This window comes from Mchenga conophoros, linkage group LG22, assembly GCF_057382185.1.
Source record: "Mchenga conophoros isolate Kocher_MC1m ecotype Shallow Benthic linkage group LG22, M_conophoros_male_GT1.1, whole genome shotgun sequence".
Taxonomy (NCBI): Eukaryota; Metazoa; Chordata; class Actinopteri; order Cichliformes; family Cichlidae; genus Mchenga; species Mchenga conophoros.
In genome coordinates this window covers 37,855,465-37,926,547 of record NC_140546.1, presented here as the reverse complement: position 1 = coordinate 37,926,547, position 71,083 = coordinate 37,855,465, and the positions used below count along the sequence as shown (strand labels likewise).

General features: G+C 45.4%; 4 protein-coding genes across 7 annotated transcripts in view; 2 read left to right on the top strand and 2 right to left on the bottom strand.

Moving 5' to 3' along the window:
• The window catches only part of stx12 (syntaxin 12), an 8,347-nt gene extending 5,634 nt beyond the window's left edge, over positions 1–2,713 (bottom strand). Inside the window, exons 1-4 of the mRNA XM_085262633.1 lie at positions 2,555–2,713; positions 1,960–2,089; positions 765–834; positions 484–583 (exon numbers count right to left, since the gene is read on the bottom strand). Of these exons, the coding sequence (XP_085118759.1) occupies positions 484–583; positions 765–834; positions 1,960–2,056 (267 nt within the window). The 5' untranslated portion in view covers positions 2,057–2,089; positions 2,555–2,713. The remainder of the gene's footprint in view (positions 1–483; positions 584–764; positions 835–1,959; positions 2,090–2,554) is intronic.
• Positions 2,714–13,813: 11,100 nt separating this feature from the next.
• Positions 13,814–28,100, top strand: LOC146549895 (immunoglobulin superfamily DCC subclass member 3). Its single transcript, XM_085262423.1, has 14 exons — positions 13,814–13,862; positions 19,742–20,047; positions 21,266–21,410; positions 21,716–21,846; positions 22,454–22,591; positions 22,688–22,846; positions 24,699–24,864; positions 25,522–25,772; positions 25,854–26,018; positions 26,140–26,328; positions 26,574–26,687; positions 27,105–27,231; positions 27,366–27,474; positions 28,038–28,100. Exons 1-14 carry the CDS (start codon positions 13,814–13,816, stop codon positions 28,098–28,100), a joined length of 2,112 nt encoding a protein of 703 aa, XP_085118549.1.
• A 4,378-nt stretch (positions 28,101–32,478) lies between these two features.
• vps45 (vacuolar protein sorting 45 homolog) lies at positions 32,479–46,454 on the bottom strand. 2 transcript variants are annotated; one of them, XM_085261856.1, is made up of 15 exons: positions 46,209–46,454; positions 45,969–46,103; positions 45,812–45,872; positions 45,310–45,389; positions 42,776–42,844; positions 42,553–42,690; positions 42,203–42,313; positions 41,872–42,006; positions 41,526–41,639; positions 37,458–37,625; positions 37,157–37,315; positions 34,494–34,601; positions 34,173–34,294; positions 33,968–34,099; positions 32,479–33,251 (listed from the first exon to the last, which is right to left on the bottom strand). In XM_085261856.1, the coding sequence occupies exons 1-15, from the start codon at positions 46,299–46,301 to the stop codon at positions 33,164–33,166; spliced, it is 1,713 nt and encodes a 570-aa protein (XP_085117982.1). In that variant the 5' UTR covers positions 46,302–46,454; the 3' UTR covers positions 32,479–33,163. The 2 variants fall into 2 exon arrangements, with proteins under 2 accessions (XP_085117982.1, XP_085117981.1); XM_085261855.1 differs by lacking the exons at positions 45,310–45,389; positions 45,812–45,872; positions 45,969–46,103; positions 46,209–46,454 and having other exon boundaries at positions 42,776–45,302.
• Positions 46,455–47,062: 608 nt separating this feature from the next.
• pogza (pogo transposable element derived with ZNF domain a) lies at positions 47,063–68,830 on the top strand. Of its 3 annotated transcripts, none has more exons than XM_085261854.1 (25): positions 47,063–47,353; positions 48,318–48,425; positions 48,995–49,101; positions 49,187–49,247; positions 53,105–53,278; positions 53,351–53,551; positions 55,963–56,048; positions 56,130–56,288; positions 56,417–56,679; positions 56,874–57,019; positions 57,169–57,269; positions 57,359–57,505; positions 59,593–59,727; positions 59,847–59,921; positions 61,514–61,611; positions 62,334–62,474; positions 62,555–62,614; positions 62,710–62,825; positions 63,348–63,426; positions 66,303–66,465; positions 66,923–67,324; positions 67,416–67,706; positions 67,795–67,995; positions 68,071–68,201; positions 68,363–68,830. In XM_085261854.1, exons 2-25 carry the CDS (start codon positions 48,326–48,328, stop codon positions 68,568–68,570), a joined length of 3,645 nt encoding a protein of 1,214 aa, XP_085117980.1. In that variant the 5' UTR covers positions 47,063–47,353; positions 48,318–48,325; the 3' UTR covers positions 68,571–68,830. The 3 variants fall into 3 exon arrangements, with proteins under 3 accessions (XP_085117980.1, XP_085117978.1, XP_085117979.1); XM_085261852.1 differs by having other exon boundaries at positions 47,064–47,353; positions 56,393–56,679; XM_085261853.1 differs by having other exon boundaries at positions 47,064–47,353; positions 48,315–48,425; positions 56,393–56,679.
• The last annotated feature ends 2,253 nt before the right edge of the window (positions 68,831–71,083 follow it).

The window sequence follows — 71,083 nt, the reverse complement described above, 5'->3', positions numbered from 1 at the left end:
AGTCCGTTATTACACTCTTAAATCCTGCTACTTATTCCTGCGTCTTTCAGGATCTTACAAAGCTTCAAACGACGCGTCGACTATTAAATCAGTCGTCGACGATTTTGATAGTCGACGTAATCGTGACTAGTCGACTAATCGTGGCAGCCGTAGTGTGCGTGTGTCCTGAGCAACAATACTGGAGTTTTTCCCTGTATGCTGACTGAAGTTCCAATTAAACCAAGTGTATCTGTCAGCATCACTCAGCCTTTGCTGTACGAACAGGCTCCAAAGTCACACTTTCAAACTTAGTGTGCATATTTATCTCACAGTTTGACATCCTCCACTGTTAGGTGGCTGTAGCTCAGGAGGAGGAGCAGTGGGAGCCTATGAATGAGTGTGAACTTTGGATGGTGAATGAGGCATATTGTAGTGCTGTGACTGTAAGCTATAGAAGTATCAGTACAGTGCTAGTTTCATTAGGACATGTAAACGAGTACTTACTTGCTCTGAAGGCGATGAGGGCAGAGGGATTGATCCCAGCTCTTTCAGGTGTTTGTTGGTTTCTTTTGCCAGTTGGTTGGTGTAGTGTTGCGTCTGCTGCCTGTGAACACCAATAGTTCAAACAGCAGGTCATCTTGACCATAAGACCTTCTAATAATTACACAAACATTTCATATGGGACAGTTTAACAGAGTCGCTACAGCGTGGCAGCGCTGGCTCTGAGAAAATGAAGGTGACTGAAAGTGTGTTTGTTTAGCAGAGGAGATGATATCGGTACATACAGCCGATCCTGCAGTTCACTGGTGTCCTGTCTGGTCCCCAGCTGGTTCACCATGGTCTTTATCTGAGCCGCTGTCATGGGAACACAATGATAGCGCTCAGTTTTGGAAGAAAAACATACAAATGACACAAGAAAGAAGCTGCGCTTTGTTCCTGGTAGTTATACAGAGATGATGTCATCTGTAGTCATCACAGTTTGATGCTGCTGCTTAATGTTCACATTTGTGTCAGACAGCATCATCATCAGTGTGACCTGAAACAGAAGCTGAGGGATTTCAGAACACAAACATAAGCAATAATATAAGGAAGAGAAAAGTACCCAGTGATGATCTGGCTGTTGTGTTCAATCGCTTGTACAGTTTTTCGGATGTATTTGGGTGACACTGCTTAAAGCCTCTCACAGCAAATAAAGGACACGCCTTAATTTGTGAAATTGTTCGTTTTTTGCTCGTGTGCAGACTTTGTGGGGAGGTCCGGTCAATTTAATCAATGCAATACTTTTGTAAATCTTTCCCAAAATATTACAATCAACATGCAGTAGGACATTGTGGGCATGAACATGTATTCCTGGGATTTTCAATGAAAGTCCTGCTGCAGCTTTCACATGACTCAGTCCACACCTTGTCAAAGGCAACAGGAAGTGTCGAGGAAGGTGCCACTGTTTCAATTAAGTTATAATATGTTTACACAGTGGTAATAAAGAAAAAAAGCCAAGCCTCGAACACTTGTGCCCAAGGAATGAAGCTGGATGAGAGAATAAAGTGTGTGAGGTCGCAGGAGGTAAACAAGCTCAACACAAATCCAGCTTTTGTGTCATTCTTTCTCACAACATAAATATTGTGTCATGTTATAGTTTGGATGTCCTAACAGTGTTACACGCACTAATAGAAACTTCTGCTGCACAGTATTGTGGAAAAAGCTGAAGTGAAAGCCACCATAGTAAACCAATAAAACAACTGTAACAAACATGTGAGCTGTAAGAACAAGAAGATTTTTAGTCTAAAAACAAGTTGGCATTTAAAAAGCCTGGAGCAGGGGTGACACACATGTGTACACGGACACACAGCTGGAAGTCTCTATGCTTTTTTACTACTAGTTAAACACCCCCCACCTCAGAAACACCCATGTTCTTATATGGGCCCCTTTCTCTGTCACAGCCACGTCACACTGCCTTTTCAAAGGAAGTGAAGCACTTACTGTTCTGTGTGATCTTCTGGATGTTGGAGCTGCATGTCTGTATCAAGGTGCCGAAGTCCCGTGGGACCGAGCGGCTCTCTGCTTTACCGTAGGACATGTTTGTGATGGAGCCTTGGACCTTACGCTTTGGCTGCAGAGAAACAGAGAGGGATCAAACCGAGTCGGTCTCACTGTATGACAGCTCCTCGGTGAGGTTCTGGGGTTTGTACAGTTGCATGTCTCAAAGTCCGGGTACAGTGACGGCAGACCGGAACTGAAAATAACGCCACTTAGTCGGAACCACAGCTGTTAGCTTGCTAATGAGTTAGCTAGTTTATCCGGGCGTGTGCCAGCCGGTACGCAGCCATATTTGGGAACTTAAGCTCTTATTAATTTGGTGTGTTCCTAAATCACCAAACCACCGAGTTCATCGGGCTTGTTCTGTTTATCTCCCGGGTGTTACAGGCTGCTGGGCGGGCTCGGCTCCTAGCTTCGGGACACTAATCTGTCAGCTGGCGGTTGTTTCCGGTAACACGGTGTGATTATCATAAACAAGACAAAAAACAACATGGCGTCACTGAGGCTTAGCGTGGAAAAGAAACCAGCCCATACTTACTTATGAAGCTGTCTCAACGAACACATAGGCTGGTAAAGCTTCTCGTCCTGTAGTAAATAGCCTGCTCTTCCTGGTCCGTGATATCGCTGCGTCACTTCTTCTTCTTCTTGGAGGTTGCAAACAGCGAAATGGTGCAATAGCGCCACCAACTGGTGTGGAGTGTGGACCTAACTCCCTCATCAAGCAAATTAGTCTGTCTTAAGTACAGAATGGTGGACTTTTGCCACCTCTGCTAAACCATCCATCATAGTAGGGCTCACTACAAATACACCCTCCACCCACTCCACCTGCCTGCACTCTGTTTGCTGTTCACTCTCTGTCTGTTGCTGTGAATGGTTGACCTGAGGTATTTAAACCACCTTCACTCCCTCTCACCCACACATTCCTCTTCTCTCCAGAATAAACAGTTATCTGTTCCACTTAAATGTTTCCCATCACCAAACATATCTTAATGTCAGACAAATATAATCAATCAATCAATCAATCAAAGCTTTATTCGTCACATGCAGGTTGCCCTGCAGTGAAATGGGACCCCCCCCCCCGACCTTACACATATAGCACAAACATTACATGGGGATACAGGTCGGAGATTGGTAGAATCAGAGAAAAACATTGAAATGTACACTACAGTGGGGAAAGTACAAGAGGAAAAAAGAGACCCCTACTCATGCTGTGCTTCCATGGTAGGACAGCATGAGAACAGGAAACAAAAAACTCCTTTGCACAAAAAAGCACATAAATGTCCACAGCACAACATTGTGAAGACATGACAAGCCACAGGGGTGGGTGGGGGGTGAGGAGTAATCCGAAGAAACACAGCAGCCAGTGGTGGTGGTCAGAGGGCCCGGTGGCGCCAGTGTCCGGCAGCCTCGCCTCTGTCAGTGCGCCCCAGGGTGGCTGTGGCTACAATGTAGCTGCCATCACCAGTGTGTGAATGTGTGCGTGAATGGGTGGATGACTGGATATGTAAAGCGCTTTGGGGTCCTTAGGGACTAGTAAAGCGCTATATAAATACAGGCCATTTATTTACCATTTAGCAGCCACCCTGCACAGCGCTACCATTCCAGCGCGGCACACAGACCCGCCGTGTTCCCTCGCCGGAAACAAGCATCGAAGGCGTTGGAAAGGGAGGGGGGATGAGTGAGTGCCTATCAGTGTAAGTGTATGTGTGTACGTGTCCATAGTTCAGCGGAGACAGTGTCCTTCGCTCTATCAGGCTATAAGTAGAGTAAATACAGCACACTGGTTTTAAATGCTGACCTACCATAATTTCTCATGAAAGGAACAAACACCAGGCCTCACTTGCCTCAGTTTAGGTGTTTGTTGACGATCGTGGCTCAAGTTTTGGGAGTTCATCTTGTAATCGGAAGGTTGCCGGTTCGAGCCCCGGCTCTGACAGTCTCGGTCGTTGTGTCCTTGGGCAAGACACTTCACCCGTTGCCTACTGGTGGTGGTCAAAGGGCCCGGTGGCGCCAGTGTCCGGCAGCCTCGCCTCTGTCAGTGGGCAGCTGTGGCTACAATGTAGCTGCCATCACCAGTGTGTGGATGTAGTGTAAAGCGCTTTGGGCCTTTTACCATTTGTTTCATGTTTTAACGAATTCAGCTGAATTCAGTTCAGTTTTATTTATATTTATATAATCTCAACAGCATGATGAAATGCAGAGTGGTGTATAAACATGTGAAAACGGTGAGCGAAGAAGAAACACTCATGGAAAGCCCTAATGACCTATTTTAACATAGCTAAGGAATATTTCAATGTAGCCCTCCTGAATCCAAACTGGAAGCTGGTTCCACAGAAGAGGGGCCTGAAAACTGAAGGCTCTGCCTCCCATTCTACTTTTAAATACTCTAGGAACAACAAGTAGGCCTGCAGAGCGAGAGCGAAGTGCTCTAATAGGGTGATATGGTCCTACAAGGTCATTAAGATAAGATGGGGCCTGATTATTTAAGACCTTGTATGTGAGGAGCAGGATTTTGAATTCTGGATTTAACAGGAAGCCAAAACAGGAGAAATCAGGAGTCCCACTGCAGCTGATCAGATGAAGGTATTTCAAAGACATCTTGACAATAATGAATTACAGTCCAAACAGGCCAAAGTAATGTTGTGCAGATCATATATCTGGTGAAATATCATATTTAATTGTGTTACGTGTGACAAGCATGTAAAACAAAAGAAATCAGGAGGCGGGCAGATGCTTTGTCACCATGAGTGGCCCTCAAACACTTCCTGTCTGCTGTCCAATCACGTCCAACTAAACAGCTCATTTGATCTTTCTTTCATTTGGCTACTAGTCTTTGCTTTTTAAGCGCACCTTGGAGTTTGACCCTGGAGTGATGAAATGTTTCTGTGGAACCGTCCTGCTGCTCCTTTTACATCTTTTCTTTCACCTTTGGGGGCCCGACGTCCAGCATCCAACAAACTGTTAGTTTTCTAACTGATTTTCTTGTGTTCCTTCTGAAAGCACACACTAAAACATCAACATTTACACACAATGTGAATTTCCATCCACCCACCTCATGTTATCCAATACACACCCTGGATATACCCAGTCTGGACCAATGCACAGAGACAGACGACCATTCACACTCATGGGCACTTTAGAAGCACCAATGAACCGAACACCTAGCACAGAGTACTGCAGCAATTCAGGAGGAAAAATGATGCGACGAGCTAAGTTTGGGGCAAGAATGCAGCACAGAGTGAAACTGCTGTGGACAAAGTGAAACACAAGAGCAAGAAAGACCAAGACAAAGGAATAGAGGACAGCTGTAGGAGCTGTGAGCCATGAAGACAGCAGTAGGAAGTTTTTATGTAAAAATCCTACAGTAGCCTGTCACAGCTTCAGCCTGAGACTGCGTGTCACTAGTATAGTCTTACAGTTTTTTACAGACGCTAGGACACATGTCTCAATACTTAGGTCACTTTTGCAAAACTCTTCACACAATCCTCCTAACTGACCGTCAGCTTGGCAAAACAGCTCATTTCACATTCAAAATGCACTACAACTACCAAAACACTTCATTCAGGTCTCAAATAAACTCATTCTTCCAGAACACTAGCAAAGGTTGACAGCCGACAAACACACTTTGTCACCCACAAAACAATGACCTAAAAAACACTAACAACATGTTACACAGTGTTTTCTTGTGTGAAACAAGGACACATCTCTGTTTATAATTTCAATATATGTTACTGGAATGAATCAGACATCATGCAGAATTCGTTAATATTTGTTTATGTATTTTTATTTTTTTGCACTAAGTAATCCCAAAATACAAGAATTTATATACACACCATCCACTGATACACATACAATAGTAATGCTAATCTACTCGGTCTCCTCCATTTGGCCACAGGTTCTCATCCACATCACATCTTATGTCATCTAGGGCAACACACCTAGGAAAGAATCTGCCTGATGCCTGATCCATCCCTGGCAATCTTCTGCTGATATCTCCAGGCATCCAGCATTCGTTGCATCCAGGAGGGACATTTGATCATGTGGATGATGGTCGTAAACCTTCCACCGCCATGAGGAAAAGAATTCCTCTATGGGGTTGAGGAATGGAGAGTAAGGTGGGAGGAAAAGAGACTCCATTCTGGGATGGGCTGCAAACCACTCGGTGACTGCACGGGAGTGATGAAATGCCACATTGTCCCATACAGTTATAAATGTTGGCCGATTCCTTCTCTCCGCATCCCTTTCCTCACCGAGCACAACCCTTCCATAGAGATCATGCAGGAACGCAAGGAGCCGTTCAGTGTTGTATGGCCCAATCAGTGGTCTGTGTAGCAGCAGTCCATCAGTGGATGTTGCTGCGCACATTGTGATGTTGGCACCCCTCTGGCCCGGGACATTCACTGTGGCTCTCTTCCCAATCACATTCCTCCCTCGTCGCCGTGCTTTGGCCAAGTTGAAACCTGCCTCATCCACAAAGAAGAAAATGTGGTGTGTTTGCCTGCCTTCAATCTCCATGACTCTCTAACATAAATCCACAGGGCAACATAAGCTGTTACAGTAGTAAATTTGTAAAAGTTGTCTTTGTGTGTTTGGTTTTGTTCAAAAACAGATCTGTATTCTGATCTTACCTGGACATACTGGTTCCTGAGTTGCTTGACATGTTCAGAGTTCCTCTCAAAAGGCACAGTGTACAACTGCTTCATCCTGACCTGATGTTTTTCAGGACTCTAGAAATTGTTGTTACGCTTACACTGTGAATATTTGCGAAGGTAACGTTGTCTGCCAAGACTCTGTGTCTAATTTCAGTGAGTTTTATCCCATTGTTTCTGATGACCATATCAACAATGGCAGTTTCCTGCACATCAGTGAACATCCGTCCTCTCCCTCCTGTGTGAGGTAACCGTTGAGTCCAAAGCAGAAATGCAACAACAATTACACAAAAGCTTATTTACTTCTGAAATGTGCAAATGCCCCTGCAGAATTCAAGTTACCTGTTGGTTTGCCGGAAAACAATAGATGCCACTGTAGAGCGTTGCAGATTTGGCTGCACTCTCTGACCAGCCTCTCTCATTGAGTGACCATGATTTACTACATGATCAGTTACAGTAGCTCTGATCTCATCTGAGACTACAGCTCTTGATCTTCCTCTTATTCTTCTTCCACCATGCATACGTATTCCTCGCCCCCTCCCAGCCACTCTTCTTCCTCTTTCAGCCACTTCTCCATTTCTGGCTGGGTCCATGTTCACATCACAAAGCAAACCTATTCAGCAGTCGTCTCCTTTTGTAATGAAATTGAAGGAGTAACACCTGTGTAGATGTTCATCTACGATGAGAATCAGCTGTGGCTGGTTAAACTGCATTTTTAGATTTACAGTTTTTCTCAAATGCTAAAACACATGTCACAAACGTTACCACCAGGTCCCCCAATGTCCAAACACAACACCCTTCTCTAAAGCTACATAAACACAACCACACCTTCCCACTGCAAAACTCAAACTCCCACACCAAGAGAGCAGCTCGAAGCTGTCAAAACTGTAAACACTATACACAGCATTACACACTACAGCAAAACAATTGAAAACACAATGCTCAATTTGTGAGAAGGTTCTTTGTTTCATAACTGCCAATGCATATTTTAGAAACTATACAGTAACGGATCGTCGTAGATCTCTGCAGAGGATTAGGCATTTAGATTTGTGAGTTTCATATGAGTAGTATAAATCTATAGAAAATCCTGCATGTACGTACACTACTGTAACACAACTCAATGCAAAAACAGAATCTATTGCACACAACAGTAATCTTGAAAACATGAACAGGGTGTGAAGTTTTTTTATTTACATTATTCACACACACACACACCACAATCACTGTGCGGCATCATGTCGCTGAGCTGTTGCTCGCATCTCGTCCGTAATGATGGTGCGAGGTTGTCTTGCTCTCCCTCCTGGACCTTCTCCTCTCCCATGTTGGCCTTCTCCTCTTCCTCGTTGGTCGCTCCTCTTCCTCCTCTCATTTGAACTCCTCTTCCTCATTGGCCTGCTCCTCTTCTTCCAGGGCCAGCTCTTCTCAAAACAAATTTCCCACGTGTGGGACTAATAAAGGTTATCTTATCTTATCTTATCTTATCTTATCTTATCTTATCTTATCTTATCTTATCTTATCTTATCTTATCTTATCTTATCTTATCTTATCTTATCTTATCTCCCTCCTCTGCATCAAATTCCTCTTCCCCTGACTCTGCCTTCATCCATTGTGTTTGTTTGGAACCTTCAGCATACTGTGCACTCTGAACTTGCTTTTACATGTGGGTACAGCATTAGCAACAAGTGTCTTCAATTTTGAGTCATTGTGTGTAGTGACTGACGCCAGGTGTGTTCCCTGTGTTCAAAGATTGGTGACTGTGGCAAGCATTTTGCATCACATGGGCTTTCATTTGAGGATATGAGCAGAGTTGTTTTGCAACATGTGTTTTAGCAAGGAAAAATGTGTTTAGATTTATGAGTACAGAGGGTTGTGTTTTGTGAATTGTGTCTTCATGTGACATGTGTTTATGGTACTGGAATATGGTGGCTACATTTAGTAAATGTGTTTAGACTACTGGTCATTTGGGTTACAGGATTGGCTTTTGTGTTTTAACATTTGAGAAAAACTGTAAAATATGTATCAATAAAATATTGTTGTTGGATTTTGCTGTCTTATTCAGTTTTGCATTGTGTTATTGTTTTGGCCATAAGTTTAACAGTTTTGAAAACAGTATGTAAGCACATGCAAAATGTCCTGTCCGTACAAAGATTTTTGGCAGTTGTTGTGTCTGAGTGAGAAAATAATTCATGAAATTTGAGAGATGTAGTCATTGAATGCATTTTGTGCCAAAACAATGATAACTGGTCCTCAGTTTAGCCCACATAGACTTCTGTTGTGCTCACTGTGTGAGGAGGTTTGCAAACGTGACCTAAGTATTGAGAAATGTGTCCTAGCGTCTGTAAAAAACTGTAAATGACCCTGTCATTGGTTGACCCAGTGACTGCAAGCTGCAGAAATCATGTTTCCATTGCCCTACTAACAGCTGCTGTGAATTATGGACAAACATCTTCACTTTGGTCTTGTCTGTCCAAAGGACAGCAAACATGCTGTCCTGTTGTTTTTAGAGACGAGAGGTTGTTGTCCTAGAAATCCACCCGAACAAATCTTATTCATTCTCTTTCTCTAAACGTATCTAATCTTGTGTCTAAGCATGAATGTTAACACACTAGAGTCTGACCATTTTATCAGTCTGATTTTGGGGTGAATTTGATGGGACAACTATCCCTGGGAAGACAATAGCAAATAAATCTCCAAACTAGAGAGACAGAGACAAAGATACTGTTGCATTGGTCCCTATGGCAGCTTCAATGCTTAAAGCCATGTAAATATCTTAAAGAGACATTCTCTTTTTAAATATTTCAGCAGAACAGTGTGAAAGTGTACACTGCATCTATGAAAGCAGCATGTGTGCGTGTGTGTGTGTGTGTGTGTGTGTGTGTGTGTGTGTGTGTGTGTGTGTGTGCGTGTGTGTGTGTGTATATATATATATATATATATACACACACACATACATACACGAAAAAGGGAGAAAAAACAACAAGTCATTTACATAAGCACAATATATTTTGTATTTTATTTTCATCACTTTTACACAATTAATCAAGCCGGTCATTAACATTGGGCCATAAATTTTCATCAACATCACAGTGGATGTCTTCATTGTTCAGGCACCGTGGGAAAAATCTCCTGGCATGACGAATTCAGGCTTGACATTGCTCAGCAGTTATATCACCACAAGCTTCACACATGGCTTGAAGAAGGGAGACATGCTCATGGGGATGGCGATCATACACCTTCCACCTCCATGTAGAGAAGAATTCCTCAATTGGGTTGAGGAAAGGGGAATATGGTGGAAGATAGAGTGTCATGAACTGTTAGTTTTTTTTACAACTAGTAGTTGTCAGTACTGTTACAGTAATTGCATGCCAGTTTAGTGTTGTACCTGAATATATTCTGAACGCAGTTGTTTCACCCGGACATTGTTCCTCTCAAAAGGAACCAAGTAAATTTGTTTCATGGAAACCTGGTGCTTCTTCAAAAGCCGGGCAATCGTTGGAAGGCTAATTGATGGCACATTGGCAAAGGTGTCATTGTTGTTCTCAACAGCCTGTTTGATTTCAGACAGCCGTATGTCATTCCTTGCCCTGACCATTTCCACCACTGCCAACACCTGCTGGTCAGTCAAAACACGTGGGCGACCACCACCACCAGGTTGTCTCCTGTTAATTCTGAGGACAATCATATACTGTCAATATTGAAGTATTACAAATTACATTACTGTAAACTGACAATTACATGTTGTTCATCTATACAATAGAGTACTATATTTTAGAAGTGAAGTTGCTATAGCAGACATACCGGTTTTCTTGGCGAAAGGTTCTGATGATAGAGCTGACAGTTGACCTTTGTAAATTAGACTGTACCAACCTGGCAGCCTCAGCCATGGTAAAGCCTCTGTTAACCACATGGTCAACAATGATGGCCCGGACTTCATTAGAGATGATGGTGCGTTGTCTTCTGCCTACATTTCTCTGAAGACCACCTCTCTGTCGAGGAGCACCACCACCTCTTTCTCCTTGTCTGTGTCCACCTCTCTGTCGAGGAGCACCACCACCTCTTTCTCCTTGTCTGTGTCCACCTCTCTGTCGAGGAGCACCACCACCTCTTTCTCCTTGTCTGTGTCCACCTCTCTGTCGAGGAGCAGCACCACCACCTCTTTCTCTTTGTCTGTGTCCACCTCTCTGTCGAGGAGCACCACCACCTCTTTCTCCTTGTCTGTGTCCACCTCTCTGTCGAGGAGCAGCACCACCACCTCTTTCTCTTTGTCTGTGTCCACCTCTCTGTCGAGGAGCAGCACCACCACCTCTTTCTCCTTGTCTGTGTCCACCTCTCTGTCGAGGAGCAGCACCACCACCTCTTTCTCTTTGTCTGTGTCCACCTCTCTGTCGAGGAGCAGCACCACCACCTCTTTCTCCTTGTCTGTGTCCACCTCTCTGTCGAGGAGCACCACCACCTCTTTCTCCTTGTCTGTGTCCACCTCTCTGTCGAGGAGCACCACCACCTCTTTCTCCTTGTCTGTGTCCACCTCTCTGTCGGAGAGCACCACCACCTCTTTCTCTTTGTCTGTGTCCACCTCTCTGTCGAGGAGCACCACCACCTCTTTGTCCTTGTCTGTGTCCACCTCTCTGTCGAGGAGCACCACCACCTCTTTCTCCTTGTCTGTGTCCACCTCTCTGTCGAGGAGCACCACCACCTCTTTCTCCTTGTCTGTGTCCACCTCTCTGTCGAGGAGCACCACCACCTCTTTCTCTTTGTCTGTGTCCACCTCTCTGTCGAGGAGCAGCACCACCACCTCTTTCTCTTTGTCTGTGTCCACCTCTCTGTCGAGGAGCACCACCACCTCTTTCTCCTTGTCTGTGTCCACCTCTCTGTCGAGGCGCACCACCACCTCTTTCTCTTTGTCTGTGTCCACCTCTCTGTCGAGGAGCAGCACCACCACCTCTTTCTCTTTGTCTGTGTCCACCTCTCTGTCGAGGAGCACCACCACCTCTTTCTCCTTGTCTGTGTCCACCTCTCTGTCGAGGAGCAGCACCACCACCTCTTTCTCCTTGTCTGTGTCCACCTCTCTGTCGAGGAGCACCACCACCTCTTTCTCCTTGTCTGTGTCCACCTCTCTGTCGAGGAGCACCACCACCTCTTTCTCCTTGTCTGTGTCCACCTCTCTGTCGAGGAGCACCACCACCTCTTTCTCCTTGTCTGTGTCCACCTCTCTGTCGAGGAGCACCACCACCTCTTTCTCCTTGTCTGTGTCCACCTCTCTGTCGAGGAGCACCACCACCTCTTTCTCTTTGTCTGTGTCCACCTCTCTGTCGAGGAGCACCACCACCTCTTTCTCCTTGTCTGTGTCCACCTCTCTGTCGAGGAGCACCACCACCTCTTTCTCTTTGTCTGTGTCCACCTCTCTGTCGAGGAGCACCACCACCTCTTTCTCCTTGTCTGTGTCCACCTCTCTGTCGAGGAGCACCACCACCTCTTTCTCCTTGTCTGTGTCCACCTCTCTGTCGAGGAGCACCACCACCTCTTTCTCCTTGTCTGTGTCCACCTCTCTGTCGAGGAGCACCACCACCACCTCTTTCTCTTTGTCTGTGTCCACCTCTCTGTCGAGGAGCAGCACCACCACCTCTTTCTCTTTGTCTGTGTCCACCTCTCTGTCGAGGAGCACCACCACCTCTTTCTCCTTGTCTGTGTCCACCTCTCTGTCGAGGAGCACCACCACCTCTTTCTCCTTGTCTGTGTCCACCTCTCTGTCGAGGAGCACCACCACCTCTTTCTCCTTGTCTGTGTCCACCTCTCTGTCGAGGAGCACCACCACCTCTTTCTCCTTGTCTGTGTCCACCTCTCTGTCGAGGAGCAGCACCACCTCTTTCTCCTTGTCTGTGTCCACCTCTCTGTCGGGGAGCAGCACCACCACCTCTTCGATGAAGGTTTCCTCTCCCTACGAGTCTATCCTGCTCCATATTTGGACAGTGCAAAGTCTCAAACACAGTTCTACTTATATGGTAACTAATTGTGATCATCAGGGGGAAACAATTAGCAATTAGTATTTCTAGATTGAAAGCTCTTGCAGCAATGTGTAACTTACAAATGACCAGAGAACAATCAGTCAAGTTGAAAATCCATGGACATAATGGATGATTAATTGATCGAACATTAAGATCAGTTGAATTAAATGATAGACAAATGTATTAAACTGAATAATAAGAGATGCAAATCAAAAATTTGATAGTGATAACATTATGAAAAGCAGTAACTGTGAACAAAACATTTATTTAGATGAAACACTTATTTTGTGTAGTGAAAAGGATATTTTGTCATAATGTGTATTGTACTGACACAATTGAAAATATGCTGAAATGTTTGACAAACGTGCACTTTTGATGATCTGTTGTGATATAAGTACTAAGAGTTTTGAAAATGTACCAATTGCTTGTGAAAACTGCGCCAAACCAATTAAAAAAAACTGTAAAGGTCGAAGTAACAACTGTCACATTTCACCTAATATGTTTGTAGCCTGACTCGAGCAAAGCTCAGCCAATTAAAAAAGTCGTGTGCTAAAAGTTTCCAGTCTGCACAAACATGTTTGTCATGGGAACAATATTTCCTGTGAATCCTGTGAGTATTTTCCACTCGATTCTTTATGTCCGGTGGAAGTATCCCAGGATCACAACTCCAGCCAGCCTGCGAGGGGTTTCCGGCTCAGGCCACAGCTGGTCCATCAGGCAGCGGCCAACCAGAAGAGCTCTCTGTAAACGATTATCAATCACGGCTCCCGGGCTGAGCTACCACCCTTCTGTTGTTCTGGGGCTGTGATTGGTTGGTAGGACGCAAACCTGCCACAAACCTCGGTGTCAGTGTCCATTCACTGACAACAATGAAGCAGAATAACTAATGAGCTCTGTCCACGCTGAGGTCTCTTCCTCGCCCGATGCTCAGAGTAGCTTTGAACATGAACCTTGTGGAGGCTGAATGCTGAGAAGGACAGAAGAAGAGCAATGATCTGACACAGAACGTGTCCGTTTATGCTACCAAAGAGCACACGGAGCAGGAGAGCACAGAAGGAACTGGCTGTCCGCTTGACTTTTTCCTCTTTTGGATTTTGGGGTTTCGCGGGGTGAGAAGCTTTAACAGCGAGGACGCTGGAGACCAGAATGAAACTAGTGACCTTCCTCAGCTGGCTCACAGCCTTCTACAGTTTCAGTGAGTAGACCTCTCTTCACCTGCACTGGCACATATTCACACATTATGGTGTGATTGCTGCTCTATGAGTTTGTACACTGATATTAGTTCAGTTTCATGGTGATTAATGGGCAGAACATTTTGTCATTTGATAAACAAGTATGCTCATCGGTAAGTGCTGCTGTTAGTTTGTCCTTAAGTTTCATAAAGACCTGCACAGGCTGCAGGTGGACACGAGAGTCACACGGTGTGGAAACAGACCGGTGGATTATCCCACTCAAAGCTGGTGAGTGTGGAAGTGACTCAATGCAAAAGATCGACAGCATTTTATAAAACATCACAATATTAATATCCTTTATAATAAATACAGTAAATATCTGTATTGTTGTGGAACACGAGCCTGTCAGACGATAATAAACCGATGATATAACTAAACTTGTTTCAGATTTGATGTAAATTATCCCACTTTTCCTCCAACCAACACATTTTCAATGCTGATGGTTCAGCGTTGAATGGATATCAGTTTGGGTGGTGTGGTGGGGGTGGGGTTAATGGGGTTCGTCTCCACTCTGCAGAGTAATTTGGGTGTGATTATTAATATTCCACTAACAAACATCAGCTCTTTCTATTCACAGCACACACATGTCACACATCTGTTTTTCTACACATTCAAATAAAACTGAAAATCTAAAAGAAAAAATGAAGTTTTCATTGATATTTAGTCGTGATGCAGAAACCTGCAGAGCTGGAGGCAGAAAAAGGTTGTTTTTGGGGAAAGCACAGCAGGTTCAAAGCAGTTTGATTTCTGTCCTTAACTCAGACACAGAACGAGCTGAGAGTCAGTGACCTCTGACCCTGTGGAGGGGGTCGGCTTTCTGGGTCACCAGAGCAGTCTGTGAGGGGGTGGGGGGTGCAGAAGGACAATAGCCTTCCAGAAGTGCTCAGTCTTCACTGACCTCACCCCTACACCTTCATCTCCATAACACTGCAGCAGTCTGCGCTCACATTGAGCCTTTATTAAAGATATGTGACTATAAGGTAATCCTCCTCCGCCCTCCACCCCCTCACGCTCCCACTGGTTTAATCCACAACAATGGGTGTGCGGTGGCTCTGTTTCCTGAAGTGAAACATACAAATGTTAACATCTCAATCTCTGGAGAGCTCAGGCTAAGTTTACAGCACCGCAGCGTGCCCTGCCACCGTGCACGGACGCCTTCGTGGGCCCAGTTAGTCTCATTTACTGGTTGGCTTGTTTTGCATATTTCTATGCAGTACAGTAGCACAGCTGTGCCACTTAGTCTCAGAGACAGCAGATGAAAGGCTGCAAAGTCGTCTTTCAGCTTCAGCATCGCCGTGTGAGAAGCTGCTTGTAACGAGCACACAAACTCTTTCTACCAGCAGGTCGTGTGTCTGTGCATCATGACATGAAACAGCGTCATTGCAGCTTCAGTTGAAAGCCTGACATTGGGCCATAATGAGGTTTTAAAAAGCTTTGTCCCTCGTCTCTGTCGCGCTGCTCCTGGATCAGATCTGCTGCTGATGTTTTCAGCTCAGACGATGGACTTGACACGTACCTCTTGTTATACAGTTAATCCTCCCTTTCACAGTAAAATATCTCTTCCTGTCTAAAACACAATCATTTTGGAAGATATCCACAGATGTGAATGAAGCTGCTGAAGCTGAAACACGTCACTGCATTTCTGTTTGTGTCGAGTTTATAACACGAAGCAGGACAACCAGGAGATTCAGCTTCCTGCGTATTTCAAGTCTCCTGATTTCAAATCAAAGAATGCATTTATTTTGTAGAGGTGCATCATCATCATCATCATCGTGTTCAGTCTGATGAGCACTGTTGTGTTGGAGTAAACAAAGCTTACTGCAGCCTTCATGTGTGAACACAAAGCTTATCAAATGTGACTACAAGCTGAAGCTTATTGATTGACTTCCTATTAAAAATCGAGCCCTTGGATGCAGAGGCCTCAGGATTAGGCTACACATAGGTAACCTCAGCAGGTTAATTTAATCTGGTGCTAACTTTGAAATCCACTGTACGGTTTAGACACTTTTCATGTCACATAAGCGTACACTGAGTGGAGTTTAAGGACTCCACTGAGGTTATATGAGAACATTTTGATTCACGACGTCGACGCCGATCCTCACTCGGTTAAATGTTGTGAGGCTGTTCTGCTGAACTGTGGATTGCTCTGTGATCGTACTCTAGCTGTCTCCTCTGCTCGTCTTCTGGTGTTGCTGAGTTTGGTAAATTATATGCCCTCAAAGCTCTTACTGCACCATGTGTCATTCACACAGACTCGCCCTCTGACTCAGTGATGGACTCCACCAACATCTCTTTTGGCCTCACATTTTAAACAACATTGGAAAACCACAGTTTAAATACAAACTCAAGGCTTTGAATGCAGTTGGGTTATATAGTGCCAAATCACAACAACAGCTGGAGTGCACTGTAGATTTTATGTCTGCTTCACTGTGATGAAGGAAAAAGGCCTCAGCATGTTCATGTTTAGCATCTGAGGGGAACAGTTCCTAAAAACCCTGCAGTCACATCTAGTAAAATCCATGGTGTCAGTGTTTGGAGGCAAAACTTTGATTGTGTGTTTGTACTATAAATTAGGGGCTTTGGGGGGCTGGTGAGAGACGTGTGAAGTTCAGGGGCAGCAGTCTTGTTAAACAATAGCAGCAGAAGGCCGGGTGGGTCGCTCAGGCTGGGGTACCAACCCCCCAACCCTCATCTACATATCCATCCTCCGCACCTCTGACTCTCGCGGCCCTTGAAGGGCTTGAGGTCACAAGTATGGGGTGCTAGTGTGGGGGTTGCTGGACAACCTCCTCCCTTAAAAAATCTCATTAAGTTCACAGATTGAACTCAGCAGTCTGTGATGCTGCGACCTCAGTTTGACTGCAGCCTTCATCTTATAATTATTAAAGTCTTTGTAGTTCATCGTCCTGCTTCTGTGTGTCGGCCGCTCAGGGCACAGAGCTCACCTCATATGAATCCTCTGGTTCAGTCAGCTCAGTGCTTCACGTCTCTTTGTGATGATGTAAGCGTGTTTACTTTTCTTTGTTTTGTTCAGTTTATGTTCATAATGTAAACGATATACAGAAGGTCGTGTAGGAAATGCTATTAAAAGGCCGTTTGGCTCCACGTGACTTGGTTTACGTATCGAGGAGTGAAAAAAAAGAGTTATTGAATCCTGTTTCACTTCCTTCTCGACAGATGATCAGGTGATATTTATCCAGCTTCTTGCTGATATGAAGCTCAATAACAACAATGGACATGTTTCTAATAACAGTTTATACAAAATATTACTGTATTTGATATTCTGTCACGTCCACACGGACAAAGACCTCATGTTAACTGTACAGTGTGAAACAATGTGACACAAAGGTGACATTAAGGGGGCTGGATGATGCCTGTGGGGGGGCATGCTCACCTCAGACTGAGGCTGTTCTGGTATAAAGGAGAGACCAGTCTGCTGGACAAACACAGGACACTATTTACCATCATATTCATAAAGAGCTGCTGGTGATGGTGCACACTGCTGGTGCACACCGGACCACACGAAGTTAGACAGCTGCTGATGAGTCGCTGATGACTCGGATGCTTCAAAGGTTACAAACAGCACATGGAGGTGTCACCACCTCAGGTAGATGATTACAGTGGGTTTGTCTCTGTGACGACAGCACAGAGACTGCATGTGGAAACGCTGTGGTCTATGACTCACTGACTGTGAACAAACGAACAGACAACGTTCGGAGACTTTTCTCCCACAGATGAGATCAAAACTCAGCTTTGACCAAAGTGTGAGACTCAGGCGTCTTCTGGTCGAGGCTCAGATAAAGTTTAGTCCTGTCACAGTGGGTCGCTGACCCCACACTGATCACTTTCATACACATGTTCTCAGGTGCTGTTGGCACTCCTCATTGGTCTTCTGTGACAGGCCTTCAGCAGTCTGATTAAGACATAGCTTATAATACTTACTATTAGATATCACAGCCTCAGACACTGTGTTCAATAATTAAACCCACAGAAGGTGCGAGCCCCCACTAGGCCTGAGAGATGTGGATCTCAGAGGGGCTGTTACCCCCCCGAGACAGCTGACCCGAAGAGCCACAGTCGTATCTGCTAAGAGCATCTGCTGAGGAAGAGATTTCTCATTAGCATGAGGGCGGACGCTCGTTTCTGGATTCAGCACATCAGTCAGAGCAGCGACAGAGATCATGAGGACGGGCAGCAGCTCCGTGGAAGGTTTAAAATCTGACTCTGATAAAACCTGAACGCCAGTAACATCACAGGGTTGTTCATGTGCAGAGGAACTGCAGCAAACATGTCCACTTTATATGTAATATTACCAAACTATGTTATGATACAGTCTATGACATGTTTGTGCTTCAGTGAACAGGACCCGAGGTCATGACTGAGTGACTGAGTGACCTGGGACAGAGTCAGTCATGTTAGCAACAGCACGTTAATGCTCCCACTGCAGGTTACATTCAAGCACGCTGACGTGACGCAAACACGATCCCACAGTGGACGCACAGTCTGAGCTTGGACACTGGGAACTTTTCGTCTTCTGTTTTAGTGATGTCGAGTTTCTGTTGTGACTCATCCTCACTACAAGGTGCAGATGCTGGACGTTACACGTTGAATAAACGAGTAAAGACTTGAGTTCTGCAGCTTCTTCTTTTTGACATATCTGCTGAATGATGATAGACAGGAAGAGCTTTCTGCACTTATATGTTACCTGTGTTAGATGAAAACTCAAAATCTGTGAGAATATAAACGTACACTGACAAATTAAACACACTGAACTGCAATTAAATACCAAAACAGACTAAAGTTCAAATTCAGGCTGCTGTGTGGGCTGTCACTGTGGCCGGTTGTATTGCATGTTTAGTCCAGCCGGTTACGAGAATCCTCGGTGACAATGATGAGATATGTTGCAAGTTCAAGTGCAGTTAATGCTAATGCTTCACAGCCGGACAGAGGGCAGCCAATGCAAGGGTTCAATGTTCTGAAGGCTGAAAGAAAACAACAAAGACTGAGGTTTCCCGAGGTCACCGCAGAGACGGGACACGGCGAGGAAGGAGATCTGGGAGCATGGGAAAGTCACCTCAGACACAGATATGAATGACAGTCGATGGGTGGAGGGGAGCATAAGAAGGGCAGATGGTGCCCTGGTTGTGTGTTGGCCAACAAGAAGAAATAACTGGGGGTTGGGTGCAAATAAGCATGGTCACAATGCCATTGTCTCTACTGGGCCCTGCTTCAATGGAGGGTCTCCCAACTTGACCCCAGCGACCCCACCAGTGTTCTCCTCCACAGCTCAGTGGCATTCAGCCTCCACTGTGACTGCAATAAAATCATCACAGGCCACAAATCCTCATCTGTCATCTATCGAGTTAGAGCTGTGTGTGTGATCATTTGGATATTATTCAGCTATAATTCGAGTCAGGAAGTGGTGACAGCCTCTGTTTCAGATAGTTTACAATAGGACACATCAGACCTCCAGTTCTCCTCCAGCCAGCCTGCATCCAGAGGCAGTTACATTGTTTTGATAGTAAGTAGAGATGACTGGGAAAGACGCTGCTTTACAGCCATACAGCAGGTGATCACCTGCTCACACAGCATCCAGATAGTTTCACTTTATGTTTACTTTATTTTCTTTTATGCTTCCTGTTACAATGTCATAAAAATGCACTACAGTGAGCCCACCTCAGAGGACCGTCTGTATAAATATAAATAAGATGTTTTGGCCCCTCTAAAACTTCCCAGCACATCCACAAAGGATATGTATTGGGTTGGAAATTATAGTTAAAATACATTTTATTTACAGAATAAATAAATGACAGTAAAAGCTTTGTCTTTCCTCTGTCTGCAGGCGGCTGCTGGGCCTCTGAGCTTTCTTTCTTGGTAGAACCCACGGACGTGATTGCGGTGAGGGATCGGCCACTCATGCTGGACTGTCAGGTCCAGGGTGAGGAACCCATCGCAATTACGTGGCGCAAGAACGGAGCGCCCGTACCCAGTACCCCACGGGTCCGAGTGCAAGAGAATGGCACGCTGCTAATAAAGAGCTTCCAGAAACGCAGAGAGGGCAGCGATGCAGACATGGGCGAGTACGACTGCGCTGCACAGAACCGTTACGGCCTGCTCGTCAGCCGCAAGGCCAAAGTCCACCTCGCATGTAAGTGACAAGAATGTTATAACCTCCACATACTTCAGCAACACACACAGCTTTAGCAGCTGAGATGTTAGGAAAACACATTTAGGTGCAGGAAGGTGGTGCTGGGTGGTCTGAGCATGCTCACTGAGGAGGAGCATTCTGATCTGGCGGGTTAAACAAAGCAACCCAGATTTAGGTTTTTAAGACCACTAATGTTGTGTTACACAGCAATGTTGATGTGTTTGATAAGATGCTGAGACACCCAACGTCACATTAGATTTCCCAGCTGTTGCAGTGCTGGTTTAATGTATCTTAGTTAAAGCGAAGCAGTCAGAGAAGGAAAGAAAACCCAAGAATTTCAGTGTGAACGTCGGAGGCTCTGCTGCAGTCAGTGCACTTTGACCTTTCTCTGTCAAAGGTACTTTGACTTTTTTTGTCCCATATGCACACACTCACATGCACACACACTCACACACACACACACTCACACACACACTCACATGCACACACTCACACACACACACACACACACACTCACACACACACACACACACACACACACACACACACACACACACACACTCACACACACACACACACACACACACACACACACACACACACGCGCACTCACACACACTCACACACACACTCACACACACTCACACACACACACACACACACACACACTCACACACACACACACACACACTCACACACACACTCACACACACTCACACACACACTCACACACACACACACACACACTCACACACACACACACATCGTGCATCAGTGTACACTCCTCCTCCTGGAGCTCACGCCTTTGTTCTAACCAGTAAACACAGAGTTTATGGTTAAACCAGCAGAATTATAGCTTATTATCTTGAGGTGGTCTTGCTTTAATGCAAGGAGTTGCCATGGTGATGCTATCTCATTTACAGGGCATATCTATTGAATTCCGCCTTATTGGTTATGGCCCCATTTCAAAGCAGCCCAGCATGGTTGTGTGTGGGCACCAAATTTATATTACTCACAGGAACATGGTTAGCATACAAGCTGCATGTGAAAAGGTCAGTCTTACAGTAAGAAAGGCTGAAAAACCATTAAATAGATCATAAAGCTATTTCTAATCACAGACACAGTCCACACATGTCCTGCTGCCTGACTCCCCACAGACTTTACAGATGTTCAACAGTTGTGTGCACTGTTTTTCTCTTTGTGTGATTGGCTCTCCAGCTCTTCCTAAGTTCCACACACACCCTGCATCAATGTCTGTGGACGAGGGAGGAGTCGCTCGATTCCAGTGTCAGATCAATGGAGTACCTGAAGCCAGAATCACATGGGAAAAAGACCGAGTGCTGCTCAACACCACTGACAGCAGGTAAACTCAGACTCAACACACACCAACACATGTATCGTGGACTGTGATATGTGGTGTAAAGGACCACATGTAACTGCTCTGGTAGCTTTTCTGTTAGCCTGAGTCACATTACATCTAATGTTCATGTGTAAGCAGAATTCATTGGAAAGATAAATGACGTTCCTTCTAAGAAGAAAGACGGGGAGCTTTTTTCTTCCTTTCACCTCTTTTGTAATTTGACAGAATAGGAAATTGTATAGGACAAGACAGTAATTAATAATGATGTTTAGTGCCTCAGCTTCACTCAGCTTCTCTTACCTGTCCAGGTACACTCTCCTACCAATGGGCATCCTCCAGGTGACAGGTGTGAGAAAGGCGGATGCAGGGGTTTTCCGCTGTGTTGCCACCAACATCGCCAACACTCGTTACAGCCACGAAGCCACGCTCAATGTTACTGGTAGGTGGACTCGTGATCCCCAAGCTGTTACAGTACGGCTGGGATATGAGCGGCGGGGGTTAGCGCCTGCATGAGCACAGTCCAAGAGTACATGATCACATCTTTGATCTGTAACCAGAGACTGTAGAACTCCAATCACACGAGTGTCCATGTAACTGTCACCACAACCTGAGTCGTTCCCAGCAACAGCCCTCAGCCCAAACACGACGTTGTTTCTAATGTTTCTAATGTTTCTAATGCTACATTTCATAACATCTGAGGTGTGCAGGGCGCTTCCACTGTTAACAGTGCTGCAGGGTTTATGCAGTGATGTCAAAGCTGCAAGTTTAGAGCCACAAGGACAATCCCACATCTATGTAAGTACTCACTGACCGCTCCACGTGGCTGTGATGGTAGGGACCTTACCGTATATCACATATACACTGCCTGTGATACTTCCACATGAATCTGCTGATTGGCTACGTCAACAGTCACTGGGAGTAAAACCAGTGCATTATATACTAAACACAGCTGTATACTACGTGCTGTGTATTACACTCACACTATACACTCCTCGTCCCGACGTCATTGGTTCCATACTCTCTTTTTGTGTCTCCTCACCTTCCAGGTGGGACTCCAAGAACCTACAAGGAGCCCGTGATCCTGTCAGGACCTCAGAATCTGACCATCACGGTCCATCAGACCGCCATCTTGGAGTGTATCGCCACAGGAAACCCAAGGCCCATTGTTTCCTGGAGCAGGCTAGGTAGCCCTGTAGCATCCCAGCAGAATGTGAAAAAAAGATTGACAAGCCACAAAGGTTTGATTTCATGAACTATTTCTGTGTCCGTGTGTCCATCAGACGGGCGCTCCATTGGGGTGGAGGGCATCCAGGTTCTCGGGACAGGGAACCTGATGATCTCAGACGTATCCCTGCAGCACTCTGGTGTGTATGTGTGCGCTGCCAACCGGCCCGGCACCAGGATGAGGCGCACTGCACTCGGACGCCTCGTGGTACAAGGTGAGGATGTACGGGGACCGCTGACGTGCTCTTTAGCACCCACCCCTCAGTACTGACCGCTGACTGTCCAACACTTCTTCACTGTGCCTGTCAGGTGTCTGTGTAGTAGGTAGTCTGTGTCCAGTACAGATAGATTTATGATCGGCATTTAGAAAGTAGTTTACATGTTACACTTACATGACAGGTAATGTGGATAAATGCTCAGACCTGTGGTCACACTTATTGTTAACCAGCTGTAAGATATGTGAGCTAAGATGTGTTCAGTTAGCACGGCTCCTGTCCCTGCGTGGGGGGGGGGGTCTGTGCCCCCGGCTCTTCGGTGGGGGAGGGACTGAGCGAGGCCGACTGACTTGCAGTTGGGGGTGGACGTGCTTTCATCCATCACCCTGCACGTGTCCATATTCTGAGTCTAATGATGCTCATTAGCTGTTCTCAGTCACAGGCTGCTGAAAATGAAACTTTGGGAAAATAAAAGTCAATCAGTAGAATTAAGTAAAAAACTGAATTCAGTTATTTTCGGATCAATTAAGTTGTTTAATTAAAAAAAACCCAAATTAACACACAATGAAAACTTGATGGTTTGTATTCTCAGAAAGGTTTAAACATGCCGTGAAGCCTCGTCTTTAACAAGTATCATTTTCAAACACCAGTGTTTGTATTCACGTCCTTTTTGTCTCTCAAATTTTAAAATATAGTGTGTTAAATATTCACTGTGCTACTACTGGAGCCAGTTTGAGCTGCTCTGTCTGCTCCACATCGCTCTAAATCATTTATCAATACATCATCTCTGATGTATTCATTCATTTATTTAGTTTGTAATTCAGTTTGTTCTGTTTCCACTAAAATCACTTTTGGAAAACGTCTGCAGTGTTTGTGGTAGTGGAGTCAGCTGAGGAGTTTAAATGTGTGAATCTTTCCATCGTCCGGCTGAAATCAGCTGTTGTTCTGTGGCCAGGATGCAGGGACAAAGACCACATATGGGGAAACAAAACGTGCAGGACAACAATACAGGGGGCAGGTGGGGGTTGCAAGGGGGAGGGAATGACCTGCGATCTTTGACCCATGACCTAGACCGGAGTAATAAGGACACATGTCTCTGAAAACAGTTGGATGGAGGAGTAGGCGTGGAGGGCAGAGAGGCAGAAGGAGACAGAATAAGTCATTTACAAGCAGAGCAGCAGTAAAAAATACGCCCATAATTCTTCCACTAACCTTAACATTTTTCAATAAAATGTGTCCCTGTGCGTTATGTTCCTCATTACTTGGAAGCATAATTAACAATGTAGAAGGCATAAAGTATCAGGACAGCAACAACAGCAAGGTGTGATGTTTTAGTGCACATACATCAGGTTTGCTGTTAACAGGAGGGAACGGGACACCACACAAGTGGCCAACGCGTGAAAAACAATAAGCAAACAGTAAATCTGTTAATACAGCTGTGCAGGTGGTTGATAAAGTTTATTCAGTATAACTGGGCATGTAAGGCATGCCCCCCCCCCACACACAGGGACAGGGTGATACCTGAACCGTCACAGCACCGTCCGCTTCTCTAAAGGGTGTCTCAGGCCGTCCTTCACATGTTTTGGTTTCCGTCACGCTAACATCTCCCCACGAACACTTCCCTTTGGTTTTGTGTGCTTTTGCAGCATTTTTCTGTGCGGTGCATTAAGGCTAATAAAATAAGAGCCAGATTGTAATGAAGCAGAATGATCTTTAAACGCTCTTCAGCCTGGCAGATGCTCCTCTGCTGTCCGATGTGCATTCATACAGTGGACGGGATGTGCTTCAGGTTTACGCTGTGATTCTGTTTTGCTGTCTGCTCTCGGTCTCACCTCCGTCTGTTCCACCTCAGCTCCTCCTGAGTTCCTGCAGTGGCCACAGTCTGTATCCAAACCAGCAGGGGGCAGTGCTGTGTTCACCTGTGTGGCGCAGGGTGTCCCTGAGCCTCATCTCATTTGGCTGAAGAATGGCAAGGTCCTGATGCCTGGACACAACATCAAGCTTACCAATAACAACAGGTATGTGAGTCAGGGAGTGCAAAAACGCCATCTGTGATATACTTCAACCTTTTTAGCTTTAACACTTGACCCACAGAGTGACAGCGCTGTGTCCAGAGCGTCTGACCCCGAAGTCTTCATGTGATCGGTGTGTGTCGGTCACAGTGAGATCGACCAAGCAGGTCACATAAAGATACAGAGCACGTGCCGTCTCCACGCAGAGACATTCAAACCAAAAACATCTCCTTCTCACCGAGCTCAGCCCCGTCACAGTGTGTCAGAAACATCACAGGAGACTACAACATTTTCCATAAACACCACTGATTCCAGGAGTAAAATCCCAACGTAATCCTCTGTGATTGTTGACTGGAACCTTTTGACGTGCAGTCCTTCAGGCCCATCTGCATCCTCATCTAAATGTATTTTAAAGCATTTTTCCAGGACACAGAATCATTACTCAAAGTTGTGTTTCTCACAGTGTTAGCAGTCATGTGGTCACTCTGCAATGGAGAAGATACAAGAGATATAGTAGTACAATAATACTGACAGGTGAGAGCAGCTAGATGCAGAGCAGATGGAGCTGCAGTACGTTTAACACTTGCTTTCACTGCTGAACCATCACATTTCCCACGCAGTGAAGTAACAGCAGCTTACTCGTTGGGTATGTTGTCCTTACAGCACTCTGGCTTTGACCCGTATCGGCTCGGAAGACGAGGCTATCTACCAGTGCATTGCCGAGAACAGTGCCGGTACCAACCAGGCCAGCGCCCGCCTGGCCGTGGCGCAGGGTAAGGATCTGCCCGATGCCCCAGGAGGCTTCACGGTCAAAGCCGTGTCCACGCACGCCCTGCAGATCAGCTGGGACCAGCCGCCCACCAACGTCACTGAGAGCATCATCGGCTACGTGCTGCACATCCGCAAGATAGGAGGTGAGTGTGAGCACACACACACATGCTGCCATTAACTTATGATCTTAAGTCTCATAATGTGTGTGTGTGTGTGTTATTTAGAGGCTGACAGTCTGGAGCTGCAGGAAGCCATCAGTAAAGGCAACTTTCAGCACGACGTTACCAACCTGGAGCCAGCCACCACCTACTCTCTTTACCTGAAGGCCTACTCGCCCATGGGAGCCAGTCAGCAGTCCCATACTGTGACTGTGACTACTTTAGGGGGCGGTAAGACCACCAAACAGTGAGACCAGCAGGGATCAGTCTTCCAAACTGGTTTTTATCATTTCTTTAGCACAGTGAGTAATGCCTTTTTCCAGTTGACCACTGTCCTTTTGCCTCCATGCAGTGCCTGCTCCACCTACCTACTTCACCAAGGTGTTAAATTCCAGCGCCGTACAGGTCCTCTGGGAACTTCCCACTAAGGCCGGTATGGTCGAGGGCTTCAGGCTGTCGTACCGCAGGGTCCCCCACGCTGAGTACCAGAGCCCGATTCAGCTGCCCTGTTACGTTAATGCCCACACCATGTCGAGCCTGGGTAAGTGTGCACATAGACACACTGTAACCACAGTACTGCAAACTAACCACTTCACCAGTAAGACTTTTCACTAACACACGACTCAGCAACAGCCAGATCCAACATTAAATGAAACTCTGAGCAGTCCTCACCTTTGAAAATGTCCCGCCCTGTCTGTCTTACATCTGTGTCCATCATCAGTCCCTTTATTCCCTCTGTTCAGTTTTATACAACGTTGTGTTTGAGCTCGTCTGAATCTGTTTTAGAACCGGGTGCAGTGTATGAAATCAAACTGGTTGCCTATAATGGGAACGGAGAGAGCGACTGCTCCAAGAGGCTGGTGTCACTCGCAGAGGAGGGCGCGAGAGACCAAAGCACCGGTGAGTGTCGGCACACGTCTGCGACTCCAGCAACAAACAGCTCCTGCAGACACTGCAAACGATTATCAGTAAATGAAAATCGATTTGTGGAAACACACTGAAAAAAGCAGGTTTGGTGAGAGATTTGAATGGTAGAAAGAGCTTTAATAACTAATGACACCACTAACCCTGCAGCACTAATTCATGGATGTGTACAAACTACAACAAAATAAACGTGTAATATGACAAATCTTCATGAGAATACAAGCACGATGCACCACGAGGAAAAAATGAGGATTTATGATTTATGACAGGTTAAGTTGAAAAACATGTGAGCTCACGGTGCTGTCAAAGAGCGCAGTGATAGTGAGGCAGAACCTGGCTCTGCTGTGTTTCAGCCACGAGGACGTTCATCAGTAATATTTGGTTTGTTTCCAGGAGGAGACCGTCTGTGTCAGTGCAGGGACGGAGAGGCCTCGCTGGGCAGCATTGTCATCGGCATCCATATCGGCACCGCCTGCATCATCTTCTGTGTTCTCTTCCTCATGTTTGGATACCGTCGCAAGTATGCATCCATGCACTGTGCACGTTCTCTTGTTCTTCTTTGGCTCATTTTATAAATAGAGTTCATCCCTGTTAACTGATGATCACATGTAGCTCAGTGCAGCATACGCACTCACAGCTGGGCCTGGTTTGCAGTCTGTTTTGCAGTAAAGGGACTCAGGACAGCTGGTCTCCATCGAGGATCCAACCAGTGCACACTGGCATCCCTAAAGATGGAGAGGCCCTCCCCAGAGGAGAATCTCAGGTACACGCTTTATCTTACCTCATGCATAATAATAATAATAAGACACATTTAAAGGTGCTCACATGTTAGTGCTTTTAACTCCATCATCCACCACAGACGGCTGAGTCAGGTTAACTACCAAACTCAGCTGACATGAAGAGGAGTTGTTTGTCCCTCTTCAAAGTCACGAGGTTTCCTAATAAAGTGTAAAGTTCGTGAGACAGCTGTGGAACCGTGACTGCAGACTAGATCAGCTGCCACTGTGAAGCTTTCACACTGACTGCAGCTGGTTTGGTTCATCCTTACACAGAATGGAAACACATGGATCCAGTTAAAAAATAGCATCTGCTCAATAGCTTTTCTCATTCTACTTAAAACGTTTGGAGAAAAGCTTCTTGTGCAAAAAGAGTTACAAACATTAAACAGAAGGTTTAGCCAGACTTTGTTGAATGATTCTAGTTCTCAAAGAGAAAACCTGACTTGTTTGTGCAGCCTCACAGCGATGCAGTGCACATGCATGCTTCTGATCTGTGACGTGTCCTCTTCTGTCCCCTTCCTGTTGTGCTCTTCTGTCCTGTGAGCAGGTGGTCTGCCAGGTTATCATTGATCAACATTCGTCAGGTTTGCACGCTTCAGGCACTGGCTAACACTGGTCAGTGATGTCATAACAGCCACACCCCTGCCCTGTCCTCCAGCAGTCAGCTATTCACTAGGAACCTCCCACCAAAGAGCACCACCTTTGGTTTGTTAGGCTCAGTCATACCATTAGTGTCCCCAGACCTGCTGCTAATAACCTGAGAGTAGCCACTCCCTCCCTCAAACCAAAGCTTATTGCCTTTATTGCCTGTGCACGTGCCTGTGCACGTGAAGAAAGCCTTTGAAAACCGTTGTCACCACAGATTGTGTCCTGTCTCGCACCACAAACATTTCTGTCACTTTTTCAGTGGAAGGCGTAAACCAAAATATTCTACCTCTCAGATCGCCACTGATAAACTGACACGTGATGATGTGGACTTTAAACCTCGCATGAAGCCAAAAACTCGACCCTGACGGAGACGGTCTCGTCACTCTGTGGTGACAAACTCTTGACTTTGCCTTTTATTCCTCTACAGTAAGGAAAAGAAGAAACATAGCGGCCTTTGTGAACACCTTCCAGAGGTGACGGTGTGATGAGAAACTATTTTCTATTACAAGCCATTAGGAAGAGTCGTGTGAACCAGTTAACTCAGCTCCTTCCACCCAAAGCTGCTCACTTCCAAAGAAAGCTACCTCACTCTGATGGGAACATCTTTTCTATAGTTAGCCCGAGCCTGCTAATGCTAGTCTACCTCATCCAAAAGTAAAGGCTTCTGGTCAGTGAGCACACCTGACCGGTGTGAGTCACAGACCGAACTGTGCAGGAGCATGTGGAGCTCTGCAGCATCAGTCTCAGCCTCCATCAAGCCTCAGCTTCTTATGCTTTTGGTGGAATTTCTCCATTTTTGTGACATCAGAAGATGTTCGTGCTTTTCCTCCAAAGACATATTTGGAAGTATGTCATGGACAACATGATGAAACAACCCAGGCGTCCTCTTTTTCTCTCCACCGAGCAAAACGGGAAGCTTGTCTTTGTTAATCTGCATAACTGAATCCAAAAAATGATGAGGCCACGCTGCCAAGCTGACTTTCTAGATGCCAAATTGGTCAACTGGGACTTCAGTGACTCCGACGTTCACTGTGCCACATGCCCGGATGCACAGACGAGCGCCACGTTTCACACTGGCCGCCTATCCAAAAAGTTTTTATGAAAACCAAGATGAATGAAACCCAAAGATATAAAGATTTCATGGTTTTCTTTGTGTTCATTTCAAACTTACTATAGAATATAGGTTTACTTTTTGAGTTTTGGATTGTTCCTCGTGGAAGTGGGACACCTGTGCTTTAAACATCGTTTGTTTTCTTGCTTTTGTTCGAGTCTCTCCAGGCGGAGTGACACAGATTTCACTGATTCTAACTTTTAAATGTCTCTATATGAAGATGTAAGATATGTTGAATAATTTTGTATGTCCATGAGGAATACTGATTGTTTTTTAGCTGAGTTTTTGCCAAATATGTTGAAGAAATATGTGACCAAATAGCACAAATATGTAAAAGCCAGCAGCGGTTGAACCTCGAGGGCAGACGCAGTGTGAAGAAATGCTTTCAGCTCATAAGTCTTCTTCTTTCTCGGTTCAGAAGAATATCAGCAGCCACAGAAGAAAACTGTGATTTTGTGTTGTTCTTACTTACAGTTTGGCTCTTTGCATGAAATTATTTAATTGTAGGCTGTGTCATGAAACCCACACGAGTTTCTTACTGTGTCAAAATGAACACGCATATCGTAGGACGATCAATGTCCTGCAAGCAAACATTATCACTTTTTTCCTTTTGCATTGCAATCCCAGTGATTCGAGAACGACTGGGAAAATCCAGCTTTGACTCTGACACGTTAACGATAATGGTTTCCCTCCCTCGAGGTTCACCAGTCGACCCCATGAGTGTCAAAGGTTTGCTCACACCACCAGAAGAAATAAGGCTTTTCTCTTCATTTCCATTGTTGCAGATGAAAGCTGTGAAACAAATGTGATACCAAAAAAGTGTTTTTGTAGTATGAAGTGTGTAGTGCCATTTGAAAGGAACATGTTAGCTTCTTTTGTTCTTCCTGCTGTGACAGGAAACGGTGCCAAAACGAATGTTTGATTATTATTAATATTATTGTTATTAGAGTCAACGACCTTTCAGATGTTTTCTCCCTCTGATACATGTGAGAGTGACGTGGAAACGTTTGTTAGACATTACTCTGAGATAGCCTTCGAGCAAGTGTTGTGAGCTTTCTGTTGTTTGAGGCATTAAACTCACACATGGCCCAAAGGCAGCGACTAGAAGGAAAAAGGTCAAAAAGGCAGAAAAATGTAGAGAAGTAGAGACTGGCTGCTAGAACCAGGGAGAAACAATGCTTTAATAATTCTAAGTGCTTCAGCGTCCCCAAACCTTTGTATTCTACTCTTATATTTTTACAAAGAGCTTTAACCTGGTGAGGGCCTGTCCTCCGGTCAACATGAAAGGTGTGGAAATGCAGAGCAGACAGGCAGCAGGTGGACACCATGCTGTGACTTTCACATGTGTTCTTCAGTGACTCTGAGCCTATTAAACACTCGCTCACTTTCACAGCTACACAGAATAAACTGTCCTAGTGACACAATAACAGAAGAACACAGAGACACAATACATTTGACTGTATTTAACCCTGTATTCTGCTCCGTGTCAGTACTACCTGTGGCTCACCCGGGCCAAAGCATACAGAGCTTTGTTATCCAGCGATTTGTCTGATCTGACCCTGTGATCAATAATTACATTATTTATTTAGCCCAGCCTGTCCGTGTGGCGAATCCATCACTGGTACAATATGGAACCAAACACTAACTGCTTTATTTCTCACCTGTGATGTGCTTGTACAGAAATATCTTCAGAAACATGCACAATACACACAAAGAGAAAACCTTTGGAGCACAAACTGTTGCAAACGGTACTGTTTGTGTTTTGGAGGGCAGAAGGATTTTATTTAGGTTCTTAGTTCAAACTCAGGAGTGTTTCAGAGAAAAGCCTCCGACTGAAAGAAGCATGTTGGTGACCTCCAGCTGTCTGAGCTCTGTGCTTTACACCACCCTTTCTCTTTGCTCCATCAAATTCAATGCCTAAAACCAAATAAATAAATTTAGCTCCAGTCATGTGTCCTGCTTATTGTTTAGTGGTGAAAAGGGAAAGCCCACCTCTGAATGGAGGAGGGGCCTAAGGGTGCATCTGTCACCATCGTACATGCTCTGTGTGTGTGTGTGCTCTCTGTGACCGGGACTCCTGGTTGTTGATGACAGTTTGCATATCAATGATCATAAACTGACCCCACCTCCCATTGTTCCTTCAGTGGGCTGTTACTGTGCAAATGTCCTGTTTATAAGGTTTGACACCTGCAGTCAGCTGAGACTGAAGACGTCACCTGATGATGACCACACTGAAAACGTCCAGATGAACAGAATCAACCTTTTGGGAAACACAAAAATAATATTTAATATTTATTTGATTTAGTGTGTGAGTGAGAGAAATATTTTTCATGAAACAAAAAGAGCACAGCCCACGGAGCCCAGCAGAGCCCAGCAGGGAGTTTTACACCTGTTTGCTTGAATGAAGGTAAACCCTTCTGCACTCGCCTCCACTGGCTGCCGGGCCACCATAACCCAGCCTGCACAGGTTTGTTACAGGTGTGCAGTCCACCTATCCACACAGCATAAAGGCTATAGTCAGACTCTCAGAGGTTCACTTGTTTCACCCACACACATCAACCCACACTGAACACAGTTATACTGCAGTGAAGGTGCATTTGGATCTCATTAAAGGCTTTTCTTGCAAAATGGGAGCCAAAAGCTCCCCGAGACTCAGATCTTTCCTAAATGCTCCAAACACTTCAGCCTGTTGTGTCTCTGTGCAGTGGGTTAAAAACAAATATCACAGTGACAACAAGTAAACAAAACACTCTAAATTCTCTGCACCTGCCAGTAAGACGGCATAAACAGTTTGGACAGATTCAGGATATTCAAGGATTATATCCACTTCCAGAAGAGTCCATGTTCTCATGTTCTCGTACCGATGGACTTGCATCAGTCTGCAAAGCTGGACACCAGAGCATGGCAAAGATCGGGTTAGCCTGAAACTGAACCACCTTTATTTTGTTTCCACAAAGTGCTTTTCCAATGTTTTCCTTATTCATGTGTCCTATTTGATAGTAGAGAGATTTGTGCTGTAGGTCACAGGCTCTGTTTTTACTGCTACAGCTCCTGGGTGCGTCCTGGCCTCCTTCCACCTAACCTAGGAGGCATCCTGGTGCCTGAACCACCTCATCAGGCTCCTTGTGTTTGGTGTGGCAGTGCTCAGAGTCTCTCCAGAACCACTGAGATCTGTCCTCTAAGGAGACACTGAAGATCCATGTCCAACGTCATCTTAACAGAGACACCGTTTGTGTGAACATTTTTATTTATTAGTGCTTTGAAACTTGAAACAACCACAGTCAGCCACACAGACACTTTAAAGGGACGTTCCACAAAATGTAAGTCCAGCAGCAGCGTTACTGACTGATGGTCCAATGAGGTTCGTCTGACATTTACAGCAAAGGTAAGCAGTGGGGCTACGATCAGGGCTTTTGAAGGTGAAACACTGTATGAGAGCAAAGCTGTAAGTGAATGTGTTTGCAGGCAGTCTCTGAGCACTCGTCTCACAGCCGGCTGCAGACCAGCGATGTTAGTCCAGGTCAGACGATAGCTTGTAGTCTGTTATATGAATTGTCTGCCTCTCATTTTTATGTCATTTTGCCTGCTGTCAGTGGCTCCGAGGGGCCACAGTGGTCGTTTCAGTAACAGTGTGAGGCTGAGGACAAGCCAGACGTCCTGGATTCTGTATTTTAACACACAGGAAGAGGAAAACATTTGAAATCTTTTCATTTTAAAAGACAATATCTACACTAAAGCGGAGTCCAGTCTGAGCCGTGCTGTGCAGCGGCTCTGCTGTCAGTTACAGTTATTGATCAGAGGTGTTTCTAATGTCACAGGGACGGTCTGATGATGTTTCAAACAAACAGACGGAGGGAACGATGCTGCTCATCACACAAGAGCTGGAGGAGAGGAAGAAGAGCGAGTCTCTGTGCTTAGCGCCTGCTGCTATGGAAACCACCTCCGTGTGCTCGGTTGCTGCTGCTGCTGGGACCTGTCGCCGACATCACTTCCTCCAGAAAACTGATGGACAAAGACAGAAAGATACAGATGGAGGTAAAGACAGCTGAAGTGGAGAAAATCATAAAAAGTGAAAACATTGGTTTTTTAGGATAATGCTGACGATGGCGTCACTTTTGGCGAGCTCTTGTTTCCCCACAGACGTTTGGATTGCTGTGAAAAAAACAACAAAACGTTCTCTGTGGGAAGTAGATTTACATGGTTCATTTACCGTGAATCCTTTGGCCTAAAAATAGTTTTCAAACTTCCAGGAGAACTAAAGCTGAGAACAGAACATGAAGAAACTTTGAATTTATCTCAAGCCAAAAACCAACAAGTCTGGATGTTTCTGATGTTCTCAGCTTGCACAACACGACACTGTGACGTCTACGAATCGACGATTCGTTAAGATTCTTCCTTATAATGGAAATACGCTGCACCCTGCTGAAATGAAAGTTGGAGTTCCTCAGGGATCGATTATGGGTCCAAAGAATCTCAGCATTTCAGCTACTGCCATCTTCATCTGGAAACGAACTGTTAGTGACGCAGAAAACCAGGTGACTGAGTGCTGAGAGATCACGGAGCCTTCATCGGTTTGTCTGGAGCGGTTTATCACCAGCAGTCGAACCAAACAGTACAGAGTGTGTGTTTGTGTGTGTGTGTGTGTGTGTGTGTGTGTGTGTGTGTGTTTGTGAGTGAGTGAGTGAGTGAGTGTGTGTGTGTTTGTGAGTGTGAGTGACCTCTTGGTGTTGTGGATGTTGCTTCCTCCCAGCACGATCCGGACTCCAGGTGTGCTGCGGTTCAGATTGTAAACAGTCAGAGCTTCTTCATACGTGGCCCCTCCGATCATAAACACCAGGATGTCCTGAGGCCTGAAACAGATCCACAGGTGTGAATCACGTCAGCACCTCCTCTCTGTGTCTGAGTCTCTCAGGTGAGTGCTACCTGTCTCTCAGGCTGCTCGCTCCCAGGTAAGGAAACTGGCTGTCCTTGAGTCGCCCTTTGATCATCTGGTCCAGCGTGTCGTGAAGCAGAGGCTGATGCTGAGTGTACACGTTCTCCACACCCTGACAACACACACACACACACACACACACACACGCGCACACGCACACGCGCACACGCACACGCGCACGCGCACACGCACACAGTGCAGGAGGCACAATAGAAAAAAATCCACAGTCTAAACCTGATTCATCAAATAACTGACGACATGTAACACAAACCGTTTGTGGTGAAGAGGTTCTGTCATGTGTTTGTTTGTACCTTTAGTCCTTTGAAAAACTGTTTGGTGATGGAGACCGCGTCTGTGGGTGTGATGAGGTCACTTCCTCTGATTCTCTTCCCACCGTACTCCACCGCAGCCTGAACCATCTGAACGAAGAGAAGGGAAAGCATGAGCTTTACTGCTCTCACAAAACACGGCCCTCATCTTTTCAGCCATCACGCTCAGCCAGGTTTTTAATCAGCACTGTGCATGAAAAAGCACGTTTTTAACCTCCACACGCCACAGACACACTCTGTGTTTGAATGCTTCAGAAAGCACGGACTCCTGGGCTGACTTATTATCAGAGCAAGTAATGCAAACCACACAGCAACGTATCGGTACGGATACGATGGAATATCTCGGGTTTTTGTCTCTGCCTGTCGGGGTCTTTGAACTTGAACTTTCCTTGAGAACAACCCTCAGCCTCATCCCTGTGCATATCTGTCTGCCCCAGGCTAACCATGTGTCATTTACACCCAAGGTTTTAGCACAGGTCTACATTTTAATCATCATCTTTACATAGAAACAGCGAGTCAAGTCATGCTAACACCTAACTCAACTAAACCTTGTTAATCTGTTTTTTTAATGGACATTAAACTTTATTGTAACTAGGGATGGGTACCGGTGTCCGGTGCCATAAACGGTAGTAACCAGACCGAAAAGCAGCGCACATTTCGGTGCTTTATTTCGGTGCTTTTTTCCCTGAGCTGTGATACACTTCTAGCCAATCATTTTACGTTTCCCAGGATAGTAGGCGGGGCCAGGTACGTACGTTCAGTTAGAGCAGAGCTACAGATTAAAAATGTCCAAGGCGAAGCGGTCAAAGTCTGGCTGTACTTCACAGCAAAAGATGCAAACTCAGCAGCAACAAGTGCTTTAAGCTGATACTGTGATGCTGTCAAAGGAGGTAACACCAAGAATCTGATGAAACACCTGGCGACGTATAGTGTTTTTTTTTTAAAAGCCGAGAAATGCGCCGTATTTGATAGCTTGCTGCGAGACCTCACACTGTGCACGTTGGGTGGGTTGCCAGTTATCGGACCCGGAGCAACATCCCCCAAAAACCCGAAGAATAGAGTCCTGGCCCCTAGCCCTGCCAGTGTAGCAGAAATGATGAGGATGATGATGACAGCAGAAGCCGTTCTTCTCTGCGTGAGTAGCTTAATGTTGTTCGAGTGTAATTTACGTTGAGTAGGTGAACTAGCAAACATCATCATAGCTACATGCGGCTGTCCTCTTGTTTGATGGCAGATGCTCCCTTCACCCTGGACAAAAAGGCTAAAATGACCAAAGAAAAAGTGGGAAACAGCTAAACATGAGAGGTTTTTGGACAAAGTTTGTGTTTTTTCCATTGTTTAAGCACTGCTTCCAGCCAAGAGTGATACCATATATGCCCCATAGCTGCAGAAAAGGCTAACATTGTTATCTTTTTACAAAAACAGCTGAACATGAGCGGTTTTTGGACAAAGTTTGTGTTCTCCATTCTTTAAGCACCGGTTCGAGCACCGTTTAAGCACCGGCACTGTTTCAAAAGTACCTATTTGGCACCGGTATCGGATAAAACCTAAACGATACCCATCCCTAATTGTAACAGCTGTGAAAATAGCAACACTGGACGTGTTAGTCGAGCTGTGGACCCCCCAGTAGTCCCAGTTCAATTAAAAAGGAGGGGAGGGCTACTGCGCAGTACAGCCACGAAAGCCGTGTGAATGGCCGAACATCCTGTGTGCGAGTTATGTGTTGTATGACGGTGTGTGTGTGTGTGCGAGCACCCAGACCCCCCCCACCTACACACCTACTCTCCGCCCCCGAGGGAAGCAGTCAGACGTGTCATTGTGAAGACGTTTCAGCATATTCGTGTCCAGATGTTTGGATCTGGATTGATGGAAAGATTTTGCTCCTACGTTACAGTTGGGAGGAAAACTGGCTCATCAATTTCAAAAAATAGCTTAGACATTGTTGTTAACCCTCGGGGGGCACAGACATTTCAACATTTTGTTCCCCAAGTAGGTATTTCTCCATTCAGCTGATTGTAGTTAAAGTTTTCCTGTATTATCGGTTGCAGCTGCTGATATTCTAGAAATTTACAACTTCTTTAAATGAAATAAACATCTTGTATTTTTTATCCCTTTTCATGCCACAATGATCTGATTGTTCCCAATGGCTGTTAGTTTACCTGGGATAAGTAAGCACCTACCAGGCGGTCAGCGGGTGTTTATGGCTTTTAAAGCAGTTATGATGCTTAATACTGGAGCTTATGAAGGGCAGAGGAGAGATTTTTGCTTTAACACATAATGCTTGTTCTATGATCAACCAGGTCTGAGAGCCTGGTGGAAACATTTATACCTGGATATCCGATGTTACCTGACTGCTGGTGGTATTTACAACTCAGAGACAGAACATCTGACATGGATGAGAACTTATCTATAAGTGTGATCGTCTTTATATTGAGGTTCGTGAGTTCCTAAGGAAACACATCGTCAGCATAATGAACTCCTTTAACATCCACGTTTGGTCAGATTGCTGCCACTAGTGGCTCGATAAAAATGACAGGAAGTGAGGGAGAAAGCAGACAGGCCTGTCTAACGCCCCTCTGCAGACCGAAGCTTTGTCAAGTACGAGCCTTTATCCTAGCACGAGCGTTTGGAGAGCTGTCTGTTACCCTGCGGTGACGCTCAGACACTCCTCTTCTGCTCAGCTCGTCCATCAGAGATGACAGGATGCTGCTGCTGTGGCGCTCGTACCTCAGAGCGTAGAGCATGACGAGGCGCACGGCGTCCAGCTCAGACACGCGTGGATTTTGCAGCAGTCGCCGCACATTCTGAAAGAAGATGTTGTGTTATGGCCCAAACAAGCAGGAAAGGAAGACAGGAAGTCAACACAACGCATCCAGAATGACCTTCATTTATGACACATTCAAAAAAACCCGTGAAGCTCAGGAGGACGGAACAGCTGACATTTACCTGCTGAGCGCTCGAGTGGTCATTCTGACAGGCCAACTCCTGCTCCACCTCCGACACCTCCATCAGCTGCCGCTCCGACACTAGTCGGGACAGCTCGCCCACCACCGTCACATGTTTGGACACGGTCCCCGACATCTTCTTAAACTGGGGGTAGTTATCTACAAATGCCTACAGTGGGTGACAAAGGACACAAATCATCAACATTTTTTACAAAGCATCACATAATTAAAACATTCAAACATTCCACAAATACAAGAAAAAATACATGTAAAAGTTTTCCTTCCATCCATTTTCTGCTCCAGGTCCAGCAGTTTGAGCACAGAAGCCCAGGCCTTCCTGGGTCTGGCCTGAGCCCTCTTCCCAGGGACACGCCCAACATTCAGTTTAATTATATTTTATTTATAAAGCGTCAAATTACAAAAACAACAGTCGCCTCAGGGCACTTTATACTGTAAAGTAGACCCTACAATATCACATAGAGAGAAAAACCCAACAATCATATGACCCCCTATGAGCAGCACTTCGGCAACGTTGGGAAGGAAAAACGGACACTCATATAAGCTCATCCAGCGTTCCCTGACCAGGATGAAAAGCACATTGCTCCCCCTGAATAACAGATGGGCTCTCCTCTCCATCACCCTGGCATAGAGGCTGAGGAGTGTGATCCCGCTAAAGCGGGACGGTTCTCCCATTCCAAGGGAACTCTCCCTGCTCTATTCCGGCCCATTTGTCAGCCAATCAACATCCAGCAGCTCACGTCATCTGATTCCAACAACCAGCAGTCAGGAGGGCTGCAGGGAGCGCATCTCGGGTGAGGGAAAACTGCACTGCTGTCTGACTTCCGTGCACAGACGGACACAGCTGTGGTCCATAAAACCAGATTTAGGGACCTCGGGTCACATCTCATCCACCCTGTTGGCCCTGACTGGATAACTTTTTAAATACATCAACCTCAGCGACTCACTGGGTGATGAGTACAAATAAAAGTCTTAAACACAGGAGACTCCAAATCACAAGTTAGGAAATGCACGTTTCTGGGCCACGCCCCAACAACGCAATCTTTAAGCCTTACGGTTGTTATCCATTCAATTTCATCCGTCCAACTAGGGCTGGGCCATATTATACCGTTCACGGTAATACCGGTATAATGTTAGGCAACGATAGGAAAATGAAATATCGCGATAGAATGGGAGTAAAGCGCGCATGCGCAGTGCCTTTGTTTTCATACGCACATGGCCGATTGTTGAGTGAAACAGATGAACCAGAATTGGTTTGTAAAAATGGTGCAACATGACAAAGCACATTTTTTTGCAGAACATGCAAGCGGCCGTCGTTATTGTCGTATTTGTCGGACTAAGATGCTCTTAAATCTGGGAGTAATCTGGGTCCTAAACTCCGTATGCTTCAGGTCAAACAACACTGCAGCATCACTGAGAGTTAAAAACTGTCTAAATTCTTTCATCTTTAATAAAACGTTCAGCATTGCTGCTTTACCAGGTGTAACTATGAAGTTTAACTTCCAGGCATCCATGAAAACAAAAGTTATTACATTTAACGGAGTTAGAAGTTAGCAGGAAGCTAGCGGAAGTTAGCTCGCTAGTTTCGCTAGTTACCTAAGCATGATATAGCATGTTCTGACTGAGAGATTTCTGAAAAAATTCAAACGTACAGCTCTGCTATCACTTCCAACATAAATGAAGACAGGAAACTAAACAGCAGTGACGTTTGTAGGGTTACTGAAGTTGGGCTAGCTGGTATATAATGATGTGCTACGTGATCGCTAGCAACACAGCTATGTTAGCATAACATAAACAGTGAAGCTGGAGGACGAACACTAACACTTTTCCACTTATAAAAGTTAACGTGAAGGTTCCTGATGGTTAGAGACAAATGCAATCGCATGGCAGGATGCTGTAAACGGACCAAACTTCAGTCAGGAGAACAACTGAGATAATCCATCCACAATACGAGGTTAGTCATTAATATACTGCAACAACATGGGAATAGAGCCGCTGCCAGAGAATTCAACATTAATGAATCAATGGTACAGAAGTGGAGGAAGCTTGAATAAAGTTTGATTTATCTGACTGCTTTGTTTCGCTTAATGTGCCTTATAATCCCGTGCACCTTATGGTCCGGAAAACACGTACTGCACACTGCAGTTTAATGTTGCAAAGCACCTCTTTTTAACTTCAGTGGATATTATACATGGTTATGCTCAGGATATGTCAGCCCATTTCTACTGGAAATGCCTTTTGGTTAAACTTTCAGCAAGGAATTTGCATTTGCACTGTTAAATTTTTATAAAGCTTTAATGTACATAAAAACCAGCTTCTTGTTTAAGTGAAAATAAATGGAAGGTTGTCTTTTTGCACTAGTAATGTTGTGGAGTTGTATTTTGTCTCGCATCAATTATATTGTCAGTTATATCGTTATCGCAAATTTTCAAATATATATCGTGATAAATATTTTTGGCCATATCGCCCTGCTCTACGTCCAACCATCCTCTTCTGAATGTCTTGATGCTCAATCATCCAGGTAAGTAAATCTCCAAAAGTTGATTCTGTTCTGGACGTAGCGTTTGTGGGAGAAACGTTTCGTCATCATCAGGTGACGTCTTCAGTCTCAGCTGACTGTTGGTCTCGTACGACGTTACATCTCTCTTCACTTGCATCCCAGTCATGGAAGCGTTGGAGGTAGTTCATAAGAGACTACAGGATGACCTCAGCAACAGGATCACCGTCAGCATCCACCAAGTGTGTTTGAACTGTGTCTTCATTCCACCTACTTCACATGCAAGGGTCAGTTCTACAGGTAGAAACATGGGTGTGCCATGGGCTCCCCAGTTTCACCCATCGTGGCCAATTTTTACATGGAAGAAGTGGAAAAGAGGGCTTTGCTATCCTACCCTGGAACACCACCAAGCCATTGGTTCAGGTATGTGGATGACACCTGGGTGAAAATCCAATCTCAGGACGTACCACATTTCACAGATCACATTAACTCATCAAATAAATCAGGGAGGATATGAAAAGTGGCAGGTTAGCCTTCTTAGACTGTGAGATTTCCATCAGGGCTTTGATCAGTGGCCATGAGAATTTGCATAATTACGATGAAGGACCTGACCTCCCAGCCCATTGTTCCTTCAGTGGGCTGGTTTCAGTCATTATGCAAATGTCCTGTTTATAAGATTGAAACCTGCAGTCAGCTGAGACTGAAGACGTCACCTGATGATGACGAAACGTTTCTCCCACAAAACGCTACGTCCAGATGAACAGAGTCAACTTTTGGAGATCCTCTTCTGAAGCAGAGTCATGGTGGGTAAGCAGGTTCTTACAGACATCCTCCCCCCGCCTTACACTTTCCCTCCTGGGAGCTACGAGGCCTTCTGAGGCTAGTCAAAGGGTTTTTGTGTCTACCCTGGGATCTCCTCCCTGTGCCCAGAACGCCTCCAACGGACGGTGCCATGGAGGCATCCTAATCAGATACCCAAACCACCTCAGCTGGCTCCTTTTAACACACAAGAGAAGCGGCTCCACTCCGTCTGGAGGTTTGAGTTACTCGATCTGTAAGGCTGAGCTCAGCAACCCTGCACAGGAACCTCATTTCAGCTGCCTTTCAGATTTCATGACCACAGCTGAGGGCTGGAATGTAGGCGGACTGGTAAATCAAGAACTTTGGCCACCTCTCTCTTCACCACGACAGTCCGATACAACGCCCACATTCCTGCTGACACCAACTCGCTGGCCCGATTCACGCTCCACCTCCCCATCATTTCAACTCTCTTGCTTGTGGCGACCTCCATCCTCCAATCCAGAGGGAGCATTCCAACATTTTTCAGCAGTTGCTATGACGGGGAAATTAACTACAGAGGCCAAACCAGTTGTGTATCAGGCTGTAAACATGATTATTTCTGCATTTTAACACAGGAGTCTAAGGGGACTGACTCCCTGCTGAAGCCTCTGGACTGCAGAGGAACTCACATTTCCAGCGCTGGGGTCGATGTTCGTGTAGTAAAACCTTTAAACTTGTATCAGTAAACAAGCTGAGCCCTGGCTGGAGCCTGACCTTCATGTCTGAGATGGACTCCAGCTTCTGTTGTCCTTTTGGCTTTTTCTTTTGGAAATCCTCCATCAGGTTCTTTATATTGGTGCCAATCTCTCCAAAGTTCAGGTACAGGTTCTAACGAGGAGACGAGAGAGCGAGGTTAGTGACTGTTAGGACTCGTTTCTGCTCTGAGAGTTACCATTGTAACCTGGACTGAAGGGGCAGCTGAAACATCACATTTTTAAAGTCTGCTAGAAACCTACCAACATGACGAGTGCAGCTTGTTTCTGTCACTCGTTTCAATCCTATTAACGCTGAGCACAGATGCTGACAGATGTGAGCAGATGTGCTGCTGTGTGAGACTCACGTTGGCGTAGAACTCGTCATTCTCAGCTGACAGGACCACCTCTCTCAGGTCTTTGCTGATCCCGGGCACTCTGGACAGGTCGATCCTGTTGTTGTTGAGGCCAAGCAGCTCGTGGACCATCGCCTGGTATGTCCACTGCAACACAGCGAAAGCTCGTAAACACGCACGCGCTTCACACAGACACACAACCAGTGAATTTATGATTTGCTCATTTTGTACACACAACAGCCATCAAATGAAAGTGACAAATGAGCTGCAGAGGATGCAGTGTGAAAGATGACAGAATTATTAAAAGTGCAAAATGATGTCACAGAGGACAGCGAGCGGTCACCTGATTGAGCAACGGCGTGATGGCATCGTCGCTGCGGTCCAGGATAAGCAGCAGAGGAGGAACTTCAGTCTTCCTGAAGTCAAACAGCTCGTACTCCTTCGTGATGATTTGCTGACAACAAACAAATAAAATACTGAGTAGTACTTTTATTCTTCAGAGCACTACTTGAGTAAAAGTGTTAACAGCTTGAGGCTCAAGTGTTTAAACCCAAGTGCTCAGGTTACAGCACAGAGCTGACATCATCTTTGACCAGCCAACAGGACACTCGGTGCTAAAATAACCTGTAGTGGCATTAAAAGCACTTTTCAGTGAGTGTGTGATGACGTGTGTGATGATGTTGCTGTGGAAACCTTGACGCTCTCCGCGAGCCGCTTGGACATGTCTGAGGACAACTGGTAGCGGATCATCGGACATTTCTTCAGAGCAAGCAGGACGGAGGTCAGTCCCTGAGTGCAGCGTGCCAACATAGAGGGTTCCCAGCTCCGCCCCTAAAACACACACAGGTGATGTGATTGCAGCATGTGGAGCTTTTTAGGGCGGAGCTCTGACAGCTGAGGGCCATGTGGTTCTTACCCGAGTGACTCCCTGCAGGTTCAGAGAGAACAGGTGAGGATTCACAGCGATGAAGTCTCCATAGAACTCCTGCAGACACACACGCGCACACACACACATGCAGACACACACACACACACACACACACACAGGCAGACACACACACACATGCAGACACAGGCAGACACACACACACACACACACACACACACACACACACATGCAGACACACACACACACACACACATGCAGACACACACACACATGCAGACACAGGCAGACACACACACACACACACGCAGACACACACACACATGCAGACACAGGCAGACACACACACACACACACACACACACATGCAGACACAGGCAGACACACACACACACACACACACACACACACATGCAGACACAGGCAGACACACACACACACACACACACACATGCAGACACAGGCAGACACACACACACACACACACACACACATGCAGACACACACACACACACACACACATGCAGACACACACACACATGCAGACACAGGCAGACACACACACACACACACACATGCAGACACAGGCAGACACACACACACACACACACACACACACATGCAGACACAGGCAGACACACACACACACACACACACACATGCAGACACAGGCAGACACACACACACACACACACACACACATGCAGACACACACACACACACACACACATGCAGACACACACACACATGCAGACACAGGCAGACACACACACACACACACACACATACATGCAGACACAGGCAGACACACACACACACACACACACATGCAGACACAGGCAGACACACACACACACACACACAGGCAGACACACACACACACACACACACACACATGCAGACACACACAGGCAGACACACACACACACACACACACACATGCAGACACAGGCAGACACACACACACACACACACACATGCAGACACAGGCAGACACACACACACACACACACACACACACACATGCAGACACAGGCAGACACACACACACATGCAGACACAGGCAGACACACACACACACACACACAGGCAGACACACACACACACACACACAGGCAGACACACACACACACACAGGCAGACACACACACACACACACACACACATGCAGACACACACAGGCAGACACACACACACACACACACACACACACATGCAGACACACACACACAGACACACACACAGGCAGACACACACACACACACACACACACATGCAGACACACACACACACACACATGCAGACACACACACACGCAGACACAGGCAGACACACACACACACACACACACACACACATGCAGACACACACACACACACACACACAGGCAGACACACACACACACACACACACACACATGCAGACACACACACACGCAGACACAGGCAGACACACACACACACACACACACACACACACACACAGGCAGACACACACACATGCAGACACAGGCAGACACACACACACACACACACACACACACACACACACACACACACACACAGTAAGCTATACTTCTGCTACTTTGGTTTTGATGATGTCACTCAGGTGTGTAAAGGGTTAGAACTGTGTTCACAGCAAACATGGCGCCGAGTTTGTCCTCGTGATGCTCACGCGGGCAGGACGACAGCTTGCCAGGACATCCTATGAATTCTCAGACCTCGGCACAGTTTTGTTCTGTGTCTGCTTTAAAATTAAATTTGATCAAACAGCTCGGCCCGACCAAACCGCCATAGTAAGCTCCTCCTCCATTTGTGACTGTCAGCATCTCACCTGACACTTGGAGAAATGATGATGTAGCACTGATGGTCATGCAGGCCAAGCTGGATGTTAATAGCAAGGAATTCTTTCATATTACATACATAACCGTAGCATGTTGGGCTACATGTTACTGATGTCATCAAATGAAGGCGTCACAGAGGAACACTTTCAGCTCTAGTCAACTTAAACTCTGATTATAAACAAGTATTTGTTGTATTATTAGAGGAAATGTTTAATCAGTGAAATAATGATCTGTCCAAAGCTTGAAGGTTTCCACATGTCAGACGTGAATCACGGTTAACTGGATCCAGCCTAAAAATCACAAACGTGCCGCCGTTACCCAAATCACTACGTTCACTGATGAGATGGAAACGCCAACAGCTGTTTTTCTGCTCCTGATCTCACGCTCAGTTGCTCCTTTGACTCAAACCTCATAATTAGTTGAAAAGAACAACCCGACGGAGCAAACGGTCGAGCTCACAGGATTCATGCTGGTTAATGAAACTGAAACAATGAGAAGATGACACAAAGATTTAACCCTGCAGCATCAGCTGACCTCTCTCTGCAACAAGGAGGTGAAGACAGAAAAAGACCCTGGACTAATATTATTATATTAATGTTGTTAAGACGTATTTTGGCAGAGTCAAGTTCAGCTAAGAATGAGCCGCCATGACTGACAGAGAGATCTTACATCATGTAGAAATATTAAACCCCCACGCTTCCTCGGAGGTCCTGACACTCACCTGGACTTCAGCCACCACTTCCTGTTCATCAGCCTCAGCCAAGGCCTTGATCTCACTCTTACTGATCACGTTGCTAAAGTCTGAAACACACACACACACACACACACACACACACACACACACAGCAGTCAGTTGATGGACTTCAGGTACAAACAAACTTCTGCCCCAAACCAAACTCCAGAGAAGAAGTCTCTGATATCTGTTCAGCTGACAAGTCCACAGCTGTAAGTGAAAGATACCTCACATTTGATGACAGTGTCACCCTGTTTAATCAGACTGGCGTCATTAAAAGCAGCAGGATTCGCTTTTAGCAGCCCCTCTTCAATGTGTATAACGAATTTTCTGATAAGATCGCTGATCTCTAGGATTCTGCAGCAAAGCTAAACTCAGTTGTGTATCTTAGCTTCCGAACTATGTTTGAACTGTCCGAGGACGACGAGTGTCAAACCAGCAACCCTGTTCTCCTCTCACTCCAGCCCTAACTGTCACTGTGGAAACTTACAGATGAAGTAGACGCTGTACTTGGGCCTCCTCAGCTCCTGGATCAGGTGCTCCACATTCTCCTGCAGCAAGCACACAAACACACAGTTGCAGATGGTGTTACCTCACACACAGACACACACACAGACACACAGAGTTACTCAGAGGGCGGTTTGTACCTTGGTGGGCCGCAAGAAGCAGATGGCTTTAAGGTGCTTCATGTTATCCCTGTTCTGAGAGTCAATCCGCTCAAACAGGTAAACCTCCTTCTGCAGGATCTCAGACTGAGTGTACACCACGCTCACTATACTGGTCTGAACACACACACACACACACACACACACACCATCAGACACAGTAACGTTGCTGTAAACACTGCTGAGCACCAGCACCGCTAACAGTCCTGGGTCGGTCCTCACCGTCTCCTTGTCCATGAGCAGCACCTTCATCCCGGGCCCGCTGATCTCGATCATCTTGGAGATGTACTGCTTCACCGCGAGCGTCACATTCATGATGGCGACACTCAGAGACCACAAACAAAAACAAATAAACAAAGAGCAGCGGCTGCAGAGAGGGTTTTTTCGTCTCTTTACCTGCGGAGCTGCTATAACAACACTGGAGCAAACTTCCTTCCGGGTCCCTGACGTCACGTGCCGCACGCACTCTGCTTGCGTCATCGGGTTCTGAGAGATTTTTCTAAACTGGTAATAATAATAACAATAGTAATAATAATAATAATAATAATAATGCACGTTGATATTGCCTTTTAGGCTGACGTAGAATAACATCCTTCAGTCAGAATTTTAAAATGGAAAAACGTAAATTACACAATTCCCCTCGTGAAATGCTTTATTTATACCAAAAACAACAACAACAAATACTAGTCTTCGTTAACATATATATTTACATGCAAATAATATACATGTAAATATATTTACTGATTTCTTTTTACATTTTGTTGGTTGTTGTGTTAGAAATCGCCACACCATCCTAACACTTTGGGCTGGAAAGTTTAGGTAGGTAGATTCCGGAGCTGTTACATTAGAGCCTTTGATGGTCGCCGTTCATGTCTTTAATCAGAGTTTATAGACTCTGTAAATAAAAACAGTCCCAAACTGATTAATTCTGTGTTGCTAATAATTAGCTTAGCATTAGCATGCCAAAGATAAGAAGCATGCCACAACTGTTAGCGTGCCGACATAGCGCTGAACTCTACTTAAACTGGCAGAGTGTGGTGCTTAAACTGAGCGTATTTATCGTCGATAAGCAAAAACATCCGGTTACGAGGAAGAAAACATTTAATAAGCCACATATCAAAACAGTTGCTGTGAGCCCCACGGAGAGGTATCACTCCGCTCCGTCTGAATGTAGTCCCGTAACAGCAGCGCAAACGGGAGGTTGTTGGCGGAGGGATACGGTTGTGCTAGCAGGAGCAAACGACATCTCCAACGTGTGTGTGAAGACCACACATTATTCATTTTATTCCTAAAGGAAAAGCACACTGTTCACAGGCGGAATTTTAACGGAATATATAATTGTTTTGCACATTAAATGTCCGGATAAGGTAAGCGTCTGGTTGGTATACTTTTTCAATGGATGTCATCCAGAGTTATTGAAGTCTCTGAGTTAGCAGCTCGGCTAGTTAGCATAGTTAGCTCAATGCTAAGCTACAGTGTGGAGAGACTGTAGGGAAAGATAATGGTGTATAGATTTGTTTTTATCACTCAACTTTTAGTAGTTAGAAATCAGTAAGTGACACGTCGTTGATCTTTAGCATGCTAAGCTGCAGCTGTGGTTACTGAATGTGTTTTAATTGAGTTTTGAAACTTGCTCATGAACTAAATGTATTAATGTTTTTTAAGCTCTGTTACTTCTAATAGAGTTTAAGGTCACCTATAACAACTTTGAGCTACTCCCTTTATCAGCTACTAATGAAATCTCTTTGTTGTTGAAAATAAAATATTAATACGAGCTCCTTATTGATGAAGTTGGCACTGCTAACTTTGAGATGGCCACTAGCAGAATGCTCATACAGAGCAGCTGACATATTTATGAATGAAAAAGGTTCAGATCTGTGTAGAGCTGCAACACTAAACTCGTTGAGCTTTGAATTAGGTTTTTAAAATTTGTTTTCGAAGATTTAAGCCAGAAGGAAATAATTTTAGTTTGAGATTTCCTTTTGCGTTCAAAAATAACATTGGTATAATTAGCCACATGCTCTTTGTTAGGAACCCCTGTGAAATGCTTTTATAAAGCTTATTTTGACTGATGTCCTGTTTGAATTGCAGAGTTGATTTATTAGACTGTATTAAAAAGGAGGTCTCTATAGATAATTTCCCTGTTCAGAACAACTGTACCTGGTGAATGTTTTTATAACTCACCTGTTCAAATTGGATTAATGCTTAATATTTGCATTTTTTAGAGGCATGTTTGGCCGATGGGTGCACACTGACGGAGGTGGTTCTAGCTGCTAGCTGGAGCCTCTAGTTTTTGTGCAGGTTTGTCTCACAGGTGTGTCCTTCCAGCAGGCAAGGAGATGACGACAGAGGTGGAGAGGCCAGCAGGAGGCACAGCTGACCAGGAGATGAAATGTAATGAAGAGGAGGAAGAGGTCCTGCAAGAAAAGGATGATAAAGGTTAAAAAAAACCCCAAACAAACAATTCTTTACAATGAAATGAATTCAGCATATGCAGGTTATCCTTCCATTATCTCGATTCACTTAACTAACGGCCGTGTCTAAGAATCTGTATTTATTAATGATGCTCATCAGGGAAGCGCAAAGATTTTAGAGGCTGCTGAAAAACTTTACACCCTCCTACTCTTTCTGCAGAGGTCCGAAGGACCAGCAATGATGACATTTTATTCCATGACGTAAATTAGTCTTTATATATGTAGCGTCTCATGTCCCCTTTAAATGACGAGTAAGTCTCGCACCAATTGTGATGATTAGTCCACTAACGTGGCACCACGGACGCGGCCTTCACCCAAAAGCCAAAAGCTTTGGAATTTAACATCAGTAAGGCCTTCAGATCAAATAGACCAAATACGATTGAGTCTATAGGATTTCAGTAGGAAGCTGTTAGCATTTGGATAAAGTTCAGCACCTGATAAAAGCAAAGTGACCGTAGAGTTTCCTCTTAAATTCAAATTGGCTGATTGTTGTGATCAGACAGTCAGCTGATTAAGTGTGTGTGTCGTGTTCAGGTCTGCAGGAGGACGCTGACCCCCCACCAGTCCATATCATCCCTCTCCCAGTCCAGCCTAATGCAGAGAACAGCTGCGGGCCCCTCACAGACAGCAGCGCAATGGAGGTACTGGTTGATTTTTGATTATAGATCGACTGCTGGTTGTTGATTATAGATCATCTGCAACATTTCAAACATGTGATGTGTTCAGTCTGCAGGTGCTTCTCTAAGCTTCAGGGTCAACGGTCAGCTGGTCCCCCTGCTGCCTGGAGGTCAGTCCCAAACACTTTCAAGTAGAAGTACTTCATTAATATCTTTGTTCATACTAGGGATGGACCGATCCGATATTACGTATCGGTCCGATACTGACCTAAATTACTGGATCGGATATCAGAGAGAAATAAAAGATGTAATCCGATCCATTAAATATCACACAAGCACCTCACAAGACCTGCGACACGGCGTAACTCTGCTCATAACCGCAGCACGTCGGAGCGGTATGCTCACGTGATAGAGCGGCTGTGGCATGCGGGACCTCTCGGCGCTCTGGTTGACCATTGGTAGCCTCATTACCAAACCGGCATTTCATCTCTGAGGAAGTGATCCCAGAGAGAAGAAAGCAAGCGTGTAAGTTCATCTCTGAATGTTTGTAAAGCAAACATACAGCATGCTACTTCAGTCATGAAACTGATCAATGATCAGCTGATCGTCTCTCTTGTTCGTTTTTGGCCCACTTTGCGCCAGAAAGAGGAAACCAGCGGCTGAACAACAGCAGCACGTTTAAGCTTGATCAGCTGTTGTTAGGATTTATTTAATATTACTTTCTACACCAGGATCTTTTTCTACAGCTGACGTAACTGTGCAGGGGCGGATCTAGCAAAGTTTAGCCAGGGGGCTGATAGGGCATTAACAGGGAAAAGGGGGCACAGAGACATACTTTTCTTTCTTATTCTCATTTAAAATGTCGAGCTTTTAATAAATAATTATCTGAATCTTACACCCAAAGTTTTAATCTGATGTAAAATGCAGAGGTGTGGACTCGAGTCACGTGACTTGGACTCGAGTCATTAATTTTATGACTTTAGACTTGACTTGAAAAAATGTTCTAAGACTTGACTTGGACTTTTACACCAATGACCTGGGACTTGAATTGGACTTGAACCGGTTTACTTGAAGAGACTTGATATTTCACCCCAAATATAAAATTTAACACTCATATTATATAGAAAGTGTGCACCATTAATTAAATTCATTTATTCAAACTACACTCCATACGTATGTCTGCGTGAGCTGTAGCACAGCCAATCAAATTAACCAGATTTTTTTTTAAAAAGAAAAGAAAAAAACCCTCAAAAATGCTGCAAGGAGTTATTTTTTTCAGGTACATAAACTATGAAGTAGTCAACAAAAAACCGAAACGCAATATGCAAAACATGCAAGAAGAGAATCACAGACAGAGATGGAACAACTTCAACTTTGTCCGACAGTTGAAGTTCTGTAAAGAACAGGAGGTGGTGCTTCTCTCTTGCTACAATGAGATAGCTGACTTCATCTAACTAGCAAATGTTGTCCAGGCTACGTTGGTGATGCAGTTTTTTTAAATGTGTATGATATTTTTGTCATGCGATTTTAAAGCCGGTCCTACAACCGCATCCAAGAATAACATGCAGCTTATCTCAGAACTGTCAGTGAAAATTATTCTTGGAGCTAGGTTTAATTGAGCTGCATTTTAAAGAGGTGCAATTTCACAATTTGTGTATATTTTCTAACTTCACTATTTTGTCATGTGTTGAGAAAAACACAGATTTAAAAATTACATGGTCTAATATTTACATTTAGCATAACTGCAACATTTTTCTTTCTTTTTTTTTTCTTTTCTTTTTTAAAGACTCGAAAGGACTTGAAATTCAAAATTTCAGACTTGTGACTTTACTCGGACTTTTACACCAGTGACTTGAGACTCGACTCTGACTTGCCTGACATTACTTGAGACTTGCAAAACAATGACTTGGTCCCACCTCTGGTAAAATGTATAGAAGTCCATTACTGTATATAGTAACTGTTAAGTCTAATATACCCTAGTAAGCTATAGTACTTTTTCCTTTGGGAACCATCTGTGCAGTCTGCAGTTCTGTTGAAGAAAGATGTTGAATCTGTTTAATTATTCTTGAAAAATAATTGATTTCTGTGCATTTTTTTTTTTACATGTGCATTAAATTAAAGTTGATTACGTTGATTAAGCATCATGAGGTGGAGGGCGGGGGTGGTTCCCTATTTTTTTATTTTATTTTATTTGCTGGGAGTTTGCAGCCCTGTTAGTTAGGTTGTTTAATATTTCTGGTAAGTACTCTTTAAAATACCAGAGTAGGGAGGATGTTGCAGGTTTAAGTTTATTAGATTGATCAGTTTTGCTGAACTATGAATTATTTTGGGTGCAGTGTGTTTTTACATACAGGTATAACAGAATAGCTTTAGTGTTGTTGTTTAGTTAAACTTGAGTATGAACTTCTACAAAATGCAGCAAGATATTAAAAAACAGTTTTATTGATTAAAAAACACTATATTGGATTCATATCGGTATCGGCAGATATCCAAATTTATGATATCGGTATCGGACATAAAAAAAACTGGTATCGTGCCATCTGTAGTTCATACAATCTGACCTTGTGAGTCAGTCGCCGCTAAACATTGACCCTGGAGCTCTGTGTTCATGTTTGACCCTTTTGTGCCCTCCACAAAAAAAATGTGCACACACAAAATTGCCATAAAATCAGAATCAGAATACTTTATTGATCCCTGGGGGAAATTTTTTTTCTTTTTTTCCTCATACGACTATTTTCTTTTTTTTCATAAATCACTTAATGACTTGGAGACCTTTTCAAAATGATAAAACATTAAATTATTTTCACTATCTTAATCATTTAAATGCCAATTTAAACATTTGAATTAAGTATTTATTACAATAATTCACAAAAACAATTCTTTTCCTGGATAGCCTGAATATTACTTCATAGTTCATATGTTCTGTTATATTTATCTTTTGTTGTTGAAGTTTGCATAATAACTGTTTCCACTGATGACTCAGATCTTGATTAGAAAATGGTTTCAGACACACAAATCACTCTGGGGCCTCCATGGTGGTCTCACGGCTCCATCGTATAACTTGCAGTAATACAAGTGTCATGCATTGGCCTACAACAGGAAAAAGGTTGAATCCGGGCAAATAGAGTAAAAATGTCAAATATCACGACTATTCTTCAAATGGTTTTATACTGTAGTGGCAGAGAGATTAAACATGTGGTTTCAATGGAAATAAATGTGGCGTTTTTGTCCAAAAGGTGTCGAGAGGCAAAAGATTTTCTCCAAGACTCTAATCAGCAGGGCTGGGCAATCTCAGAACTCGGGGACCGGTGTCCCTGCAGGTTTTAGATGTGTCCTCGAACCAACACAGCTGATTTAAACGGCTAAATTAGCTCCTCAACATGTCCTGAAGTTCTCCAGAGGCCTGTAATGAACTAATCGTGTGATTCAGGTGTGTTGACCCAGGGTGAGATCTAAAGCCTGCAGGGACACCGGCCCTCAAGGCCTGAGATTGCCCAGCCCTGCTCTAATCACTAGGGCTGGGTATCGTCACTGATTTCTAGAACCGATTCGATTTGAATCTGGGAAGTTTTGACTGAAACAGTCAGAAATGTTTTAATTGTGATCATTCAGTACTAATTCGTCAGGTCTGCGCTTTGTGTTTATATCTTTGTGCTCTCATTTGCTGTTTTAGCTGTTTGGTGGTTGTTGAAACAGTTTTGTGAACTTTAACCTGAGGTTCTGGCAAAATACATTTATATTTAAAAATCGATTCAGGATTTAATGAATCGATATCACTTTAAAGATAAAATCGATGTGAATTGATAAATCAATTATTGAAACCCACCCCCACTAATCACCACCGATGTCCCCCATACTATTTATTATATGGAAAATGACTGTTTTTCTGTGAGTGGTTGCCATAAATAATGAATAATTAAAAGGTCTAAACTGGCATTTCAAGGGTTGAAATCCTAAAAATGGTTTGATTGTTTTGATCAAACGGCTCATGTTGTGTGTGTCATGTGTTTCTGCGTCTATCCTGCAGGGGGCACTGCAAAGCTGAAGTTGCGCGCTCATCCTGAAGGTTCAGCCAGTGGTTTCACCACGGTCCAGATCCCTGTCACGCTGACCCTTCACAGTCCTGCAGGGATCCAGTACATCAGCACCACTGCCTCTCTGAGTGCCTCCCCTGCTCCTGCCCCCACACCCATCATCACAGGTAATCCCTCCGCCAGCAGATGTGGAGCAGTTCAGGTGTTCCTCAGGCTAACGCAGACTCTCTGTGCTCCAGGCGTGATCTGTGGTGAAGCAGCTCAGAAGGTTCTGATCGACCACAACGTGAACTTCAACCCTCCGACCGGGTTAAAGAATCAACATTCTGCTGCGGCATCACCATTCACCTCATCGCAGGCCACGCCCCCCCCAGCACCTGGCAGGACCAAAAAGCGTCCGAGCAGCAGATCTGCAGCACCGCACACACTGCTGCACAAAGGTTTGACAACTCGTCTGTGTGCTCAAGTCTGCAGAGATGATAGAGAGCAAGCCAAATACATCCTGTCGTACTTCAGTATGTAGGCGGTTTGAACTCATCGCCATGACTCTAAGCGAGACGAGACCATACAGAGTTAGAACATTTAAATTTCAGCCCCAGTTTGAATTCAGTGATCATAAAAGCTGTATCATCTGGGTAAAACTGCTCGTTTACCCCTATTTTTACTACAGATGCTTGTAAATCAAGTGAAGTCATTCTGTGTACGTACAGTAAGTAAAATCTCAGTGTTCAGCTTAATCCAACACGACCAAAGAGTTAACTAGTACTAGATGTCAGGGTTCACTTCCTTTATTCATCATACAGTGTTCCTAGTTTGTCCTTGTTTTTGATCTTCTTTGGTTTGGTTTTTATGTTGTTAGCGGTTGTTCTTACAGAAAGGAAGCCCGTAAGAGTTTAACTCATAATAATAATAATAATAATAATAATAATAATAATGGAGTGGATTTATATAGCGCTTTTCAAGGCACCCAAAGCGCTTTACAATGCCACTATTCAGTCACTCTCGCATTCACACACTGGTGGAGGCAGCTACAGTTGTAGCCACAGCTGCCCTGGGGCAGACTGACAGAAGCGAGGCTGCCATATCGCGCCATCGGCCCCTCTGGCCAACACCAGTAGGCGGCAGGGTAAAGTGTCTTGCCCAAGGACACAACGACCAGGGCAGAAAGCCCGGGGATCGAAACGGCGACCTTCCGGTTACAGATACGCTTCCCAACCCCCTGAGCCACGGTCGCCCCATGTAAAGGATCAGAACAAAAACTGTGAACAGGACTGTCTCTGGACGTAAGGAGCGCTGTTGTTCCAGTTATCCTTCCTGTTTGAACCATATTAATACATTTGAGGTTTACACTTGACTGTCAGTCCTCGAGGAGATCAGATGGACAGATGGAGAAAACGTGTTTCTAGAGATGTTGATGGATTCTCTCACAGCTGCTAGGTACGAAGTAACCAGGCGGTTGTCATGGCTACAGTTGCTGATAGAGCTTTTCTTTGGGTCTGCAGTCATTACACCCGTTTACCAGAGTTACCTGTGAATGAAGACTGCTTGAGCTCACACAGTCATCTGTACACAGAAAGGCTGAGCCAGTGCTTCCTTCTACTGCTGGCCTGTATTTCAGAAAGAGCTCATTTAAATGTATTGAAAGACTGATGCTTGATTAAGAAATGTACCTTCAGCTGGTCCAGTTTCCTACACAAAACAAACAAAACGTTGATCAATCATATTAGAAGTAGAATTAAAATCAGTGAATGGTAGTTTTTTCCTGTTATGGAACTGGATGAATGTTTTCAAAGCTCTGATGCAGCGCGCGTGATTACAGTGTCAGGCTGGACGGATTTCTCCTGCAGATGTTCTCTGGCCCCAAAACTGTGTGTCGTCTAAACCTTGAAAATAACAAATTGCTGTTTATCAAGCATCCATGTTTTTCACATTATAGTATGTCAGAGATTTACAGTTAACAAACGGTCAGGTGAATAAACAACACTGAGACACTTGATACTGATAACGTGCGGCACGGGTGAATCTCAGACAGAGAGACACAACGTACTGCAGCATTCGTTTATTTTTATAGGTTACATCGTCAATAAGCAAATATAATCACATTTCCTGTTACGCAGGTCCTGATGCTGTCTGTGTGTGTGTGTGTGTGTGTGTGTGTGTGTCACAAAGTATGTGTGTTGCAAGTCAATTTCTAAGAATAATATAATGCAAGTCAACTTCTGCGGATATGTATTTCTGTACTAGTCTCTTGCGGTAAATGTCAGTGTCACAGGGTCAGCTTCCTGTTTCTACAGAAAACTGTGTCTGGTGAAATATGTGTAACATAACATTTGAAGCATAATCGAATAAAACAATAAAAACTCCCTAACATAGTAAAAGAAAGTTCTTAACTTTAAAGTTAGGTCCTGATCACATACCTCTGAAGATTACGGTACCTCCGTCTCTCAGTCCTGTGATCTGATTGGTCAGTTGTCAGGCTGTCAGTAGACCTTTACCTGCACCGTTAGGTTACCATGGTGATTTAGTCAGCTTCATTATTGATAAAAAGCTGACACAAACCCAAAGATGACCCCTAACCCTGTGATAAGACTTCGTGATTCAGACTCGGATGAAGATGTGGACGTAGGTGAAGACACAGGTGTGAGGGAACACGGATGCTGAGGAATGAGGTTAGGACTCAGGTGAGGTGGGGGCTTCAGCTCTGAGTGCTGTTATCGTGGACTCAGGGCTGTGGTTAGGGTTCAGGTGAGGTGGACTGTGTTGTAAAGGATTCAGGTGCAGGTCTGCTAGGTTGGAATTCTGCTAAGGTGTAGACTTGGATATGTACTCAGCTGTCGTGTCCCCCCCTCAGGTGAGTTGGGTCCCGTGCGCCCCCCCGACTGCCTCGTCTGCACATCGCAGTACAAATTGATCACAGAGCTGCGAGGATTCATGTGTGTAAGTCCTGCACAGCCACCTCTTTACACCTCTACCTGTGTCATCACACAGCCTGATTAAAACCCTCTTCCCCATCTTCAGATGTGCAGCCCAGCCATCATGCAGAGTTTGAGGAACCTGAAGAGGAAGAAGAAAAGCAAACACCACAGGGGGAGCAGGGACAAAATCAGAACCCTGAAACCCAGCAGAGACTCTCAAACCAACAGTAGGGTGTCCAAAACCAGACCAGGACCCTCTGCTGTGAGTTCACACTGCTGATCAATGAGGATCTACTCCAAGAGAGTCACCCGATGAACCTTTGTCATGTGATGTGACGTCATTCTCCTTCCTGTGTGTCTCCTTAGTCTAAAGGTGTTTCTCCTTCTCAGAGGGCTCACTGGTCATCTGGTGATCTCCTGACCAGCCAGGTTAGCGCCTCCGCCTCCCTTCCGTCCCTCTGCAACCCTTCTGAGCCAGATCTGTTTGGATCCCTGCCCAGCTCGCCTCACGGCAAACTCGTGATCCTTGTGGAGGATTTTTATTATGGCTCCGCCCCCGGACAACACCCTAAGAAATGCAACCTGATGGGCGCAAAGTACAGCGAGCCATACCGCTGCATCCACTGCCCCAAGACGCTCGGCAACAACATCGAGTGAGCCTCTGGAGATTGTCTTAAACCTGCCTTCTATTAAATGAGCAGCAGGATGTGCCTCCTGTGCTTATACAAAAAGAGAATGGGCCATTCTCATGAATTCATGCTCTCCTATTGAATATAGCCTGACATGATCTCAAGTCATTAGATGTTTGGTTTGTGTCTTCAGTTGTGACTCTTTGTATATGTTGCAGGTTGATGAGTCACATGCAGCAGCATGTGTCCATGATATTTCAGTGGGACTCTGCGTTCTCGTGTCCACACTGTTCCCGTCACTTCCTGTCTGCTGGGAAGCTGCAGAGTCACGTGGAGGCCGTCCACAATCAGTGCGAGTCCAAAGGTCTGTGACAGCATAACCGGTTACCCTTTGGTTGGTTAGCGGTTACAGGATGGCCTGCTGATCCCGAGTGCTTCCCACTGTAAAAAGGATGCTTCAGGTTTGTGTGTCTGTCATGCAGTGATGGATTTGTTTCTCGTTTGCCTTGGCAGCCACGTGTAGGATCTGCGAGCTGGCATTTGAAAGTGAACCTGCTTTCCTGTGGCACATGAAGACCACCCACAAACCGGGAGAGATGCCCTACATCTGCCAGGTTCGACTCCGAGCACCAGAAAGCTGCCCTCACCTTCGTCAGTGCTCGTTGTGGCCCGAGAGTTTACGTGCCCCGCTTTCTGTCTGCAGGAGTGTGGCTTCAGGTCGTCCTTCTACTCAGATGTGTGGTTCCACTTTGAGGAGTGTCACACCAGCACCAGAAACTTTATGTGTCAATACTGCCTCAGAGTGTTGCGCCGCAACACCTGCTACCAGCAGCACTTTATCCGCCACCAGGTAGGTAACTGCTGCAGGTAATACAGCTAAAGGGTTTAACTTAGAAGAACCGCGAGAGTTGAAGTGAAGGTTAAAATGTGTTACGCAGTTAAATCAAAGGAAATCTAAAGCACAGAGAGGTTTTCTGGAACTACCATTGTTAAGATGTGTGTGTCCTACTGCACTAGTGTCCAGTGGGGGTGGGGCATGGCTACGCAGAGACGGGAAAGGGGCAGTAGAAGTTTGGAATGTCAGGTTTTCTGTGGTTGTACGAAAGAAGGCGACCATTAAAGTAGGGGTGGGCGGTATAAACGCTATACGGTAGAAACGGTATAAATTTGGCCAGCGGTCGAGATTTTGACTATACCGCTCTAAGCTGCGCCCGTTTTGGTCAAAAGCATTGCAGCAGCTAAAAACATCATCTGCAAAATATTCCAGGCGACAGTCACAGCAAAGAGACAAAGCACTTTTGGAATATGAGGAAAGCCAAAAACTGCGCTTCCTCCACTTCTGTACCATTGATTCAGTAAAGTTGAATTCTCTCACAGCTGCTCTGTTCCCATGTTGTTGCAGTATATTAATGACTAACCTCGTATTGTGGATGGATTATCTCAGTTGAAGTTTGGTCCGTGTATAGCATCTTGCTATGCGATTGCATTTGTCCCTGACCATCAGGAACCCTCACATTAACTTTTATTGAGTGGAAAAGTGTTAGCGTTCATCCTCCAGCTTCACTGTGTTTATGTTATGCTAACATAGCTGTGTAGCTAGCAATCACGTAGCACAACATTATATACCAGCTAGCCCAACTTCAGTAACCCTACAAACGTCACTGCTGTTTAGTTTCCTGTCTTAATATATGTTGGAAGTGATAACAGAGCTGTACGTTTGAATGTTTCAGAAATCTCTCAGTCAGAACATGCTTTAACATGTTTAGGTGGAAGCTAGCGAGCTAACTTCCTGTTAACTTCTAACTCCATTAAATTTAATAATGGATGCCTGAATGTTAAACTTAATTGTTACACCTGGTAAAGCAGCAACACTCATCATTTTATTAAAGATGAAAGAATTTAGACAGTTTTTAACTCTCAGTGATGCTGCAGTGTTCGTTTGACTTTGGGACCTGAAATGGACGGAGTTTAGGACCCAGATTACTCCGTGAGGCTCCTGACTACGGCAGCCATAATGCTCCAACAATCCATCAAGCGGTGCGGCTTCGTAGCTTCGTATTTCTGTGCGCCGTGTACATAAAATCAGTTCGAGGTCAGTAAGCACAACCAGAATTCATACATAAGGCACACTGTCGATTTTTGAGAAAATTAAAGGATTTCAAGTGCGCCTTATAGTGTGGAAAATACAATATACAGAAGAAAAGAATATATCGTTACCGCACATGCTTCAAATTATACCGTGATATGGATTTTAGGCCATATCGCCCAGCCCTACATTAAAGTTGGAGTTACTATGCCAGTTGTGTGATTATGGGACTAACACCATGATGACGTGGGTCCTTGGGTAGAGAGATTTCCAAAGGGTTGGTCTAGACTCTGAAACTCCACGTTCCAGGGTTTTTAGCCTGGAGATGTAGAGAGGAAGGAGACCAGTGAGTGAGTTAGGAGGAACACCATCGCTGTCCTTGTAGTTGATATATCCCCGTTTCTCCTGGAATATCCAAATGTTCTTCCAGACCACATAAGACCACATAGGATATAATCCCTCCAGTAGGTTCTAGGATCTCGTCCTGCAGATAAACCTCTGTAACCTTGTCTGGCTTCACAGATATGCGAGCAGGGGGCCAGGAGTCCAATTCCCTCAATGTAACGTCCCTCTTATGTGAGCACACACAGAGCCTGAAACAGGAAGCCCGGCTTAACAGAGAAAGCTGACATCCACTGGTGCGATGCCCGTTATCCCTGACTGGGGTTTTAGGTTAATGCAAAGAAAGCCTGGCTTTGTTGAACTGGACAGATACCAGCTTTTGTTTTTGGAGCTAAAGTCTGAGGTACTGAGGGTTTGGAGAGGACCGAAGAGGAACGGGCTTGTTGTAAAGCAATGTATCATCTGCGCTGAGGTGGAGTTTAATTCTGTGTGTTGGTGCATGTTTGCAGAAGAAGCGCGAGTTTGGCTGCGATAAATGTCGTCTCCACTTCCTGTACATAAAAGAGCTGGTTGAGCACAGAGTTCTGTATCACAGGACGCACATCAGACCACCTCAGCTCAGCGGACTCAAACCTGGAACCAAGGTAGGAACCAATATCCTTAGATAATTACAGATAATTAATAAACACAATTAAACCCCTGAAAGATAATTAAACTCCTGCTGGAGAAGCCTCACCTTTACTGAGTATCTCTCTGTCTGCAGGTGACGGTCAGGGCGTATTCTGTAGTTGGGGAATCTGAAGGTGAAGGACCTAAGACAACTGTTGCTTCATGCAAGGTGAGCAGCATGGAAACGCTCATTGCCTGAGCTTTCAGATCCAGATCATCTGCTCTCCCATCCAAGACCATTTTTTAGTTCGTTCCTGTTTAGAGACAGAAAATCAACCAAAAGGTGGTTGGTTTGTTTAGAAACAGCTGACACGTTAACACAGACACACTGTATGGTAAGTGCAAAGATGTTAGAATAAATCATTTGTTGCAGAAAGTGGAGAAAGCTGGAAATTAGCCACTTGTTAGCCCCAGAACCTCATCTCTGCTCTTCGTGGTTCTATTCGCTTCGAGTGACGGCCTCCAGCTCGCACTGCGGCAGGAAAGAGATTCAGCGCCTCCAATTAGGGCTGAGCGATATATTGAATATACTCGATGTATCAGGAGTTTTTCCATGTACAATGGTTGAAATGGCTTCATGGTAACAATAGAGTATAAATTGCCATGGTAACATTTGGATGTCTGCATGTTTGTTTGCTCCCCACACGCTGTGACTGCATCATTAATTCCCCCCTCCCAACCAGCTGAAGTCATCCACTGCAAAGTCTTTTAAATGTCTGTGTGCACACCAAAGAGCACGTTACATGAACCAGCTGTGACTATTATGTGTCTGTGCGAGTTATCGCAGATCGTCCCGTGCGTGGGGCTGGACGGCGCTACCGCGTTAACGAGCTAACCGCGTTAACAAGCTAACCGCGTTAACAAGCTAACCGCGTTAACGAGCTAACTGCGTTAACGAGCTAAGGCATGGATGCCGGCCAGCCCCACGCACGGGACGATCTGCGATAACTCGCTAATGGAGATTTGCTGCATTAATGCAGTTACGGCGCTAACGTCATTTTAACGAGATCAGCGCTGACAGCACTAATTTTTATATGTTCACGAAAGAGCACCTTTTAAATTTCAATGGTTTTATTTTGTGTCATGAATTCTTGCTGGATGTCCTTTTTGATCCTTTGTTAAAGGTGTTGACCACAGACGTTCTGTGGCAGAATCCTCTGTGCGCACCTGATGGTTAAAGAGCAGTTAAAATAAAAATAATATAATAAATAAATAAAATGTGTCACATCAGATATTTTAGATTCAAAGCAGAAAAAAACATTAAATGGTCGATTTGAATGAGTTAAGCAGTGAAATTTTAGACACTATATGATTGAAAATAACATTTGTCTTTGGAGGTTATTTAAACATATCGTAATGTAGCCAAAAAATATTGTGATATTAAATATCCCCTCATATCGCCCAGCCCTACCTCGAAGTCTGGGCGCCTCCTGGCTGAGGTGTTTTGCACGTCCTACCGGGGGAGGCCCCGGGGCAGACCCAGGACACCCTGGAGAGATTAAATCTCTCGGCTGGCCTTGGCGTTCCCCTGGACGAGCTGGGGGTCTGGGCTTCTCTGAGCGTCTGTGCTTAGGCTGCTGCAGAGGAAGGAAGGAAATCCTCCATGTTTTCAATGGATTCCTTTTTCTCCTCTGCCTTCATTTAGCTTTCTACTGATTGTAGTTTTACCCCAAAAATGCAGAAGCATATGGAGATGGGTGTATGTGTGAATAAAGTTTTTTTCCCTCCTCATGTTCTTCACGTTTTCTTTTTCTGCTCCAGGTGGTGGATGTTGCTCTTCCTACGTCTTCGCAGGAAGTTCCTCAGAGGAAACCAGTGGAAACGCTGGGATTGCTGCTGCTCAGCCTGAACCCGGACAGGTATCAGAGCTGGGGTTCCCCGGGTCCTGTGGGATGTGTGGGGAAACTTCAAAAAACAAGCATTTCTGCTGTTTAATACCTAAAATATTCTACTCGCATATGAGTTGTAAGAAGCACTTGTTTAGATAAAGATGTTGCAGAAACCCCAACAGAATTGTAGAAGAAAACTTTTTCATTAGCCACAAGTACCTGCTCGGGTCGGCTTGACTCTGTTTAAGGGTTTTCATTAGAGAGTCGCACCTTGTACCAGGTACTGCTCAGCTGAGGGTCCAAGCAATCTAAGGCAAGCCAAAATGTGACATCAAGAGACTGTGTGCCACCGATTGGCTGGTCAGTGGCGTCACTCGTTGAGTCACGAGAGCGTATCTTTCACGTGGCAGTCGAGGAAATGGTTGGATAAAAAAACACTGTGGTCCACTCAGACTGACAGAAAGCCGTACACGAATCACCGCATTTACGTGGAAGTGCTCCACTGTTGTGACGTTAAAGTCACATACCAATGACGTCACAGGACTCCCGGCTGCAGTGCTCTAACAACCCCCCATGCACAGTATGTGGGTGTCAACTGTAGTGAAAACGTACCAACACCCAGTCGAGCAGAGTAGATTCTACATGTTATATCTCTGGCTCAGACTGTGCTGACAGCTTCGCCCAGCAGGGCGGCGCCACTGCACAAAACCTTTGTTGTTCAGCCTCTCTCTCACTCCCTCACTTCCTCTCAGGCTGTCTCGGCCGCTTCAGCGCTGCCTCGAGTGTCTGAACTCAGTTCCTGACCTCAGGACGCACTACCCTTCTCTGGTCCATTGCTCGCTCTGCAGGTTCATCACCTGCTGCTCCACCTCCTACGCCAACCACATGATCAAGTATGCGCCTCTGATTGGTCATCTCACAGTCTCTTTTGTTTGTTTGTTTTCCTGAACTGTGCGACTGTTTTTGTTTTTAGTAACCATGCGACCTGCAAGAAGGTGCCGCCGTACCAAACCATCTTCCAGTCTGACCCCAAGTAACCAGACCAGCAGAATCAGATCAGTGTGATCAATTATCTACAGGTGAACAGGAATACCTGAATACCTGACCTGCTCTCGTGTGTGTTTATAGGCTGCCAGACATGTTGATGTGTGTGACATGCAAACTCTTAACCTGCAGAGGAGACCTGATGGCCAATCATCTGACAGAGAAGCCAAAGCACACCTGCATCACGTTAGCGCACACAGGTAATGTACACAGGTGAAGCGCACACTCTCAAGGTATAGTGCATGAAAAGGAAAAGGTTTTCATGTTGTGGGAGGTAAATGCATGGGTCAAAAAAACACTGCTGCCTGATTCAGATGATTATTTTGAAATGATTTAAAGTATTCTGTCAGGAACTGGTTCCATGTCCTGCACAGCTGTTTGTGATGTGACCACAAGGGGGCACCACAGCAAAATAACTCACCCTGATTGTGAGAGGGTCAGAGTGAATCAGCTCTATCAGGGATGGAGCTAAATAAAGGGCAGAACTCCATTTGAATTCAGTGGACTACGTTAATGTGAACCTGGAGTTTTAATCACGATTATCCACTCCATTTACTTTCTTACACTTACTCCACTCAGGGTTGTGTCTGGAGCCTATCACAGCTGTCACATGCCTGGAAACCTCCCCAGTCTGTTACACGCCTCATGAAGCTAACTTAAGTTTTCCCTGATAGATGATAAAGATGGAATCTTCCAGATTTGACACTCTTTTCCTCTTTCAGAGAGTGGGATGACTTATGAGAATGAAACTGTATCAGAGCCGAGAGAGAGTGGAGCCGACACACAATCACAGTCTGACAGGTAGCATGTGTGTGTGTATATATGAAAACATGTTGCTACAAAAGATGTTTACATTAAAATATGGCAAATTAACATCAGAAAAACCAACCACACACACTCTTTATCAAATGAATAAATTACCCCCTCGCCCCTGTGGGCGGTCCATCCTTCAAGCTCGAGTCCTCTACCAGAGGCCTGGGAGCTTGAGGGTCCTGCGCAGTATCTTAGCTGTTCCCAGGACTGCGCTCTTCTGGACAGAGATCTCCGATGTTGTTCCCGGGATCTGCTGGAGCCACTCGCCTAGCTTGGGAGTCACCGCACCTAGTGCTCCGATTACCACGGGGACCACCGTTACCTTCACCCTCCACATCCTCTCGAGCTCTTCTCTGAGCCCTTGGTATTTCTCCAGCTTCTCGTGTTCCTTCTTCCTGATATTGCTGTCATTCGGAACCGCTACATCGATCACTACGGCCGTCTTCTGTTTGTCTACCACCACTATGTCCGGTTGGTTAGCCACCACCATTTTGTCCGTCTGTATCTGGAAGTCCCACAGGATCTTAGCTCGGTTGTGCTCAGAGCTTGTTCCTGTGCTGCCAGTATTAGTGCCTCTGTGCTTTCAGTCTTTCAGTGCAGCCACTGGTAGGATTTCTGGATGTCCATCCGACTACACTTCTCCAGTCCGAACGACATTCCAATGTCATTGCTGTATAGCCTGGTAGTGTGGATCAGTGAATCGATGTCTCGTTCACTCTTGGCATACAGCTTGATGTCATCCATGTACAGGAGGTGGCTGACAACTGCTCCGTTCCGTAGTCGGTATCGGTAGCCAGTCTTGTTAATGATCTCACTGAGGGGGTTCAGGCCTATGCAGAACAACAGTGGGGACAGAGCATCTCCTTGGTAGATCCCGCACTTGATGGTAACTTGTGCTATGGGCTTGGAGTTGGCCTCTAGTGTTGTACGCCACATCCCCATTGAGTTCCTGATGAAGGCTCTTAGGGTCCCATTGATCTTGTACAATTCTAGGCATTCCAGTATCCAGCTGTGGGGCATTGAGTCATAGGCCTTCTTGTAATCAATCCAGGCAGTGCACAGGTTGGTCAGTCTGGTCTTGCAGTCTCGGCTGACTGCTCGGTCTACCAGTAGCTGGTGTTTTGCGCCTCTGGTATTCTTGCCAATTCCTTTCTGTGTCCCGCTCATGTATTGACCCATGTGCCTGTTCATCTTAGCCGATATGATGCCTGACAGGAGCTTCCATGTGGTACTGAGGCAGGTTATTGGTCGGTAGTTGGAGGGGACCGGTCCCTTCTTGGGGTCCTTGGGGATCAGGACCGTCCGGCCTTCAGTTAGCCATTCCGGGTGTCTCTCGTTAACTAGCAGCTGGTTCATTTGTGCTGCCAGACGCTCGTGGAGTGCAGTCAGCTTCTTCAGCCAGTAGGCGTGAACCATGTCGGGCCCTGGTGCTGTCCAACTCTTCATACTGGAGACCCTTTCTTGGATATCTGCCACTGTGATGGTTACTGGACCCTGTTCAGGGAGGTCGCTGTGGTCTGCCCTCAGATCCACTAGCCACTGAGCATTGCCGTTATGGGTTGCGTCCTTCTCCCATATGCTCTTCCAGTATTGTGCCATCTCCAGCCTTGGTGGTGCTGTTCTCATATTGTTCCCCTGCCACTGATAGTACACCTTGGCTGGTTCTGTGGAGAACAGCTTATTCTCCTGCCTTCTATCTCTCTGGTGCACCTCCTTTAAGCAGCTGGCCAAGGCTGTGAGTCTTTGCTTGGCAGTTTCCAAGGCCTCAGGTATGGACAGCTTCCTGTACTTCTTAGGCACCTCTGATAGTCAGCTAATCTCCCTCCATCGTCTCTCTCACACTCACTCTCTCTCACACTCACTCTCTCTCTCACACACACACACACACACACACACACACACACACACACACGATCAAAAGTTTTAGAACACCCTGATTTGTTATTTATTGTAATTCAAGTCAAGTGAATAGTTTGAAATGGTACAAAAATAAGTGGTGAACTGCCAGAGGTTAAAAAAACCAAACTGAAAGATGATGTGCATTTCAGAATTATACAAAAAGGCCTTTGTCAAGGATCAACATAGATTAACAGTTTAAAGCTGTTCTGCAGCAATGGAGGTGCTACTGACTCCTACAGCTGTACCGTACTGCAGAAAGTAGTGTGATGCTACAGAAATGGCAAGACAAAAGCAATAAACAATGGAAGAGAGACAGACCATCACTTATAAATGTAGGTCTGTGCTACAGAGAGACTGCGAAGGAAGTCACATTGTCAGTGAGCACAGTTTCCTTCACCATCAAAGGCTCAGAAACTGGGGCAAACTGGGTAATAGTGGCCGTAGTGAGCAAGTCTCAGTTTCTACTGTGAAGACTTCGAGGTGCAGGTTTGACAGGACGAGCTGCAGCAAGAAAGCCAGACGTCAGAATAAGACGAGGCTTGTCTGGGCCATGAAACACCACCGTTGGGCTACTGAAGACTGGAAGAAGCTTTTATGGACTAATGAATCAAATGTGAAATCTTGGGTTCATCACCCAGGATCTGTGTACGCCGTGGAGTAGGTGAAAGGACGGGTCCACAGTGTGTGGCATCAACTGTCAAACATGGAGGAGGGAGTGTGATAGTCTGGGGATGTTTGCTGGATCTGACAAAGGTGGCCACTTTGATGAGTCAAAGGTCTATTTAGGTCTTTGGTCTATAAACGGATTCTGTGATTTCTGTTTTGACTCAAATTGCTTATTTGCACTATTGATTTCAGAGTGCAATGAGACAAGTATATCTGCAAAACGATATTCAATTATTTTTGTTATTTAAAGGTTTTCATTGTTTTCCCTCATGTTTGTTTTTTAAATATTAACCCTGCAGCACGACATGTTCTGGCAGTGAGGGCGGAGCCTTCATCCCCATCCATCTCCTCCCCTCCAGCTCTACCCAGCTGTCAGTCAGACCCCTTCTTTCCTCCTCCTCCTTCTCCTCCCAACCCGCGATGACCATCAAGTTCCTGGGGCCCCGCTCAGTCCCTGGTCAGGTGAGAGCGACTGTGTGATTCAATCCATCCAGTTCAGTTTTATATTCAGTTTAATTTAATCACCAAATCACAACAAGCTCCTTAAATCACTTGAGATTGAAAGAGAAAGCCCCGACACTGCATTAATGCACTGATCCGTCCACTCTCTTGCTCTTCATCATCGATTGTGGACAGCTGGGATTTCGTGCAGATTCTGACCACCAGTTTGTTATGATGTTTGGGGGATTTTGATGTTCTCACAGCATAACTGGTTGGTTGCCAGCTCTCATTGCATGTGCTATCCATGGATGTTGTGGAAGATCACATGTATAACTTTACCAATGTGCACAAAGGGGGGGTTATGATGTCTTAGCATGTAGGTGGTGGGACATATGACCCGGAGGACGTCAGGACAAGGACTCGCTGTGGGAGAGAGCCATACTCTGATGATGATGAAGGTGGTGTTCTTACTTCTCAGGCTCCGGTCCCTCTGTTGCTCTCCCAGCTTTCCATCGTGCTCTCTTCTCTGTGCCACGGCGTCACAGTGGCAGCTCATCATAACTGCACGTCTCCCACCACGATCCGTTCATGGATCCGACAGCAGCAGCGCAGCCTGAGACACCGGCTGTGGAGCTGGAAGACGGAGGAGATGGCGGAGTGGGTGCTGGAGCGGTGGGAGCAGCAGCAGATTGTGACTGAGGAGTTGCTGCTCTTGGCAGCGAGGGCAGCTCTGGGAGGGGATGGCCGGCCGGAGGACTGGTACAGCTGGACCGTGGACTTCATGCTGAGACACGACCTTGGACCGCAGACCACCAACAGAAATGTGTCGAGTAGCTTCAACGACAAAAGCCGCCGCTTCATCGACATGCTCCGCTCACAGGTATCAGGCCCGACAGTTTATTGATTGAAATGCACCAACCAAACTTTGATTAGTCGTTGGCGTTTATCGTTCTGGTTCTCGGACTGTGCAGAGTCGGTCTCCTCACTCTCTGGGCTGCATGGACGAGCTCCCCGTCTTCATCGATTTAGACAAGTTCTCCAGCCAGAGCCCAGCTTCCTTCCAGCTGTACGGTTTGCCTGAAGACAGGCCCGTGTTTGACGTCATCATCTCTGCTCTGTCTGATGGCGGCTTCCTCCCCCCCCTGCTGTTCTTTACGGGAGCTGCACCTGATATTCCTGAAGGGTTTCCTGAGAATGTGGTGCTGGAGGCTCGAGCAGAGGGATTCACGGATCAGGACCGCCTGCGCATCTGGATTGAAAAGGTCTGACACTAGTTTGTTGTGCAAGCAGGAGCATTGGGTCACCAGAAACTGTTGCAGATGATGTGATTTCCTGCTTTTCTGCCTGCAGGTGTGGCACCCCTGTGTGGCCTCGCAGCGTAACAGCAGTTGTCTCTTGATAGCGGATGTCCATCGAGGCCACCAGACAGATGCGTTCAGGCGTGCTCTGTCATCGGTCTGCACAGACGTCATCTTCATCCCGTCAGGATGCAGCTCCCGTCTGCAGCCGCTCGACGTCTGTGTGACACGGGTGCTTAGGGACTTCCTGCAGGTAAGCTCACCTGTGCGACTCTGGCCCCGTGTCCGCCCCTCTGATGTGTCGTTGACGTGTTTGTGGTCTCGACAGACCCAGTGGATTCAGCTGGTGTCCACTGGGGGTTTGGATGGTCTGGGTCTGGATCAGCTGGCTCTGACTCTGGCCTGTTGGCTCAGTGAATTTTCTTCCACGCTCAACTCGGAGAAGCACGTCATGCACAGGTGGGAATGCCTGGATTGAGGTATAGCTGGAGGGTATTTGACATCAGCTGTATGTCATGTGACTGTGTCATGTGACTGTGTCATGTGACTGTGTCATGTGACTGTGTCATGTGACTGTGTCATGTGACTGTGTGATGGCAGTATTGCTTTTTCTTCTGCAGGTCTTTCACCTCAGTGTGTAGCCTTCAGCAGATGGACGATCAGGTGGAGATGGCAAAGATGATCACAGCTTTAACCACGGTGCTGATTCAGCCTCCGGAAACGGGAGGACCAGAGCCGGGACCAGGATCAGAGCCAGTGGAACTGTCCAAGGTAAAGGAGGAGGACAGACGGGTGGAGGAGGAGGTGGAGTGTTCTGTCAGACTGTAGTACGTCACATTTGACCAGGATACGTTTCGTGGTTTCCATGACGAACACTACAAACACACCTTTTGCCCACACTTTGATAAGAGAGAAGCTGATCAGTATTATTGATCCTTGGCTGTACAACGGCAGGAAAAACCTCACAGTCTCATCATGAGTAAAATCTAGTACTGACGACTTTTCTAACAACATTTTTGTTCTGTTACTTTTGCATTGAAAAGAATGATTGGGATGTTTTTGTATTGAAATAAAGAAATGCTGCTGAAGGACTGTTTAATGCTTTTATTGATCAGTAACAAAGGAGAAAACTGAAGTTGCTGCTTCTCTGGTTGGAGCAGACACGACTGCATTGTTCAGGATATTGTTGGCAGGAAGTTGTTTTCCTTTGTCTTCAGCTGTTTGAAAACAAACTTCAGTCCTATGTCCACACAGAGGTCGTGACCCAGCGCCGTGTGACACAGAACAGGAAGTCTGTTCACATCTCTGCTAATATGACATCATCCTGATTGATTTAATGTGAAATCAGCTCGAGAGGATCCAGACCAAACTCCACTCACATACTTGTCAATTTAATGTGACGCTGACCAAAATCTGTCCTGATGTAGAAACGGTACAAAGAAGCAGCACGCTGACCTCAGCAGCTGCATTAATGTCCCCGTTGTCACAATCAAATATAGAAACCATGGGAACACTACCACTTTCCCAGCATGCCCTGGAGCAAGGCAGCGACCCCCACCCCCCCAAGGGCAGTCTTGAGCTGCATCATAGGAAGGATTTGAGGATTATTTGGCCTCCACTGTCCTGTTTAAATATAGGTTTGCATTTACAAATCGACTCTGCATTCATGTTTTCCCAGTTGGGACCATTTTTCTGGTTATTCCACGACCACGCAGCAGCAACACTCTAAAACAAGAACAGACTTTCACCCTTACAAATAATGCACAGCTGTTTAATCGTCCCTCACGGACTCCAGCACAGCTCATTTGTAAACCAGGTACAGTGGAAGGATTTAGTCAGACACCAATTGTGAAAAGATGAGCGGCCTGTAACTTTCATCATAGCTATACCTCAACTATGAGAGACACGATGAGGAAAAACAAACCCAGAAAATCACATTGTCTTTTTTTTTGTTTTGTTTTTAAACCATTTATTTACAAATTATGGTGGAAAATAAGTATTCGGTCGCCTACAAACAAGCAAAATTTTTACTCTCACAGACCTGTAACATCTGTAAGAGGCTCCTCTGTCCTCCACTCGTTACCTGTGTTAATGGCACCTGTTTGAACTCGTTATCAGTATAAAGACACCTGTCCACAACCTCAAACAGTCAGACTCCAAAGTCCACTGTGGCCAAGACCAAAGAGCTGTCAAAGGACACCAGAAACAAAATTGTAGACCTGCACCAGGCTGGGAAGACTGCATCTGCAGTTTGGTGTGAAGAAATCAACTGTGGAAGCAATTTTTAGAAAACAGAAGATATACAAGACAACCAATAATCTCCCTCGATCTGGGGTTCCACGCAAGATCTCACCCTGTGGGGTCAAAATGATCACAAGAACCACACGTGAGGACCTCGTGAACGACCCGCAGAGAGCTGGGACCAAAGAAACAAAGGCCACCGTCAGTAACTCACTCAAATCCTGCAGCGCCAGACGTGTCCCCCTGCTCACGCCAGTACATCTCCAAGCCCGTCTGAAGTTTGTTACAGAGCATTTGTCATATGGTCAGATGAAACCAAAATAGAACTGTTTGTTAAAAACTACTTGTTGTGTGCTGAGTTGCATCCAAAGAACAGCATACCTACTGTGAAGCACGGGGGTGGAAACATCATGCTTCATGCTGTTTTTCTGCACAGGGCCAGGGCCACTGATCCGTGTAAAGGAAAGAATGAATGAGACCATGTATCGTGACATTTTGAATGAAAACCTTCCATCAGTGAGGGCACTGAAGGTGAATCGTGGCTGGGTCTTTCAGCATGACAATGATACCGAGCACACCACCCAGGTAGCGAAGGAGTGGCTTTGTAAGAAGCATTTGGAGGTCCTGGAGTGGCCGAGCCACTCTACAGATCTCAGCCTCATAGAAAATCTTTGGAGGAGTTGAAAGTTGTTGCCGAGCGAGAGCCCCAGAACAACACAGCTCTAGAGGAGATGTGCATGGAGGAATGGGCCTAAGTACCAGCAACAGTGTGAAAACCTTGTGAAGACTCACAGAAAACGTTTGACCTCTGTCATTGCCAACAAAGGGTATAAAACAAAGTACTGAGATGAACTTTTGTTATTGACAAAATACTTATTTTCCTCCATAATTTGGAAATAAATTCTTTAAAAGTCAGACTGTGATTTTCTGGATTTGTTTTTCTCATCATAGTTGAGGTATAGCTATGATGAAAATTACAGGCCTCTCATGTTTTTAAGTGGGAGAACTTGCACAACTGGTGGCTGACTAAATACATTTTTGTCCCAATGTAACTGTTGATGTTGGCAAAGAAAGAGAAGGCAAACTGAGGCAGTGTTAAC

Bases quoted from the DNA above. Each gene is read 5' to 3' on its own strand.
- LOC146549895 (XM_085262423.1), top strand. From the start codon at position 13,814: ATGAAACTAGTGACCTTCCTCAGCTGGCTCACAGCCTTCTACAGTTTC. The intron at 22,847-24,698 runs GTGAGGATGTAC...GTTCCACCTCAG, and splicing joins CGGACGCCTCGTGGTACAAG to CTCCTCCTGAGTTCCTGCAG. The intron at 24,865-25,521 runs GTATGTGAGTCA...TTGTCCTTACAG, and splicing joins AAGCTTACCAATAACAACAG to CACTCTGGCTTTGACCCGTA.
- vps45 (XM_085261855.1), bottom strand. From the start codon at position 44,164: ATGTGTGTGTGTGTGTGTGTGTGTGTGTCTGCCTGTGTGTGTGTGTGT. The intron at 42,691-42,775 runs GTAAGAACCACA...TGTGTGTTTTAG, and splicing joins ACCTGCAGGGAGTCACTCGG to GGGCGGAGCTGGGAACCCTC. The intron at 42,314-42,552 runs GTTTCCACAGCA...GTTTGTTGTCAG, and splicing joins GGCTCGCGGAGAGCGTCAAG to CAAATCATCACGAAGGAGTA.
- pogza (XM_085261852.1), top strand. From the start codon at position 48,326: ATGACGACAGAGGTGGAGAGGCCAGCAGGAGGCACAGCTGACCAGGAG. The intron at 53,552-55,962 runs GTTTGACAACTC...TCCCCCCCTCAG, and splicing joins GCACACACTGCTGCACAAAG to GTGAGTTGGGTCCCGTGCGC. The intron at 56,049-56,129 runs GTAAGTCCTGCA...CCCCATCTTCAG, and splicing joins AGCTGCGAGGATTCATGTGT to ATGTGCAGCCCAGCCATCAT.